Source organism: Camellia sinensis, chromosome 8 (assembly GCF_055761805.1).
Source record: "Camellia sinensis isolate YWXY chromosome 8, ASM5576180v1, whole genome shotgun sequence".
NCBI lineage: Eukaryota > Viridiplantae > Streptophyta > Magnoliopsida > Ericales > Theaceae > Camellia > Camellia sinensis.
In genome coordinates this window covers 163,908,990-163,981,078 of record NC_138968.1, presented here as the reverse complement: position 1 = coordinate 163,981,078, position 72,089 = coordinate 163,908,990, and positions in this window count along the sequence as shown.

Sequence of the window (72,089 nt, the reverse complement as noted above, 5' to 3'; positions counted from 1 at the left end):
ATCTTGATCGACCAGGGAAGCTCGGTCGAGATCATGTACTACGACGCATTCAAACAACTCAAACTCCGAGATACAGACTTGGCTCCGGTAACTTCTCCACTGGTTCGTTTCAACTCGCAACCGGAGTCGCCTTTGGGAAAGATAATTTTACCGGTCAAAGCCGGATCCGTGATCAAGCAGGTGGAGTTCTGGGTATTGTAGGTGCCATCTACGTACAATCTGATCCTCGGTAGGGGATGACTTCACACTATGCAAGCTGTGGCGTCGACCTACCCCAGGTTATGAGATTCCCCTCGGCTATAGGGGAAATTGAGGAAGTTTGGGGCAATCAAGTCATGTCGAAACAATGCTTCGTGGCAGTGAATGGGAGCCGAGCTGCCAAAGGTTTCGTCCAAATGATTGAAGGACCAGAAGACCGTGGAGTCCTTGAAGATGTGGGCGCTAAGGCTGAGGACAAAGCTGTTGAGGAGTTGGTAGAAGTGCGGATTGACACTGAAAGCCTGAACAAGTTCTTCTTGCTCAGCTCAAGCATTACCGCCTAAGAAAGGACCGAGATGGTAGAATTCTTGATGGTAAATATCGAAGTCTTCGCCTGGTTGCCCTACGACATGCTCGGCATCGACCCGAGCTTTATTTGTCATCACCTCAATGTTTTCCCCGGTGCAAGGCCGGTCATTCAGAGAACCAGGAGATCGGCGCTGCACCACGTCGAAGTAGTCGCAGAAGAGGTAAAGAACTTGCTTGAAGTTCGGGTTATTTAGGAAGTACACTACCCTCGGTGGATTTCAAACACGGTCGTAGTACCCAAGAAGAATGGGAAGTGCCGAGTTTGCGTCGACTACAAGACCGTCAACCGAGCATGCCCTAAAGATAGCTTTCCCCTGCCCAGAATAAACCAGTTGGTGGATCTAACGGCCGGACATAACAGGCTTAGTTTCTTGGATGCCTACCGCGGCTATCATCAGATTGCCATGCATGGCCCCGACCGTGAGATCACCTCTTTCACTACTCCAAGGAGACTCTTCTACTACTGAGTCATGCCTTTTGGTTTGAAGAACGCCAGGATAACTTTCCAAAGGATGGTGACCAAAATGTTTGCTCCTCTACTAGGCCGGACGATGGAGGCTTATATCGATGACATGGTGGTTAAAAGCCGGCATCAAGAAAACCACTTGTCCGACTTAGCCGAGATGTTTGCCATCCTCAAACAGCACAAGCTACGCCTGAATGCGTTTAAATGTGCCTTTGGCGTAGGATCCAAAAAATTCTTGGGTTTCCTAGTCACAAACTGAGGCATCGAGGTAGACCCCACACAGATCAGGGCCATACAGGAGTTGAAGCAGCCTAACTCAGCTAAGGACGTGCAGCATCTGGCCGGGATGGCCGCCGCGCTTAACCGATTCATAAGTCGGTCATCAGATCGCTGCCGCCCTTTCTTTCGAACCTTGAAATCCAAGTTTTTGTGGGACGAGGAATGTGACCGGGCTCTGGCCGAACTCAAAGAGTATTTGTCTTCTGCACCACTATTGGTAACGCCCAAGCCCAGCGAAGAACTCTACCTTTATCTGGCCGTGTCCCAGCATGCAGTTAGCGTAGTGCTTGTCCGGTCAGTGGGTATCCAGTATTTACCCATCTTCTACGTGAACAAAACCTTGCTATCGGCAGAGTCGAGATACTTGCCGCTGGAAAAACTTTCCTTAGCATTGATGATGGCCTCCAAGAAATTGGCACACTATTTTCACGCTCACACAATCATTGTTTTGACTGAGTTTCCCCTCAAAGCCTTATTCGAACGGGCGGACTTCTCCGGTCGCATTCTAAAGTGGGCAGTCGAGTTAGGACAATTCGACGTTAAGTTTCAACCCCGAACGGCCATATATGCTCAAGCATTGGTAGATTTTGTTGCCGAGTTCTCACCCGGGATTCACCAAGTATGTCCGGTGGATCTCACCATAGTAGCCGAGGAGGCCAACAAAGATTCCATCGAAATTGTACAGCAGGGCGGTGTTGGCGACGCGGAACTTGCGCGCCTCGCCATAGAACCTCCAGCTGGCATGTCACCACAGCCCGGCAATGCGATGACGGACTTGGGCATAACAGACCAACCTGTTGGGTCCAGTGTTGCGTCGCCGAGGAGGGAGGAAGTGGAACCGATCAGCATTGAACCTGAAGCCGAACAATCGAGTGACCGTGATCCCATCAACCTTCAAGCCTCCCAGGACCCCTCAGAATGTTGAAAGCTCTTTGTTGGCGAAATGTGAAAACTTTTTGTAGATGGAGTCTCAAATCGTCATGGTGCCGGGCTAGGCAAAGTCTTGGTCTCGCCGGATGGTTTGACCATTGAGCATTCTATCACCCTCAGATTCCCCGCATCAAACAACGAGGCCGAGTATGAGGCACTACTGGCCGGACTTAAGAGCGCGCTCCAGGTTCGCGCGCTAGAGCTGATGGTCTACAGCGATTCCTAACTAGTTGTCAACCAAGTGTCTGGGGTTTACAAAGCTAAGGATGATAGAATAGCAAAGTACCAAGCTCTGGTAAAGGATCACATCAAGCGATTCCAGGCAATCAGGGTCCAACAGTTGGACAGGAAGACAACGGCCGCGCGGATGAGTTAGCCGGTCTGGCCTCCATAGTCAACCGAACCTCTCCCAGTGCTTTCCTAATTGAGTTTCTTCCAAGGCCTAGTATAGAGGAACCAGAGCAGACAGAAGTACTCTGCATTGAGCTTAACCTTTCTTGGATATACCCTATTATCCTCTTCCTGAAAGAGCGGACACTTCCGGTCGATAAAAAGGAAGCGCATAAAGTCCGAGTGAAGTCAGAACAGTTTTGGCTCTCTTTGTCTGGCGCTTTATACAAGAAGTCTTTCACCGGTCCTTATCTCAAGTGTGTACACCTAAACTACGTAGAAGCTTTCCTGTACGAAATTCACGAAGGCATATGTGGCAGTCACATAAGGGGCAGATCTTTGGCCTATCACGCTATCTCGCAGAGATATTGGTGGCCGTGCATGCAAGCGGACGCTCAGAAATATGTTTGCAAATGTGAGAAGTGCCAAAAGTTTGCCCACCAAATTCACCAACCGGCCAGAGAACTCCTTCCCCTCACAAGCCCTTGGCCTTTTGTGATGTGGGGACTAGACATAGTGGCACCATTCCCAACGGCACCGGGCAACCGAAAGTTCTTCATTGCCGCTACGGATTACTTCACCAAGTGGGTTGAAGTTGAGCCCCTAGCAACTATCAAGGAGAAGGACGTCAAACGGTTTGTCTGGCAGAATTTGGTAACACGGTTTGGCGTCCCCAAGATTCTGATCTCTAGTAATGGCACCCAATTTGACGGCCGCTTATTCAGAGAATTTTGTAAAGAATTGAAGATTGAATTCTACAACTCCACCTCGGCTTACCCATAGTCCAACGGCCAAGCCGAAGCATCAAATAAAACCATTCTTGACGGGTTGAAGAAAAGACTTGAGAAGGCCAAAGGAAAATGGGCCGAGGAACTCCCAAGTGTCCTTTGGGCATACCGGACGACCCCGAGGCGATCTACCGGGGAAACTCCTTTTGTCCTGGCGTACGGCATGGAGGCGGTGATCCCATTGAAAATTGGCATGCCCACCATTCGCAGTGAAAATTTTGAGCCCGAGCTAAATTTTGAAGCAGTCGCCCTGGAATTGGACCTTGCTGAAGAGCACAGCGAAAAAGATTTGATTCATGTGGCTGCATACCAACAAGAATTATCCAGGAAGTACAACAAAACCGTGCACCCCAGATCATTTAAAATTGGCGACTGGGTTTTAAGAAAGGTCATGGGCAATACCTTGGTGCCAGGCGAAGGCAAGCTAGGGGCAAACTGGGAAGGACCCTACAGGATAACCGGTCTGGCGGGCAAGGGGGCATACCATTTGGAAGATTTGGACGGCAAAGGCATACCCCGGCCATGGAATGCAGCCAACCTCAAACTGTACTATTTTTAGTTTTCATAGTTTTTATGTTAATTCTTTTGAGCAAAGACTTGTTTGCCTTACATTTCAGAATGTAATACTCTTTTCGTCAATATAATAGAAGTGACTTACCTTTGTTGAAGCATTCTGTTGTTTTCGATGCTTACTTTGTGATTTTAACCGAGATGTTTTACTCCGGTTGATTGAGTTGATTGAGTTGATGACTTGCTCAACTTTGATATTGAAACCGAGATGTTTTACTCCGGTTGGTTGAGTTGATGATTTACTTAACTTTTAGATTCCAACCGAGATGTTTTACTCTGGTTGATTGAGTTGATGACTTGCTCAACTTTGATATTGAAACCGAGATGTTTTACTCCGGTTGGTGGAGTTGATGATTTACTCAACTTTTAGATTCCAACTGAGATGTTTTACTCTGGTTGACTGAGTTAATGACTTACTCAACTTTGATATTGAAACCGAGATGTTTTACTCCGGTTGGTTGAGTTGATGATTTACTCAACTTTTAGATTCCAACCGAGATGTTTTACTCCGGTTGATTGAGTTGATGACTTGCTCAACTTTGATATTGAAACCGAGATGTTTTACTCCGGTTGGTTTAGTTGATGATTTACTCAACTTTTAGATTCCAACCGAGATGTTTTACTCTGGTCGACTAAGTTGATGACTTGCTCAACTTTGATATTGAAACCGAGATGTTCTACTCTGGTTGATTGAGTTGATAATTTACTCAACTTTTAGATTCTAACCGAGATGTTTTACTCCGGTTGAATAAGTTACTGTTTTACTCAACTTTGTGATTGCAACCGAGATGTTTTACTCCGGTTGAATAAGTTGATAATTTGTTCAAGGGCGAGTTGATGGTTTGTTTAGCCGAGGTGGTTTGCCCGGCTGAAGTTGTTTAGCTTAAACACAGTGCAAACACTTGACGAAAATAGAACTTTTCATTGATGAGGAATAGCATTACAAAAGGTGGGGCAGGTAGCTCGGTTACATTCTCAAACAAAAAATAAAGAAGACAGAGAAAACTAAACTAAGGGGGAAAGGTCTGTGAATTCATCCCCGGTCCCAGTCGCCTCCAGGTCGACCGTGGTTGTGGTCTCCTGGACACCGGTTTGCTCCTGGCCGGCCTGCTTTGGGCGGTTGTCACCCTCGGCATTTTCTACGGCGTCCTCTGCTTCTTCTTCCTCGGCTTCAGCCTGCAACGCGCTGAAGACGTCGTTGGCATATGGCACAAGGTACGTCAGCAGGAAGGCAGCTGGGGGAGAGGCAAACACGTCGGTCCCAGATCTTTGGCCGAGCTGTTCACAAGCAACCTTCCAGCCCGCCTTGAAGAAAATGTCTTGGGTGGCATGGACTTGCTTGTGTAGCTCTCCTCGGCCTCCTTGAAACCAGCGTCATTGGCGTCCTCCAGCTCCTCCTTCCTTGAATGCTTCAATGCCTTCAGCTCGGTCCAGAGAGCGTCCCTTTCTTGCTCGGCGACACCAAGCTGGCCGAGCAACCTGGAGTTGTCAGAATTTGCTATCTTTAGCGAAGCCTTGGATCGTCCGAGCTTGGCTTGAAGGTGTTCAACCTGGCTGGCAGCGTCAGTTGCCTTCTGCCGGAGTCGGTGGATCCTTTCCATCACCAAGTGTTGTTTCTGGATGGTCTGCAAGAAGAAATCTTTATCAGAGGAAGGAAACCGAGCAAACACTTGGAAAAATTTGAACAAAGTATGCAAAGTTCTTACCCGGGTCATGGACTTGATCAAGGATTTCACTAGCCGGGTGTCCGGTACGTGGTCGCTGCCGACCACGTCGCTCGGCAGAAGCAAGGCTTTGGTTAGGTCAAAGGCGAGTAGATGCTCCTTGTCACCTTTGACCGAGGCAGTCGCCGGGATCTCCTTACCCCGGTGCTTGAGTTGTGGCTTCCACAGAGATGTTGGGTCAGTTGTCACCACTGGTTGCTCGGTGTTCAACTCCGCAACTAGCTCGGCTGAGGGGTCGGCGGTATGCGGCCTTTTCCCAGCCCGGCAGCTTTCTTTGCTTGCCTGTCCGGCGGTAGGAGACGCCAGTGCAACCACGGTCCCGCTTGATTCACTGGCAGCCGCTGTGCGGGATGGGATGCTCGGTAGCTCGGTGGAGGTAGTAGTGATGAGGTTCTTGATGCGGCTTTTTTTGGCCATCCCTTCTGCTTCGGTCAACTGGATAAGTGGCACGTCCAGCAATGTGGGATCGGGAGGTGGAGATGGAACACGGAGGAAATCTGTTACTCTACTCCGGTGGGGAGCGGAGTATCTATAGGTTGGTACGTAGCCGAGAAGTTCGTGGCAATCTCGGTTACGGTACCGCAGCACGGTTCTGATGGCTGCTTCGTTGGGATAATGGTAGTTGGCTTGCAAAGCTTCAATGGCTGCAAATAAAAAGGAAGAAAAGACATTAAGTACAGAGTATAGAGAGAAAGTGATTTGACCAAGTAATAATCATGGCTTACATGTTGCGCTGAAATTCTTGTTGATATACCAGCCCGGCACGTCGGCTGTTTCGTAATTACCGGACACCCAGAAAAAGTCGTTGTCGTGCAAGTCTTTGTCCGGGGTACCGGTCACTATTTTCTCCTTGCCCGGTTTGATATTTAAATAATAGGCAAGGCCGTCGCCTATATGCCCGAGGGTATTTTGGCGGAGTATCTCGGCTAATCCTAGGTTGGTTCCTAGCCAGTTGTTTAGTTCGTGGATCCCGTTAATTATCCTGTACGTGTTGGTTGAGACTTGGGTTGGTGCTAACCCGGTGCGCCGCAAGAACTCGCACAAAAGGGGGTTAACCGGGAAGCGGAGGCCTCCTTCTATTATGGAGAGCACGGTGAAAGGGCATTGGTCTAGTCTGCCCTACGGGGATGTTTCCTTGGCACCGAGCTCGAGATGTATGTCGACTGAGATACTGTATTCTTCCCGGAACGCGGCTAAAGCGACCGGTGTGTCGACCAGGAAGCGGTAGCGCCCCATATGTAGCCGGCTAGTTTTAGCGCGGCTGAGGTGGTTTGGAACAAACTCTGGTTTAGTGGCTGCTCGGTCTTTGAGAGCCTCGGTGTTGGTGCGTGGTCCCCTTGGACTCTGCAGGAAAATGAGGGTAAGTGTAAGTGGGAGCGCAGTCGCGCAAAACGAGCTTGACTTTAGCTCAGTCAGTTGGAGTGCCAGACCACCTCGGTCATGAAGGTAAATCCAAAAGCTGGGCCACTCAAGCGGACCAGATGTTAGCCCGGTTGAGCGGTCAAGCCCTCTACCTACCTCGGTTCTTGCAGGAGTTTTTTACAAACACGCAATTTTCTCGGTTTAGATGTTTTTTGGGATCAAAAGGAGACTTGGAGCCCGGTCCGCTCCAAATCTTCATGTGTTCATCACTGGAGCTGAAGAACAGCAAGGAGAACAAGGGGCATGAGAGGTTTTTGGGGGGTTATATCCTAAAGCCTATGATTTTTGTGCCTTAAGAATGTGAAATACCAAATGGAAATGCAATGACGAGTCTCGAAAAGCTTACCAGTTTAGAGGCAGAAGCTGCTTCTTCGAACACGAGTGTAGGAGAGAGCAAGAATGGAGCTTGATGAAGGCACTGCAGCTCGAGGACGTCTGGAATGAAGGAGAGTCAGTAAGAAGAAAATGAAGGGGGAGTTGGCATGTTTATAGGAGTGAAAAGGCCGCCCAAATTTGAATATGAAGAGACAGTTGGGTTGGCTACTCGAGGGCCAATAAATGATGAACGCGTGTCCCAATCGACGGCGGCGTCAGAGTTGAAGAGACAGGAAGGCGAGTCGAGGCGTCAGCCGAGCAAATTGATAAACCGAGCTCAGGATTTAGCGCGGTTGAGGCTTTGTAAGTTAAGGACCGAGGAAGAATCTACCCCGGTCGGATCATGTAATCCCAGTTACGCTTTTGCGGACGGAATTAATGGGCAATTGAGAGGGAGATTTATAGTCTGGCTTTGGGCCATGGAAGAAGCCGAATAGGATGGGGCCGAGCAAGTTTGGGCCGAGCTAACTTGGATTAACCCGGAGCCGATCTCGCTCGATCGTGGCCCAGGCCTGAGGACGAGGTCTCATGTTTGGACCGAGCTTCCCCAGATTTGGACTTGCTCGATCGAGGCCCCTCCCCGAAGTCTACCTTTGCCGAGATGAGCTTCTGCTACCCAGGTTTTGTGGGAGCACGATTAGCTCGGTTATGCCGGAATGCTACCGAGATTGGCTGTATGGAGCTCGACGAGAGGAGCATTCACGCACGTTGTGCAGCGCGGTCGTGGAATGCCGAGGTGATGCCGCCGGGCTGCCGAGTTCCCGCTAATGTGGTTTGGCGGTTTGGTTAGGTGGTGATTGCTGAATTTGTACTAACAGATGGGAAAGCGGCACCACGTGTCAAGAGACTAATGGGAGTAGATTTGAGCGCAGAAGGTATATAAGCATGACTGCGCCCCCCATGCTGCGGATGGAACATCATTTAGTGAAAACAACCTAAACACTCAACTCTGTCCTCTCTCTCTAGATCCCCGAGTGTGTGCTAACTTGACTGTCGGATGGGTTTTTCGGCCACACACCGCCGGGTAGCTCACCGCCGTTGTGTTCGCAGGTCGATTGGACAAACAATGAGCTTGGTGGAAAAGAGTACGGGCTCTGTGGAATATTTGCTCCCCGTATATAGACTTTCGAAGTTCTTTTGAGGGAGCTTTGACCTACCTTCGAACTAAATATATGGCACTTTGAAGTGTTTTCGAGTTTCGAATTACCTTCGAACCAAATATATAGATCTCGAAGAGCTTTGATATACCTTCGAAGTGCTTTGGTCACTCTTAGCCGAGTTCTACCTTTCAAACGATTAATTTGTTCTTCAGTGCATCAAACTCATCAGAACAATGCTTAAAGATAATTGTTTTATTAGCCATTTCATCAAAATTAAATTTTGATGAAGCCTACAAATCCAAAATAGATATTGAACACCGAAAGTCATGGCATAATATAGCCTTGGAAGTTCAAATACTATGACATTTTTAACAATGTCAAATATTTTAAATCTGTCAATAGTGGATTGATCATCATCTTTAATCAGTTTTAGTCTAAGAACATGTTCTTTGGCCAAATAACTTTCATCATTCATTGACAAATAGTTTTTTTTTTTTTTTTTAGCCATTAATGGTTTATGAAAATCCTCCATAGACATGTTATTTCCATGACTTGACTTTCTAAGAATGGGTTTTTCAACCCCCCGAGCCTTATATGGAACATCATTTTTAACCATATTTGGCTCAACAATATGCTTTTTAGCCATGCTATTTTCATAAGTTGGCTCTTTAAAATGGGGTTTTTAACCTCTCAAGCCATGTATGAAACATCATTCTAAGCCAAATTTGGTTCAAGAATATGTTCTTTCGTTATGTTAATTTCATAATTTGGCTCTTTAAAAATAGGCTCTTGAACCCCCCGAGCCATTGATGAAATTATATTTTCATTAATTTCAATTATAAATGACTTGAAAACATTTTGCAAAACCTCACAAAATTCAGTCCTTGAAGACTTGACAAGAAGGGTTGATAACTCATGTCTCCATTAGCATATTTCCACACCAAGTTGATGAATTACTCTAATTAATGGTGTATTTTTTCTTCTGCCAAATAATATGATAATGAAGAAACAACTTGGAAATTTTCTTCATCAAGAAAATAGATCTCTTCTTGAAAGTCCAAAATTTTTCTTTCACGCCAATATATTTCATTTTTACAAATTTGAATAGCAAAATTCAATTCGTTTGTCATTTTTTCTTTTATGCCTTCTTCAAGGCGCTCATTTTCTCCTTGTCGTCTACGTCTAACCGTTATAAAAGTCCCACTGGGCATGCCAAAAAATATATGTCGACTTTTTTGACTTTCGAGAGTTAATTGAGTAAATTTAAGCGTGCCAACAAGGATCAATAAGTCCTTACAGAATTTTAATTGCCAACTAATTATCAAACGATTATGTTGAAATTCTTTCAACCTTAATGAAGAGGACTTTTACTGGTGGCTTGTTTTAGGAGAAATTTATAAAAGATAACTGTGGGGACATAATTTTTGAATGACAACACGTGGCTGAAGTGTTACCAAAGTGCCAGCCGAGGTGCCACATGTCTTGGTCATGACGCCGAGATCATCTCAGCTAGGCCGGGGTTATCTGCGAAGATACTGGAATCCGGGATAAACGGATAAGGGACAAGAGTCCTAGAATGAGAGAGGACTTCAATTTGGGTAAAGATAAGACTCTTAGAGAGTTTATCCCAATCCTACTGGGAGTCCAAGATTAGCAGTAATCCTAAGTCCATTGAAGCTAGTCTTCTATTGGAACTAGGTCTGTGTTGGCTATAAAAGAGAGACACCCTCATGGGTCTAAGGTATGTTTTTTATGCTCTGAATAGTGAGTTAAGCACTTTTGTTATCTTTGAGAGATAACTGACTTGATCGTCGGAGTGCCCCCGGGTGAACGAACCACCGCCGGAATCTCTTCTTTTTGTGACAGGTCGTTCGGGCTTAATCTATTCTGCCAGTGTTCTCCAGCTGAGTGCTTGATTGGTAGTGTGGTCGGAAATTGACACACACAATTTGGCGCAGTTTGTGGGAAAGAAATGAGAATAGATGGCCAACGACGGACAGAAAAAGAAGATTAGGGACGACACCCCTACTGAGAGTGGGAAACATATTGACCTTGACGTCGAAGAAGACAACTGTAATGAAGAGACTCGTGATAAGAATCACGGAGGAAAGAACGTCGGCCAGGAGGGTGCCGTACCGAAAAAATCGGACCGGAGTGGGTATTATAACGAGGACGACTTCCAGGTATGGAAAGATAGATGCCTGCAGAGGGACGACGAGATGAAGGGAATGGCGAACAAATTGGCGAACCTGCAAACGGTCGTCAATTTCCTGATGCAGAACAACGTCATGCAGCCACCGTTCCCGCTACAAGATACGCCGATTCCAACGGCCAAGAAAGGTGCCTAGAAAGGGGGGCAGAAAACAGTTCCTACAGTCCCTCAGCATGGCGGGACCAAGGGACATTCTCACCGGCCTTCGTGGGAGGTCGGGCATGGAGAATCCCAGAAAACAAGATCATGGCCTAGATGATTAAGTCCGAGAAGAGAAAAGCTCAGCCTAAGTTAAAGACTTTTTATATAAGGTCCACAAAGGAGTAGGTGGAAGCCATGCAGAGGGCTGGAGAATGATGCTTGAGAGTTGGAATCTTCAAGCCAAGATCGGTTTAACACTTGTTGAAATTTAAGAAAAATTTACAAATTGAAATTAAATTGAGGTCGTGCTTAACACTTGTTGAAATTTAAGAAAAATTTACAAGTTGAAATTAAACTGAGGTCGTGTTTAACACTTGTTGAAATTTTTAAGAAAAATTTATAAGTTGAAGTTAAATTGAGATCATGTTTAACACTTGTTGAAATTTAAATTTATAAGTTAAAGTTAAACCGAGGATATGTTTAACACTTGTTGAAATTTAAATTTACAAATTGAAATTAAACCGAAGTCATGTTTAACACTTGTTGAAATTTAAATTTACAAGTTGAAGTTAAACCGAGGATGTGTTTAATACTTGTTGAAATTTTAAGAAAAATTTACAAGTTGAAGTTAAACCGGGGTCATGATTAAAGGAAGGAATGATATAGGTTCCATCACTTTAAGATGCCGAGGTAATAGAACCTAGGGGGCAGTTGTGGGGACATAATTTTTGAATGACAACACGTGACCGAGATGTCACCAAAGTGCCAGCTGAGGTGCCACGTGTCCTGGTCATGACGCCGAGATCATCTTAGCTAGGCCGAGGTTATCTGCGAAGATACCAGAATTCGGTATAAGCGGATAAAGGACAAGAATTCTAGAATGAGAGAGAACTTCAGTTTGGGTAAAGATAAGACTCTTAGAGAGTTTATCCCAATCCTACTAGGAGTCCAAGATTAGCAGTAATCCTAAGTCCATTGAAGCTAGTCTTCTATTGAGACTAGGTTTGTGTTGGTTATAAATGAGAGGCACCCTCATGGGTCTAAGGTATGCTTTTTATACTCTGAATAGTGAGTTAAGCACTTTTGTTATCTCACTTATTCATGTATATATATACATATTCTACCGCATAACACTACGTGCTATGTTTCATCTAAAATTAGACGAAGGTTAATTTTGAGAATAAATTAAGAAAAGTTGCAAACCTTAAAGACTAATAAAATAAAATAAAATAAAAAAGCCAAAGTAAAAAAACCAAGAAATGTAAGGGGCAAAGTGTAATTTAACTTAATAATATAAAGTAAAGTTATTCCGATACTTGTTGAGCTGTTTCCGATTCTCTGTGAGCGGTTGTTAGGCCATCTTGATGGACCTATGAATGTTAGAGGTCCTAAAAATTCTATCAAAAATTTTATCAAATGTCTCTACATGGACCCATATTGTATGGGTCCCACACCCATGTGAGACATTTAATAAAATTTTTGATAGAATATTTGAGATCTTTAATATTGCTCTTCTTCTTCAGCAAACTCACAAGCGAATCCGCGTCGAACGAACTTCCTAAGACCTCTAACTGATCTTTCTCCTGCCACCTAAAAGCTACTGATCCTACCCCTGAAAAAATAAATATGTATATATATACATGAATAAGTGAGATGATTGATCCAAACCCCATAGAGTAGATTTAATTTTAATATAATAATAGTATTGATAAAAATAAAAATAAAAATAAAAATTTTAAATTCAATGATGCCCAAAAAACAAAAAATATTTGCTGCAAAGAAGAAAAATAAACGACGATGTTTGGTTAGAGCATCTCTAATGGTTGTTGCTATTTTGTTATTGTTATTGCTATAATTTGACAATAAATAGTATTATTTTGCCAAATTATAGCAATGATGCTCCAATGGTCATTTGTTATTTTTGGCAAATCTCAACCAACTTTCCTCCAAGTTTGTAGGTGTTGTTTGGATATAGGTTTTTTGTGATTTCATTTTTGTTTATTTTTTATCTTTTGTGACATTTTTTTATCTGTTTGTTACAAAAATTATATATTTATATTATTCCCAACTAGACAAATATAAAAAATTTAAAAAAATGAAAAATTGGAAAAAAAAAATTGTTTGATTAACTCACCCCACCAAAAAACATATCACTACATATTTAATAAATTTTTTTAACTACACATAAAAAATAAACAATCACCAATTATCCACCAACAACCAACCACCAACAACCATCCAAATTAAAAATTAAAATTAAAAATTAAATGACATTACTAAATTAAAAAACAAACAATCACTAATTATCGCGTAATTATTCATCAGGAGGCATGGGTGTCACGACCCAAACCCGGCCCTATGGGTTTAGCACCGTAACCGGCCAGTAATCCGAGATTACCGAAGGCCTGCTTAACAGTAATACAGTAAAACAGAGTACAGGGCCTGGCGGAAGCCAATACAGTAATTAAACAATGTCCAATGAGCTGTGACAGTCTGTATGCAAAAGATTTTCCATGCATTTATACATAAACAGTACAGAACAGTATGTACAATATTGACATTCATTCAATCTAGGGACTCAACCCTAGATAGCGGTACAGAAAACATTCCGTCTGTACAAAACAGTACGGTCTATACAAAGTTTACAGTCACACAGTACAGGGACCTAATCCCTTGGTAACAGTACGGTAAACAGTCAGTCTATACAGAGCAGTTAGACAGTACAGAAGACAGGCGGGGGAAAACAAACAAAACACCCCCATGCCATAGCATGGCAACTCGGAACCTCGCAGTGAGGCACAAAGGCTGGCTTGACAAAACTGGAGTTACCCTGACGCTCCTAGCTCCGTTCTGGTGCCTGTACACCTACATATATATATGAGCAGTGAGCTAAAGCCCAGTGAATAACATAAAGCGTAAAGGGGTTTAGAATGAATGTCCTTACAGTAATGAAAACAGTTCAATTCAATCAGTATTTCAGTTGTTCAGTACAGTAAACAGTCATATGTGGTACATCCATTAGCATAACAGTAACAGTAGGTCTTAAAAGACCGAACAGTAATGATGGCCATCAGTCAGTAAACAGTAGTGGTTCCACGAGGGAACCGACAGAGATCTCTGTAACAGTAACAGTAACAGTAAACCGTAGGTACTAAGGATGCCACAGTACAGTTCAGAAATAAAGGACATACATTCATTCAGTAATACCAGTTCAGTAAACAGTTCAGTTCAGTATTCAAAAGATATCAGTTGAACATATCTTTACACAATCGTTACTCACAGAGTTCCGGGCTACAGTATGCTAGAGCGTGTCTCCCCAGTTGCCAACCCTACACAGTTCACAGGTTGAACACACACTAAGCTATACAGTTGGGAAATATAATAACTTAATCCCTAATTCCTCGGTGTGTTCTACATCTATATCCTCAACAAGATGCCTTAAACTAGGCCTAAGAATGCCTAGAATGGGATGAGGATGCACAGATGTACATTTAAAAGCATGTTCAGGATTTTCAGAAAAACAGAGTCCCGCTCGAGCTCAGGTTTCCCCGCTCGAGCGTACAGGCAAACAAAGGTACACGCTCGAGCGCAAACTTTCCCGCTCGAGCGTACTGTAAAAGTACTGGATGGGTGAAATCTCTGCTCGACGCCCGCTCGAGCTTGAGACATGACTCCGCTCGAGCGCCCAATACTCCGCTCGAGCGGACTGCAAAACAGTGCAGAGAGATGCTGGTTGCTCGGATTCCACGCTCGAGCGTAAATTTCCCCGCTCGAGCGGAAGTGCGAAATCTGGAAAACCCAGATTGCACCTCCAAGCTCAAACTCAAGTTCAAAAGCATCAAAACTCGACCTCTTGGGCTAAATTTCCAGAAAACATCTATAAACGTATAGAATAACATGTTTTAAAGCCCAATTTGAGAAATCAAAGCCCAAGGGTGTTTAATTCAAACCCAATTTCAAACCAATTTCAAATCATTTTCCAAGAACAATCTTCAAACATGACATGCATGATCTTAAATCATTTTCAAAGCTTTAATGCTGTTTCAAGAGAGCTCAAGCCTTCAAAAACAAGATGAACTCATGGAGTATGACCAAAAGGTGGACATGCATGTGAGGTATGATGAACCACAACCTCAAAACTTCAATATATGTACATGCATGCAACACTTAAGCTTCAATTCACCATTAATGACCCAAATCATGACTTAGCTCTACAATCTAACATGGACCATGCAACAATCAACTCAAAACATGGACAAGAAGACAATGGAGCTACCTTTAGTCTTGTAGTTCAAGAAGGGAGCTCAAATATGCAAATACACTTCAATTCCAAGCAAGATCAAGCAAATCTCTCAAGAACAACTCAACTCTCTCTCACTCTCTAGCTTGGGTCGGTTGAGGCAAGAAGAGGAGAAGAAATGTTTAGTTTGATCACATACGTGGAGTGTAAAAGGCTCAAGTGTGTGTATATGAGATAGTGGCAAAATGGTAAATATGGCAAACTCTTTAATTGGCTTATTTTAATCTAATTTAATCATACCCAATCAATTTTCAGATAATTATACTATAAAATCACCTTAATTCTAAGGATCATAGAACACTAATCGGTTTCGGATTCGGCCGTCGGTAAGGCCTTCAATTAGCAGTTTAAACATATAAACATGAACAGATAATCAGACAATTAAACAGATAGAATGCAATTAACTAACATATACTCAGTCAATTCAGTTTCAATTTCAGTCAGTTATCAGTTCCATTTCGCAGTAATCGATGATTAACGGTAATCATTCAGTCATTAATCAGTAAACAGTATGGGGGTTGTTACAGTCTCCCCTCCTTATAAAGAGTTTAGTCCTCTAAACTCGAGTTACCTTCATTCTGGAAGAAAACAGGATTCAGTGGAAACAGTTCAGGATATCGTTTGGCCATGTCATCTTCCCTTTCCCAAGTGGCATACACACCACCATGGTTCTGCCAGTCAACTTTCACTAGCGGGATCTCTTTGTTCCTCAGTTTCTTGATCCGTCTGTTAACAATCTGTATAGGCCGTTCCTCGTAAGTGTAGTCATCACTCAGCACTACACGAGTAGGCTCTATTACATGGAAAGGATCCCGAAGGTAGTCTCTCAACATAGAGATGTGGAAGACGTTATGCATATGCTCCATTTCAGGAGGGAGCGCAACTTGATACGCCACCGGGTTGATTTTCTCAATGATCTCATATGGTCCGACGTATCTCGGTGCTAACTTGCCTTTGACTCCAAAACGAGTCTGGCCTTTCATTGGTGTCACTTTCACAAAAACGTGATCACCCACTTCATACTCTCTGTCCCGTCTTCTGACATCTGCATAACTTTTCTGTCTACTCTGTGCAGTTTTCAGTCTTTGCTGTATCAGTTTCACTTTTTCAGTTGTTTCATACACAATCTCGGGCCCAAGCAACGGCCCATCTCCAACTTCTGCCCAGCAAATCGGAGATCTACATTTTCTGCCATACAATGCCTCGAAAGGTGCCATACCAATACTCGAATGGTAGCTATTGTTGTAGGCGAATTCAACTAATGGCAGATGACTTTCCCAGTCTCCATGAAAATCAAGGACACACATTCTCAGTAAATCCTCCAGAGTTTGGATGGTCCTTTCTGACTGTCCATCTGTCTGAGGATGATAGGCACTACTCAGTCTCAATTCAGTACCCAATGCAGTCTGTAGGCTCTGCCAGAACCTCGATGTAAACTTCGAATCCCTGTCAGAAACAATAGACACAGGCACTCCATGCAGTCTCACAATCTCATCAATATAAATCACGGCCAATTTATCCGCATTATAAATTGTCTTGACAGGTAAGAAGTGAGCAGATTTAGTCAGTCTATCAACAATAACCCAAATGGAATCCATACCTTTTCTGGAGCGAGGTAATCCAACGATAAAATCCATCGTGATATGCTCCCATTTCCACTCTGGTATGGGTAGGGGTTGCAATAGTCCGGCAGGTCGTTGATGTTCAGCTTTGACCTGTTGGCAATGAAGACATTTGGATACAAAATCAGCAATTTCTTTCTTCATTCCCGGCCACCAGAAATTCTGTTTCAAATCTTGGTACATTTTCGTATTCCCCGGGTGGATAGACAATTTCGAATTGTGGCCTTCTTGCAGGACTCTTCTTTTCAGTTCAGTATCATTTGGTACACACAGTCTTTCTTGAAATTTCAGTACATTGTTCTCGAATTTGAATCCCGGTCTCGGTTTAGATTCTCTTTCCTCGATGATCTTCTTCAAGAAATCATCCAGTTGCTGTTTCTCTTTAATCTCTTCAATCAGTGCTGGTTGAGCAGAAATAGCAGCTAAGGTTCCACCTCGTTCTCTCAAAACAATTTCTATTTCAGATTTTTCAAGGTCACAAAGCAACTCTTTCTGTCCGGTAAGCAAACATGCTAAGTTTCCGATCGATTTCCGGCTCAATGCATCGGCAACGGTATTGGCTTTTCCCGGATGATACAGTATCTGTAGGTCATAATCTTTAATCAGTTCCAGCCATCTCCGCTGTCTCATGTTCAGTTCTTTCTGTGTGAAGAAATACTTTAAGCTCTTGTGGTCGGTGTACACTTCACATGTCACCCCATACAGATAGTGACGCCAGATTTTCAGTGCAAATACTACTGCAGCAAGTTCCAGATCATGGGTTGGGTAGTTCTTTTCATGTGGTCTCAGTTGTCGGGAAGCATAAGCAATAACTTTCCCATTCTGCATTAAAACACACCCCAGACCCTTATGAGAAGCATCACTAAATACAGTATAACCATCCGTACCTGAAGGTAAGGTAAGAACTGGTGCAGTCACTAATCGAGTTTTCAACTCCTGGAAGGCAGATTTCCTTTGGTCAGTCCAGTCAAATGATGTCCCCTTTTGTGTTAACTGTGTCAGTGGTAGGGCAATTTTGGAGAAATCTTTGACAAATCTTCTGTAATATCCAGCCAATCCCAAAAAGCTTCGGACTTCAGTCACATTTGTTGGTCTAGGCCAGTTCACTACAGCTTCAATTTTCTGTGGATCAACAGAAATTCCATCTTTGCTAACAACATGCCCCAAAAACATAACATGGTCAAGCCAAAATTCACATTTAGACAGTTTAGCATACAGTTTCTGTTCTCTTAAGGTTTGCAGGGCAAGTCTCAGATGATGTTCATGTTGTTCTACACTTTTGGAGTAAATCAATATGTCATCGATAAATACAACGATAAAGTCATCAAGGTATGGTTTAAAAATTCTGTTCATAAGGTCCATAAAGGCAGCAGGGGCATTCGTGACTCCAAAAGGCATAACCAAAAATTCGTAGTGTCCATACCTTGTTCTAAAAGCAGTTTTATCAATGTCTTTCGGTTTAACCTTCAACTGATGGTATCCGGATCTGAGATCAATCTTGGAAAATACTTTAGCACCCTGTAACTGATCAAACAGGTCATCAATACGCGGTAATGGGTATTTGTTCTTTACAGTTACCTTATTCAGTTCACGGTAGTCAATGCACAGTCTCAGTGAGCCATCTTTCTTCTTTACAAACAAAACTGGTGCACCCCATGGTGAGGTACTGGGTCTGATGAACTTTTTATCTAACAGTTCTTGCAGTTGCACTTTCAACTCCTTCAGTTCAGTTGGAGCCATTCGGTAAGGAGCTTTCGAAGCTGGCTGTGTTCCCGGAATCACATCAACGGTAAATTCAATTTCCCTGTCAATCAAATCCCCTGGCAGATTATCTGGAAATACATCTGGGAATTCCCTGACTATAGGAATACAATTCACATCAGTTTTATCACTATTATCAGTAGACACAGTCAGTACAGAACACAAATATCCTTTACATCTCTTTCTAATTAGTTTAACAGCCTTCACAGATGAAATCAAATACGGAGGAGGTACTACTCCATTCCCATTAAACACAAATTCAGGCAAACCAGGTGGACGGAAAACAACTTGCTTGGTCACACAGTCAATGGTGGCATGATATTTTTGTAACCAATCCATCCCCAATATTACGTCAAAATGATCAATGTTCAATGGCAGTAAATCAATAAACAGATGCATATCCCCAACAATGATTTCACATGCAGGGTACATATAAGCACATGTCATGGACCCTCCTACGGGTGATGATACGGCTAGCAGATAGTTCATAGGTTCTAAGGGTCTATTCAATTTCCGTGAGAAAGCATGCGATACATAAGAATGTGTAGACCCCGAATCGATCAGTACATATGCATTTTGAGTACAGATAGAGAGAATACCTGACACAACGGTCTCGGTATTCTGCACATCTCCCGGTACTAGTGCGAACACTCGGCCTTGCCTCACAGGCTCTTTCCCGGCAGCTTTAGGGTTAGGCTTTGGTGGAGCATTTGATGCTGCGCCGCTGGCTGCAGCTTTGCTATTGCCTTGAGGAGTAGAGGGGCAGTCTTTAACCATGTGGCCCACCTTGCCACACCTGTAACAGGCTCCAGATATTCTATAGCAGACCCCCTTGTGCTTCTTGCCACACTCAGGACAGGGTGGTATGAATCCACTCCCTTGACTGGGGCTAGTTGTTGTCCCCGTATTCTGTTTCTTGTTGGCTGGGTTGTGCTTGCCTCTCTTGAATTTGAAACCCTGCCTTTTTCCATGCCATTCAGTTGTTGGTGTTTCAGATTGTTTCACCGCTGCAATGTTCGACTCGGCCATCAATGCCCGGTCGAGAACACCCACAAAAGTCGGTAACTTCAAAACATTTATCCGGTCAAGTATTGCCACATTAAGGCCACCTTCAAATTTTCTGGCCTTCTTATACTCAGTATCCACCATATGCGGTGCATAACGGGCAAGTTCAGTAAATTTGGTTTCATATTCTGCAACGGACATTATGCCCTGCTTCAACTGTTCAAATTCAGTCACTTTCCTATCCCTAACACACTGAGGGAAATACTTTTCAAAGAAGGACTCCTTGAACTGAGCCCATGTCATAACAGTATTTGAGTCACGGATCAACATCCACCACCTTCTAGCCTCTTCTTGTAGGGTGAAGGTAGCTAACAATACTTTATTTGCTTCTGAGCACGGAAACACTTCAAATAGTTTTTCTGTTTCAAGCACCCAAGCTTCAGCCTTTAACGGTTCGAGGCCTCCCTGAAAGGATGGCGGTTTCATCTTGCTGAATTTATGGGTGAGAGCAATAATATCCCCATCATCCACATTCGCATTAGGTTCCGGCCGAACCGGAGGAGGAGGTGGGGGCGGTTGGTTCTGTTGTTGTTCAAGTCTAGCAGTTATCAGTTCGATCATTCTTTCCATTCTTTCCATTCTTGCCTCAGTAGATGAGGACTCAGGTTCATTTGCATTGTCCATTTCACTATAAGCAGTTATAACAGTTTTAAACATAAGCAGTCATTTGTTTACCAGTTTAACACATTAGCAGATCTTCAGTCATAACATAACCACACACTTTTCAAGTTCATGAGATGCCCTAATAACTTTTCTAGGACACCCTATAGCTCATTTGGACACGTGTGTGCGGTATAACTCGTGATAAGTATCGCTCTGATACCACTCTGTCACGACCCAAACCCGGCCCTATGGGTTTAGCACCGTAACCGGCCAGTAATCCGAGATTACCGAAGGCCTGCTTAACAGTAATACAGTAAAACAGAGTACAGGGCCTGGCGGAAGCCAATACAGTAATTAAACAATGTCCAATGAGCTGTGACAGTCTGTATGCAAAAGATTTTCCATGCATTTATACATAAACAGTACAGAACAGTATGTACAATATTGACATTCATTCAATCTAGGGACTCAACCCTAGATAGCGGTACAGAAAACATTCCGTCTGTACAAAACAGTACGGTCTATACAAAGTTTACAGTCACACAGTACAGGGACCTAATCCCTTGGTAACAGTACGGTAAACAGTCAGTCTATACAGAGCAGTTAGACAGTACAGAAGACAGGCGGGGGAAAACAAACAAAACACCCCCATGCCATAGCATGGCAACTCGGAACCTCGCAGTGAGGCACAAAGGCTGGCTTGACAAAACTGGAGTTACCCTGACGCTCCTAGCTCCGTTCTGGTGCCTGTACACCTACATATATATATGAGCAGTGAGCTAAAGCCCAGTGAATAACATAAAGCGTAAAGGGGTTTAGAATGAATGTCCTTACAGTAATGAAAACAGTTCAATTCAATCAGTATTTCAGTTGTTCAGTACAGTAAACAGTCATATGTGGTACATCCATTAGCATAACAGTAACAGTAGGTCTTAAAAGACCGAACAGTAATGATGGCCATCAGTCAGTAAACAGTAGTGGTTCCACGAGGGAACCGACAGAGATCTCTGTAACAGTAACAGTAACAGTAAACCGTAGGTACTAAGGATGCCACAGTACAGTTCAGAAATAAAGGACATACATTCATTCAGTAATACCAGTTCAGTAAACAGTTCAGTTCAGTATTCAAAAGATATCAGTTGAACATATCTTTACACAATCGTTACTCACAGAGTTCCGGGCTACAGTATGCTAGAGCGTGTCTCCCCAGTTGCCAACCCTACACAGTTCACAGGTTGAACACACACTAAGCTATACAGTTGGGAAATATAATAACTTAATCCCTAATTCCTCGGTGTGTTCTACATCTATATCCTCAACAAGATGCCTTAAACTAGGCCTAAGAATGCCTAGAATGGGATGAGGATGCACAGATGTACATTTAAAAGCATGTTCAGGATTTTCAGAAAAACAGAGTCCCGCTCGAGCTCAGGTTTCCCCGCTCGAGCGTACAGGCAAACAAAGGTACACGCTCGAGCGCAAACTTTCCCGCTCGAGCGTACTGTAAAAGTACTGGATGGGTGAAATCTCTGCTCGACGCCCGCTCGAGCTTGAGACATGACTCCGCTCGAGCGCCCAATACTCCGCTCGAGCGGACTGCAAAACAGTGCAGAGAGATGCTGGTTGCTCGGATTCCACGCTCGAGCGTAAATTTCCCCGCTCGAGCGGAAGTGCGAAATCTGGAAAACCCAGATTGCACCTCCAAGCTCAAACTCAAGTTCAAAAGCATCAAAACTCGACCTCTTGGGCTAAATTTCCAGAAAACATCTATAAACGTATAGAATAACATGTTTTAAAGCCCAATTTGAGAAATCAAAGCCCAAGGGTGTTTAATTCAAACCCAATTTCAAACCAATTTCAAATCATTTTCCAAGAACAATCTTCAAACATGACATGCATGATCTTAAATCATTTTCAAAGCTTTAATGCTGTTTCAAGAGAGCTCAAGCCTTCAAAAACAAGATGAACTCATGGAGTATGACCAAAAGGTGGACATGCATGTGAGGTATGATGAACCACAACCTCAAAACTTCAATATATGTACATGCATGCAACACTTAAGCTTCAATTCACCATTAATGACCCAAATCATGACTTAGCTCTACAATCTAACATGGACCATGCAACAATCAACTCAAAACATGGACAAGAAGACAATGGAGCTACCTTTAGTCTTGTAGTTCAAGAAGGGAGCTCAAATATGCAAATACACTTCAATTCCAAGCAAGATCAAGCAAATCTCTCAAGAACAACTCAACTCTCTCTCACTCTCTAGCTTGGGTCGGTTGAGGCAAGAAGAGGAGAAGAAATGTTTAGTTTGATCACATACGTGGAGTGTAAAAGGCTCAAGTGTGTGTATATGAGATAGTGGCAAAATGGTAAATATGGCAAACTCTTTAATTGGCTTATTTTAATCTAATTTAATCATACCCAATCAATTTTCAGATAATTATACTATAAAATCACCTTAATTCTAAGGATCATAGAACACTAATCGGTTTCGGATTCGGCCGTCGGTAAGGCCTTCAATTAGCAGTTTAAACATATAAACATGAACAGATAATCAGACAATTAAACAGATAGAATGCAATTAACTAACATATACTCAGTCAATTCAGTTTCAATTTCAGTCAGTTATCAGTTCCATTTCGCAGTAATCGATGATTAACGGTAATCATTCAGTCATTAATCAGTAAACAGTATGGGGGTTGTTACAATGGGGAAATAGTAATTTGGGCTGCTGACATTTGAGGACCACTTGGCGAAAATCTCATTTTTTCACATTGTGTAATATGCTTTTGTCTGAGGGTCCAAAAGAGAAATGTCCGTAGTCATTATCTCATGTTCTTCTTTTCTGATCTCAAGTTCTTTCATTTCCTGCGTTGCTTGAATCCTTTTTTCTTCTCTTTCATCTTTTTTCTTTTCCTTCTCAGCAAGGTGTTGGTTAAATGTCTCCAATTGTATGCTCATTTTTTGGACTTCAGCTTCAACCACTTGATTTCTCCGAAATAATTCTTTTGAAGATTTCCTACCCATCGGCCTTTTACCCCTTGTAGAGACACTGCCCTCACCAACAGTTGGATTGTTACCAACACTTGGACTGGTGTCATCTTCAACAGAAATGGAGTTATCCATAGGGGAATCGGGGTTTGAATTAGGGGAAAGCGGTGTATGTATTCTTGACTTCACCGTGTTCGTAGGAGTTACATCTTGCCACCTAATATTGTTTTGCAAGATTGGCCAACAATGTTCAAAAAGAAAATGTTTGTTTTCATCTTGATGGTATAACAGTTTTGCTTGAAGCATCTATATCAATAAAATATTAAATTAATTAATCAGTTAATTTTTATATAAGACAAAATAAAAAAACTAACATAATAAATGGAAATGAAATCTTACTATATCAACTTGTGATGCCCCACTTGGATGTAGATTTTCGACTTGCGCTAGACACCCACGAAATTTGTTACAACATTTCATGATTACACCCCATCGAGATGAGATAGACACTTGTGTTCTTGAGTGATCATTCTACAATGAACAATAATTTTCAAAAATTCTTCCCAAAAAATGAGCATGAGATTGTGAATTCCCAACAATTGGGTCTTCCGTAATGTGACACCAAGCTCTACAAATTGCCACATCTTCTTGAGTGGTAAATGATTTTCCTCTCTTTATTTTTGATGAACCTTCCATAGTGATTGTGTGAAAAAACAAAGAAGAAAAATAAAATTCAGATGACCGTTTGGGGTGAAGTTTGGTGTGAAATAAAATTTAGATACAAAATTCAGATAAAGAGAAGAAAAGAGAAAAATGAAGTTTGGTGTGAAATAAAATTCAGATAAAGAGAAGGGAAAAGAAAAATGAAATTTGAAATGTTTGGTGTGAAATAAAATTGAGATTAAGAGTTTTTATTTATAGAAATACAAAATATGACCGTTTGTAAAAAATACCCGTTAATTTATAGCTGTTGTTTCAAAAAAAAAAAAAAAAAAAGAGCCGTTGTTCAAACCCATGTGCATTCCTTTCACAAAATAGCACCGTTGGATTATATAATCCAACGGCTCATCCATCTATCTATCTAGAACAATCCGTATCTATCTATCTATGACACCAAGCTCTCTCTCTCTCTCTCTGTCTGCTTCCTCTTCATTGCCCTCACCCACCGATCATCATATCTCTCTCTCTTCTTTTCTCATCTCCTCTCCGCAAATCTTCCAAATCAAACCGTAACCAAGTTGATCTCTCTTCACCGATCTTGGTCTCCATCGATGAAGCCGATCTCTCTTCCCTGATCTCGATCTCTCTCCACTGATCTCGATTTCCATCGATGAAGCCGATCTCTCTCCACTAATCTCGGTCTCCATCGATGAAGCCGATCTCTCTCCACCTCTCTCGGTCTCCACTTCTCTCTCTAAATCATCTGTATCTATATACAATCATATAAACATATATACGTATACGTATCTATATCTATATACGTATGTATCGTATATCTCTGTTTCTCCTTTAATCATACAGTTGAGCTGTGATTGGAGCTTTTTGCTTACTAGTAATACCACTCAGTTATCTTTCTCTTCATTGTTCAAATTCATCAAATGCTTTCATGTTTATACACGCACATAGATACATGTATTTGTGCTTATCTGCAATGTTTTATGTGCCTTTTTTGCTATGTACCGATGCTTTGTTGATTATAAATCATTGATGGTTTGATTCTATTTGCAAATTTTATTTTTTTGATGTTGGTTTATTTGCTAAATCACTTCGGCTCCAATCAGATTTCTATCTAATATATCAGATCAAGTCTCCGAATGAATTAATCAGTTTTTTTTTTTTTTCTGTGAATCTGTTTGATGAATCTGTAATTTTTTTAGATTTGGATTTGTTTGAATCTATTTGATGAATCTGTGAATATGTAATTTTTTTGGATTTGTTTTTTTTTCTGTGAATCTGTTTGATGAATCAAATTGAGAAGTATATAATAATTTTTTTTCTGTGAATCTGTGAATCTGTTTGATGAATTGGCTGAGTTGGCATGAAGGGAGGGAAGGAGGGAGGGAAGGAAGGAGGGAGGGAGGGAAACTGTTGGTTTTGCCTGAGTTGGCATGAATGGCAGCTGCCAAACCTTGTGTCAAATTTGACACAAATTTTGACATTTCTCAAATTTGACAGCTGCTATGTTTTGCTATTGGAGCATCAAAATTTAATGACAACTGCTATATATAGCAATGATAATTTCAATGACAAATTATTAGAGATGCTCTTATATACCATCAACACGAGTTACAAACTTGATGACTTTTCTGCGACACACCTCACAGTGCGTGCCCCCTATCACTTTAATAACTGCCTTTACCTGCATAGACAGAATGTCTGTTCTTCCTATTAGTCCCGACACTTTAATAGGCATCTTCACTCCTTAATGCTGTGTTTAGTTGAGGGATTTGAGAAGAGATTTGGAAAGAGAAATGGAAAAGGTAGGTGAAATGTGAAAAAAATATACCTACATTTCACATAGTTTTACACACCTTTTCCCTTTCCCTTTCCAAATCCCTCTCCAAATCCCCCAACTAAACACAGCGTAAGGATTTCCAAATCTTTAGTAGACGTATATGTAATATATATATATATATATATAGAGAGAGAGAGAGAGAGAGAGAGCTGGCTCCCTCCTACTTACGAAAAATTCTCTTGGGTGAATGACGTCCTTTCTCACTGACTCTAGTTCCCAGAAAGATTTCGATGCAATAGACCATGACAACACGACATGACTTCCTCTCTTTGAGCTCGTTTGAGAGGTGGAATGATTTTTTAGTTCTTTTTATTATTGAAAAATGATTTAGACTTCTAAAAAAAGATTATTAATGGAGTTTTAATTTGTCTTTTTCTTCTCATTTTTTTGTTTTTTACTTCACTGTTTTTTTGTTTTTTTTTAACTTGACAGCTCACTAGAGCTGTACGGCTGCACCTCTAATTAGAAGTCTGCAGCAGCGTTGTTTATTATTTGAGTCTAGGATTAAATTTTTTTTTTAAGATATGTGTTTTTGACTTTTTTTTTTTAAAATTTTATAAGATAAAAAATAAAATAATTATAAATAAAATGTAATATTTTATTTTATTTAATTAAAATAACTTAACCTAAATTTTCATCCCAAACGGGCCCTTAAAAAGATTCAACCGCTTACCCAAAAGTCAATTTTGGTGTGTTGATTGATGCAAGGAATTATCATTATCAGTAGGCCGCTTATCCAATTCCTAAAAATAAAAAATGATTCGGACCCAATTTTAGAAATTACCATAACTTTAAAATACTCTGAATCACTAGGTAAGAGAGATAAAAAATAATAAATAAATAAATATATAAGTAGTTCAGATCATTTTAAAGGTAGGTTATGGAGATCTCAAATTTGAGGAGTTTCAATTATTTTTGCCTAAAAATATAATCGGCAGAAAAACACCCTTAAAAAATGATAAAATGGCAATAATACATCCCTTAAAAATGTACTAAATAAACAAATCCCAAACAATTCCAAACAACCTCTTTGGTAATTGTGTTGGGCAAAATAATCACACCTGAACAAAAAAAAAATTAAAAAATCACAAAAAGACAAAAAGATATCCACCATTCCAAAGTTAAAAAACTAAAAAAGCAAATCAAGAATACCAAATGAATAAAAAAGTTCCAAGTTAAAAAAATCAAACAATCAACTAAAAAAATCATTATCAAACGAAGACTAGGTAGATAAGATTTGCAATTGCCATCAGCTTCCAAATATAATAATGAAAAAAAAAAAAAAAAAACTCCAAACAGATACCAAGAAAATAATTTTGACTTGGTAGTATGAGAGAGTCTATGGTCCATGTGAAATCAATAAGCCCATATGGTGTCTTAATCTATAAGGAAAATTCAAGGAAGCTACACACTTGTATATATTTAGGCCAAGTTTGGGAAGACTAAATAAGTGTATTTTTTGACTTTTTATAAAATATGGGTTGGATTTGGGTTGGGTTTGAAGTGATGTGTTAGAGAGGTGATGTGACTTAAATAAGATGATGTGATTTAAATAGAATAGTAACTTTTTGACTTTTTAAATTTTTTAGATGATGCCAAACTTGACCTTATATTTTGGGTGTGAAACCGTGGACTGAGGGGACTCATCGTCAATTGATTGGTTTTTATTTTCCAGTTTGTGACAGAGACTCACACCACAACATGGTCTAGATGGCCAAAGACCCTTGACTTCCCCATTTGCAAATTGCAAACTTCATTATCCGTGGTCGGTCCCCAAAGTTGCGTTGTGACACACCCTACCTTACGTCATAAACCCATAAGTATTATTTGGTCATGATTAGTTTATTTTTTAAATTTTTTTGGTAAAAAATAGAAATTAATTTGATAAAAATAAATATCAAAAAAATATTTTTAATTTAAAAAAAATTATTTATGCCTTCCCAAAAGATAAAAACTATGTAAAAATGATAAATGTTCTTTTATTTTTTCACCTAATTAATTTTTAGTTTTTTTTTTTTAAAAAAATCTGAAAATAGACTATGAAACCAAACCAAACAAAGCCTATGTTTTTTAATTTTTTTTTTGGGTCTCTCTATTATTAATTTTAGATATTTGAAATTTTAAAAAAAATTCATATGAACCAGTTACGATCTTTTGTGATCTTTGGCTATAGTGTTACAACTTCTTCTTCTTCTTCTTTTTTTTTTATTTTTTATTTTTATTTATTTCGATTTGTTATGATATTTGTTATAACTCATCAGTTTGTTATAATTTAATTATGATTATTATTTTAATTATAATAAAAAAATCTTTAATTATACCTTAATTGTCCTGACGATATGATTCAATAATATTCTAAATAAAAACTTATTAGTATGTTTGGTTTGAGTTTTTTGAATTAAGTTTTTTAAAAATTGAGTTTTTTAATTTTCATGTTTTTTTTGTTTTTGGTGAATATTTTTAAAATTTTAAACATTTTTGTTACTTTTTTAGAAGCACCATACTTAGATGTATTTAAAAAGTAAAAAAATTGTGAAAAAATATTTTAAAAAATTAAGAAATACATAAAAATATAAAAAATTTACTGAATTCTTATATATATATTTTTATATTTTTGGTATTTAGTGAATTTTTAAAAGATTTTTTTTACAATTTTTTTTTTTACTTTTTAGGTGTATTTATATTAGGTGTGTCTAAAAAGTAAAACATTTGCATAAAATATTTAAAAAATTTAGTAGAATTTTCTGAAAACTGGTTTTAGAAAAATGGAACAAAGCAAGCTGTAGTTTGATAGAACAATCAACCTAAACAAACATCAAATAAAACAGGATTTGGAAACAAAACCTGATTTGGTGTACAATGATTTTCTGAAAATTGAATTTTTTAAAACATTTTAGGAAAATTTTTTATTTTTTAGATACACTCTGCAATTAAAAAATATGATATTTGCATTCAATATTATTTTTTTTAAAAAAAAAATTTGTACAAATTTTTTACTTTTTAAGTATATCAAGATTAAGTGAATCTAAGAAGTAAAAAAAAAAAAAAAAATTGATAAAAATATTTTTAAAAATCATAAAAAATACAAAAATATGAATTAAAAACTAAAAAAAATTATTTTTGAAAACTGAAATCCAAATAAAGTAGTAGGTTTCCTAGTTCAATCACCTATTCTCCAAATACAATAGGGGTGCCTGAGATGGGCTAAAATAGCCGATAAAATAAAATAGTCATAACATTACTTGCTTTATTTTTTTACACGTCTTTTCGTAATTACTAAAATTATCTATTCTATTCCCAAATGTGGCTAACGTTATGTATGACTAGAAAGTTCGAACTATTTATGCATCATATTATTAATTGGCGTAATTAAATCATAAAATTTCATCAATCAGAAAATGTGCAATTTTGTCACAAATCACCATAATAAAAAATGTCGTAATTAGGCCACAAACTTTTGTAATATAAATTACAAAATTTTAGATATTTTATTATATTAATTTGTGACAAGTTTATGTATTTTGTAAATTAATGTTATGAAGTTTTTCAATAAAATTTTTGCGGGGGCATATTTTTTGAATAGCAATACGTGGCCAAGGTAGTACCGAAGTGTCGGTCGAGGTGCCATGTGTCCTGGTAATGACGCTGAGATGATCTCAGCTAGGTCGAGATTATCTACGGAGATACCAGAATTCAGGATAAACAGATAAGCTATAAGAGTCCAAAAATAGAGGAGGACCTCAGTCTGGATAAGGATAAAACTCTTAGGGAGTTTATCTTTATCTACTGGAGAGTTCAGGATGAGCATTGGGCTAGAGTCCAAGGGAAGCTAGGCTTCTACAGGGATCAGGTTAGTGCTGGCTATAAAAGTAAGGCACTCTCATAGGTTTCAAATACGCTTTTGGTATTCTGACTAGTGAGTAATAACACTATTTGCTATCTTTGAGAGATAATTGAGTACTGACTTGATCGTCGGAGTGCCCCCGGGTGGACGAACCACTGCTAGAGTCTTGTCTTTCTGTGACAGGTCGTTCAGGCGTAATCTATTCTGTCGGTGTTCTCCAGCTAAGCACTTGTTTGGTAGTGTGGTCAGAAATCAACACACACAATTTGGTGCCGTCTGTGGGAAAGAAATAAGAATAGATGGCCAACGACGGAGAGAAAGAGAAGATCGGGGACGACATCCCTACTGGAAGTGCTAAACACATTGACCCCTAATAAGGAGGACGATAATTGCAACAAAGAAACTCGGGAGAAAAAGGCGTCGGCCAGGAGGGAGAAATACCAAAGAAGGGAGACCGAGGCGGGTATTATAACGAGGACGACCTCCAGGTATGGAAAGACAGATGCTTGCGCAGGGACGGCGAAATGAAGAGAATGGCGAACAAATTGGCGGACCTGCAATTGGTCGTCAATTTCATGATGCAAAACAACATCATGCAGCCACCGTTTCCATTACAAGACACGCCGATTTCAGCGGCCAAGAATGATGCCCAAAAAGTGGGACAGAAAACAGTTATTGCAGTCCCTCAGCATGCCAAGACCAAGGAACACTCTCACTGGCCTTCAAGGGAGGTCGGCCAAGGAGAGTCAATGAAGGGAGAGTCTCAGAGGACACATCGTACCAAAGAAGCTAATACCAAAGAACATCGGTATATTCAAGGGAATGAGCTTTGTTTCGACACGACTAATGGAGGGAGGTCCAAGAGGACTCATAACAACACCGGAAGCAGCGCACCAAAAAGGCTGAAATCCGTTGATAGCCGAGCTCCTAGACGGACCAAGGAAGATTTAAGAGATTACCTCCAGAGGAAGTAGCAAAATGCCGAGGTAACCTCCTCGTCAAGCCAAGAACACCATTTTCGGTAGAATTGGACAAATTTAAGGCCCCGAAAAGGTTCTACACGCCGAGATTCCAGATGTACGACTATAAGTCTGACCCTAACTTTCACGTTGGCTTGTACTTAAACTCAATGGCATTATACACCGGGAACGAGCCGTTGCTCTGCATGGTGTTCCCCTCATCCTTTGGGGAAATCGTATCAGATTGGTTTCACAAGTTGCCGAAAGAAACTGTGAAAAGTTGGGAAGGCCTGGCCGAGATGTTCATGTACAGGTTTGTGATAAACAAACTACAGCTGTTGAGGGTGGACTCCCTGATGGGTCTGAGAATTGGCAAGGATGAAAGCCTTAGAGCCTATGCCAAAAGGTATTATGAGGTGTTCAACCGAATACTAGGATGCAACCAAAAGGTGGCGGTCGTTTCTTTTAAGAACGGCCTGAAACGGCCTGAACGACGACTGTCTGCTCCGAAAATCACTGGCAAAGACGTTGCTAAAAAGTATGGAGGAACTTATGGCCAGGATAAAGAAGTATGCGAGGGTCGAGGAGGACACGCCTGGGACAAAAGCATCAAAACAAGAGAAAAGAAAACGGCTCGCCGAAGTGAGGTCGAGGTAATAGTGGATACAATAAGCAGGAGACAAGACTGAGGGTTGCACAAGTAGTCACTATCGTATTCCGAATTTCGGTTTACAAAGTCTTGGAAAGAATCTGGAATCAACCCTATTATAAAGCACCAGAGAAGATTCCTGGTGAATTTATGGGAAGAAGTCTGGGGAAGCGCTGCGCCTACCATAATGAGGATAGGCATCTGACTCAAGGGTGCAGAGCCCTAAAAGCACATCTGGAAGACTTGGTAAGACAAGGTCATTTAAGGGACCTAGTAGATGAGGCCAGGACAAGAGAGGAACAAGCGAGATTGCCTCAGGCAACAGCAGCACCACCCTCGCCAGCACCACAACTGCAAGCAGGCGGACCTCGAGTGATTAATGTGATTCATTCGAAGGTCAATGAGAACGAGATATGTGGGGAGACTAAGAAGGTAAAACACTTACAGTATGTGTATCAGGTCTGGCAGAAGAGACCTATGGCAGACGAGTGCCAGGGACCAATGGTGTCCTTTACTGAAGACGACCTAAAGATGGTGCAACATCTGCACAATGATGCCTTGGTAATATCCCTCCAGATTAGAGAGTGCTAGGTAAAGCGAATTCTAATCGACCAGGGCAGCTCTTGTGACATCATGTATGTCAGGTGTTACAAGGAGCTTGGCCTTTACCAAGATGACCTGGAACAATCTAATGGTCCAATGGTTGGGTTTAACGGAATGCCAACGTGGCCCCTGGGAGCATTAAGTTTGGAGGTGCAGGCTGGCACCAAGAAGGTAAAAATGGAGTTCACAATAATTGACCACCCCCTCCCCTTACAATGCCATCCTGGGAAAGCCATGGTTGCATGCAATAGGGGCTGTTCCCTCAACATTGCACCAATTGTTGCGGTTCCCAATAGAACATGAAATTGAGGAGGTCAGAGGGGATTAGGTGCATGCAAAGAATTGCTCCATGGCAGCAATGAAATCCACCTGCAACATACGAGAAGCAGAAACAGTAGAGATTGAGGAAAAGGACATGGAGGTCCTTGAGAACGTTGGCAAAGAACCAGCCGAGAAAAGCGAAGAAGCCCTGAAGAAGATTTTAGTCCAGCAAGGAGATGAATATCGCTTCTTCCTACTCGGTTCAGGCTTGGCCGAGGAAGAGGAAAAGGAATTAGAGGCATTCTCGAGAACAAACCTTGAGGTGTTTTCCTAGACACCATACGAGATGCCTGACATTGACCTCGAGGTCACTTGCTATAGACTGAATGTGGACAGGTCAGCCAAACCTATCATCCAGCGAGTAAGAAGGCCTACATTGATGTATGTTGAGGCAGTAGAAGAGGAAGTGGATAGACTTCTGGAAGCCAGAGCCATTCGAGAGCTAAATTACCCAACATGGCTATCAAACACGGTTGTTGTGAAGAAAAAGAATGGGAAGTGGAGGGTCTGTGTGGACTTCACCAGCCTGAACAAGGCTTGTCCCAAAGACAGTTTCACACTCCTCAAAATTGACCAATTGGTAGATGCCACCTCAGGACATGGAAGGATGAGCTTCTTGGATGCTTACAAGGGGTACCATCAGATAACCATGTACTCCCCAGATGAGGAGAAGACTGCATTTATCACCTCAAAAAGGCTATATTGCTACAGAGTGATGCCTTTCGGGTTGAAAAATGCAGGAGCAACTTACTAGAGATTGGTGACTAAGATGTTCAGACATCTAATAGGCAAAACAGTGGAGGTATACATTGATGACATGGTCGTGAAGACCAAAGAACCTGAGGATCATCTGGCTGACCTAATGACAGTCTTTGATATCCTAAAGATATTTCGGCTCTGACTTAATGCGTCGAAGTGCACATTTGGAGTTGGGTCAGGAAAGTTCCTGGGATACTTGGTCACTAGAAAAGGCATCGAGGCAAGCCCGGATCGGATCAAGGCCATCTTGGACTTGAAGAGCCCAACATCAGAAAAATAAGTACAAATGTTGACTGGAAAGGCTGCAACCCTGAATAGGTTCATAAGCAAAAGTTCTGACAAATGCAAACCTTTCTTCAGTTTAGTAAAGAAAGCCACAGACTTCTTATGGACGGAAGAGTGCGAAGTCACCTTGGCCGACTTGAAAAAATACTTGACAACAGCCATGCTGATACCTTGGCCAACCTAGCTAGTGCGATAAAGCCAGGAGAGGCAAGGACAATAATGGTTGACTGTTTGTCAGGTCCAAGTGTAGAATCACTGAACACAGAGTATGAAGCAATGTGTGTAGAGATGGGACCAAGTTGGACGGATGCAATAATAGTATTCCTTAGAGAAGGGAAACTGCCAGATGATCGTAAATAAGCACACAAGATCAAACTGAAGTCGGCAAGATTCAGTTTGACAACAGAAGGATATCTCTACAAAAGATCTTTTACTGGTCCCCCTTTTGAGGTGTGTGCATCCTTCACAAGTTGAAGACTTCCTATATGAAATACACGAAGGAGTATGTGGAAGCCAGGCTGGGGGCAGGTCACTTGCTCATAGGACCATTACTCAGGGGCACTGGTGGCCCTATATGCAGAAAGATAATGTGTTTTTAATGTCAAACATGTTTTAGCTTAATAGTGACTATCTGTCTGCCATAAATAGGGTGAGACAGTACTGGAATCAGGGAAAGATGAAAGATCTGCGAAGGTATGTCTATTCAAAAAATATTTATTCATTATTCTTTTTTTCTTCTTTTCTTTTGGGTATATCGGAGGCCATAGCATGGGGGAAGAGGAAATCTTGCCTAGAATTAAACCCTTGACCTCCTACTTTGGTGCTGGTGTTTTGTCCAACTGGGCAAGTTGTAGTTATTAGTTGATTATCTATACATCTTGTTGATTAATTTATTTTTAGATTCAATTTTGGGTATTGGCCCACATTTTTTGTTTATTTTGGGCATAACTTACCATGGACTTATGAATGGGTGTACTTGAAGATGTAAATAGAGGTGTTATTCTGTAAAATTAATCCTTTACTGATGCCAACATAATCTACGTTTTATTTGAATTGTAAGTTAGGCACCGTGTTAGATGTATTGCATGTGTCACATGCTTCAAGATGGCTGAGGCTTTTGAAACCAGATGATTCTAAACAAATATGAGGCCTTTTGTATGTTGAATTTTCCAATTTGTATAATTTTTTGAATAAACATAAATAAGTAATTGGAGTTGTGGTGGTTCTTCGTGAGCCTTAACAAATTAGACATTAATTGTTTGGAGAAATTATTTGTAGCTTTTATGACCTTGATGAATGGATTGGACCTCATTTTCAGCAAAATTTTCATCAAATTTAAACTTGATGAAGGATTGGAGGTGTTCTAATGTGAATTCAATTAGTGTAAATTTTGAAGCTACTAGTACTGTCAAATTATTCACTTTCGTTCTTTACCTAGTCGTATGAAGCTGATTGTTTGGGCTGATTGGTAAAGACTTGTTTTTCTACTTCTATAGTCCATCGATTTTAACCCCTGAATGATATTTGTGTGGTATGTGTCATTTTGGATAACACAATAGATGCACTTTGTTGTTTTGTAGCAGAAAAGACAACAAAAGAAAGCCAAAAAGAACGCTTCTAGTGGAAGCAGAGAGTTATTGCCTCAAAATGCAACATCATTTTTGTTTTTAGCCTTGCTCTCAAGTCTTTCAAAACTCCACCATAGATACCATCAGCAATAATACGGTCATGACATTTCTTTCTTGAAAACATAGTATAATGCAACTCATGTGTACCAATATACCTGCATGTTTTAGGGGATGGATCTTGGCTATATATATCTATTGTTGGAGTTTTGTTCTATTGGTGTGCATAACTTGCATGATCTTATGACAGTAAATTGTGATATTCTTTAATCATTGGAAACATTTTCACTGCCTGAGTTTTTCTGACTCTTTGCTCAATCACTTGGATGTATCCTTGTTATTTTCAGAATAGTTCATTTCTAGAGCTATTGTCTGTTGTTAGGCAACAAATAATTGATGGATTCACTCCCAAGGCTACTGATGTGTTTCGAAGAGAATTTGATTTCTTTGATAAAGTGACATCTATATCTGGTGTGCTCTTTCCAAATGAGGAATGACGAGCTGGTATACGGAGGTATTTTTCTATTTTGGTTGTGTTAATTAAAATAATACTGTGTTTTGTGGCTGTTGAAGATGGATTCTAATCTTCTTTTTTAAAACAGAGAGTTAGAGAAAATTGTCTTAGCAACTGGATGTACTTGACTGAAAACGGAATTAGATCTTTTACCCAAAGACATTAAAATATACTTTATATATTGAGAGGGAGACAAACATTACCATAATTTAGATAAATTCTATTTAGTAGGTGATTTCCTTTTCTTAATATATGGAGCCTAAGTAACCAAGGCATGGACCAAACTGGTCCTCTCCCCCCCGCCCTTCCCAGTTAAATGTTTTAAAGTAGTTAAGCATTCAATTGTACATTGATATTTTATGTATCTTAACACATAACATAGACACCAGAAACCCCACCAATTTAGTGCTTTTGCTGCTGCTGCACTTAGTTCTGCTGTTGCTGCAGAGCTATTTTTGCAGCTGCTGCAAGTTGCCCACTGAAAACCCCACCAATTTAGTAGCTCAGACCACATCTTCCACACTTTAGAGCACTGTAACAGAACATGGTTGCAAGATTCAGCTTCACTTTTACAAAAAGGGCAGACGTTACTAGAGCACCATTTTTTTATTTTATTTTTGGCAAATAGTCAACTATTTTCACCCTCCATTACCAAGCGAACTAGCCAAAAAACTGGGTTTTGGGTGGGGCAACATTAAACCACAATAGCTTAGGCACAAGCAAATTGGATCCATGTTGGTCTTCAGCCAACCTTCTGATAGCAGCCACAGAACTTTGAATTGAGAGCATGGAAGCAAGATCAAGGAGTTGAAGAAGAAATATGTCACAAGAAGTGTGATCAATATAAGAAGAAATGCTCCTAATTTTAAGGTTTTCATTCTCTCTCTCTCTAGCCAATCTCTTTATCTAGACGATATATTATAGTGGTTGATATGAAACATATTTCAAGTTTTAGCTATATATAGATCCCATGGTGGCAAAAATACATTGGAGACTTTAAATTTTTTAAGTTAGTGTTTCTACAAGTCAGGATAGCAACCATAGACTATTGAGTTAAATAATAACTAAAAGCCCCATTATTAGTTTATGAGTTCCACTATAGAGTTTTATGTGTACTTGACATCACAATTTCCATAACCATTAAAACACTCGGCAGCTAATAAAGGTGGTTCTTTGTTTTTTTACAATGATATTTGACTAAATAACTAAATAATAATGGACATATATAGCCAAAGCTGCAATCTCGATTATGCTCTTTTAGTCGGTTGCAAATCTGGAATGTTTGTAGTAATGCAACCAAGTAGGTACTTGTAAGATATTTTTCCTACTAGCTAAACTGATTTTCACAGGAAGTAAATATGTGTGTAAAATTGTAATAGTAGAATTAATAACAGAGAAAAAAGACATGTATACTTACGCATGATCTAGACTGATAGAAGTTTTTAACTTATTCTTCCGGTAAGGATTCAAACTCACAGAAAGAAATATTAGATCTGAAGTATATGCTGCTACACATCTGTAGTCAATCACATGATATAACATAATTATCACATAGAAACAAACAAGATAAATGGACTTTTATCTAGATCATCATAGTTTTGAAAATCTTTCTGGATTTTAGTTTCGATACATAATGTTTTGCCATTTCTACTCTTATAACCTTAATTTTCCCAGCCCTAAGTTTTGCTAAACACCTGTTGATGTGGCAGATATAATGATAGTTTAGCGTTAGTGCTTGAAGGCCTATAATATAATCCATGAAAATGTCTCTGGAACTCCTATAAGAGAAATTCATATTGACCAATATTTGCACAAAAGTTCAAAAAGACATACGTTAAATCCAAAATTTGTGGAGTCAAGGTAACATTGAGCTTGATTCAACAACCACTTGACATACTATGTGTCCTCAGCCATGAGGATGTGTAACTTTAAGATAATTCACAATATATAGTAGGAATAAATAAAATACTCAACATATGTAAGGAACACTTCTGGAAGGCCATTCTAAAGAGATCGTTCTATGAAGGTATACATATATATCACATAAACCATAATTTGAAAGTTAAAATTAAACACAAGCTGCTATCATGATTCACTAACGTACATTCTGCTCAACTTCTTCCATGAAAACATAGCTCATGAGGAATAGCTATTAGAAAGAAGTTTCATACCTATGCAAAGCCTGGTCATCTGAAAGTTTTCCTTTTGCTCTAAACGAATACCTCAAACTGCAACAAAAATAATTGTGTTCCAATGAGGAGCAAATGTGTGGACATATACATGTACACCTAAAAATAGCCTATATATCTAAGACGTTAGAAAAAAGACGTCAAAAAATGATACAAAGAACCAGGGCTAACCTTGGAGGAGATTTAGTTTGATTGGTAGCAGTATTATGCTCACAAAATCTTATCTCTATGAGCCATGGTACCAACTTTGCGGTGGCAACCTTGCTCCGGTAAGTTCTATTACAAACCAATTGTCAGGCTTCACTGAACTCAAAGGCTTATGAAAAACAATGAAGGGTATTTGTTATCTCAAAATACTGACATAGACACCACGTTTACTCAGGGTAATCTTTTTTACAAATCAAATTATTTGACTACACAACATAACTATAGCAAATCACATAACAAGAGAGAGGAAAAACAAAAAATCAACAAAGAAAATAAATTGTATTCAAGATGGAGAAAGGAAAAATGAAAGCTACCAACACACACAAGCACTATCTTGTAGATAGGTTACCAATACAAAAAATTTCTTCTTCTTCTTTTTCATTTTATTTCATTTATTTTTCCAGCTTTGCCTCATCGATGGAGAAGAGAATACAAAACCATTCTTCTACACCTCTAGGGGTTCAGTGGAAACCAAGGTAGGTTCCCAGAAGAAACCAATTCAATAATATTATTCTCCAAAAGAGCCAACAACACTAAGCATAATTTTAAGTTCATAGAAGTTTTAAAAAAAGTTCTTCAAAACTATAGCATGCCCCAAGAGGCATCTTCATTTTGATCCACTTTCCTATGGAAAAAGCTCATAAACTCATGTAGCTATAGGTGCAGTTTTGAAGGTACTATTCAATTTTTTTAATTGTGTACTAGACTTCCATACTAAAGCCCAAGATAGTTATGCCTGCTCAAGAGGCAGCCTTCAGAAAACGAGAGATTTATCAGAAGACATGTATTTTTCTTAATGTAATGTACACAGGAGATGAATTGACATTCTTTCGATAACATCGAGGAGTTTATTCATCAATTGAAAGGCCAGTTTTTGAGTTTTCTGTGTTGATGTGTTGCCATAATAACTTTTTGATAAAATCTTTTCAAGACTATGATTTACAAATATGTGTTTATATATACAGTTCAATCATGCTCCATGGGCTATAGGAAAACCAGCCTTCATATAAAGAGTGAGGGTAATATTGATAAATCCAAATCCAATAACTTGCTCTCTTTTGTTATTTCATAATTGGAGAGTGAACCAATTATGCAGTTCTTTTTTCTTTTATTTATTTATTTTTAATTTCAAATTAGTTGGATTATGAATCAATGGAGTCGAGTTAAGTTGAGTTCTTGTTTGCCAGAAGCTGAATTCAAAAAATTACACTCTGTTTAGAGTGATTTGGTGAGAAATGAAGGGGGGGAACTCTTTTTGTTATGTATGGTTTATAATTTTGGATTTGTTGATTCTATATATATTTGGTTTTATGACTATAAAATATCTGGTCATACATTGAGGATTTTCATTTTGGATTTATTGATTTTATGTATATGTCATATTTATATATGGTAATACAAACATTTAATACTAGTAACAATCAAAGTCGTTATTCCATTTTTATTGATGCAAGGGATGAAGAGTCAGTGTGATGAGAAAATATCCTGTAACAACCCTCACTCTACTCTAGTCATGCTTGCATACATCACATGATCATGTCTTGCTAAGTTGCATTATGCAGACTTTGATTTGTTTTGACTAAGTGTTACTTGCATGCTTGATTTGTTGCTTGGTGTGTTTAGCCGAGGTCATCTTAAGCCTAGGTTACACCTTTGAACCTCTTATACCTAGGACCATCTTGGAAACCACTTTTGCTGACCTCCATTTTCACCCTGACATATTGGCCGAGATGTCATCATCTAGGCCGAGGTGTTCGTCACCAAGGCCGAGATGTGTATTATCTAGGCCGAGATGTTATCCTTACACCTAGGTGATCTTGTTCCTGGGCAGGTATGACCTAGACCGAGGTGTGGCACATCTAGGCCAAGGTGTGGCACAACTAGGCCAAGTGTTGTCCTTCCTAGCCGAGATCATTGATACCTTACCTGCCAGAGTCGATGATTTCACCCGATGTCATTGTCTTGCCAGAATGCCCATACCGCTTTACTTGTTGAACACCCTTTCGCCATGCTTTTGCCTGGTCTGTCAGCCACCTTTTTGAGGGGATCCAACAAACCGTTGCCACGTATCCCAGCTGAGGGTTAAGTCTGGAACCAAACGAGAGAACCTATCATTTTGTATCATATCTTTGCCTTTTAGAGAGAGAAGCTCTAGAAAGAAGAAGAAGTTTTAGAGTGAGAGAGTAGACCTTTGAGCTTGATTCCTAGAGATCAAACCGTTAGATTTGTATATTGAGGTTAGATTCTTGATTTACTCTTGTTGTTCTTTATGTTCATCTAGTTGCATTGCATGATCTAGCATGATTCATGAGCCATGCATTTGTTTTAAAGTTCGGTTTTAGAGTAAGAAAATGGTGTTCTTGTGCTCTTGAAAGAAAACCATGTTTTGATCTGAAAGTTTATAACAAGTTTCATGTCCTTGTGTTTGTTTTCCTTGAAATCTCCAAATGTGGGTACCTAGGTCCATGTTTTGAAGCTCATAGCATGAAATATCAGATTTTGTAATAACAAGTTATGATTTTTGTATTCATCTTCTTCATGTTCATGTTCTTCATGTTTTTCAAGAGGGAAACCCAGATTTTCCCAGACTTCATCTCCTTGAGTGTGGTCGTCGGGAACACACCTCGGCAAGAGGTATGAGACCTCGGCCTAGGCCTGGTTGGTATCCAACCTATTTTCCCGAGATGTGCAACAGTGTTTTGTTTTGGTTTAACTCAATTTTGAAAGAATGCCGAGATCATTGCATTTCATATCTATCTTTGAACACCTCTTCTTGTCTTCTTGAGTAGCATTCAATGGGAGTTATTATGTGTTTGTAGGCCTTGGATCCTTGCTTGAAACCCCCACACCCGAAGAGCTATGTGAGTGGTATTTTTAATAAAGCTATGTTATAACGTTTTGATAAAGCTTTGCTTTGCCTTGCCTTGTTTTGGAAAAGTATTTGTTAAGCATGAATGATTATCTCTATTTTGTGTATCAAGTATTAGCTTTGTTTTGGGATGACATTCTTGGAAAGTCCGTACGTGCTGATGGACTCTAAGCCTTTGTAGCACAAGTTCGTACGTGCTAATGGACTCTAAGCCTTTGTAGCACAAGTCCGTACGTGCTAAAGGACTTTAAGCCTTTGTAGCACAAGTCCGTACGTACTAATGGACTTTAAGCCTTTGTAGCCCAAGTCCGTACGTGCTGATGGACTCTAAGCTTTTGTAGCACCTTTGTTAATGTCATCATCCTTTGTATTATATTGATGCTAGTAAGCATCCCTTGAAGCTTTGAAAGACTTGATAGATGGACTTGGTTCATCCTTTTATTTTGTATAAGATATGCTATGTATTGTTTTGAAAAGAGATCTTGAATATCATTCATGCAAACCTTTATTTCTAATATCATTCACTGAGTATCCAAGCTCACCATCTCTATATATATGTAGGTGACGAGCAAGAAGGCGGTGACGTCTAGATGTGTTGCCGATATGTTTTTGGATGTGTTGCCGATGTGTTTTTGGGTGTGTTTGCCGATATGTTTTGGATTCATGTTTTTGCAACATCTTGAAGACTATGCTTCTCGGCTTTGTATTTTATTTCTTTTGTACATGTCGGCTTGAGAAGCCTTTTGATCAAGATGTCAAAATGTATCTTATTTTGATTGTATTCAAGTTGTAAGATCATGTTTAAGTGTATGACATTTCATTTGATCTACGCACAGCTCTTATGGACTACTTAGATTTAAATTTGTTGCTTTCGCACTCGTAAGCCCCATATGTATACTCTGATTGTGTGTGAATCTTGTAAGTTGGCCTTTGGTAATCTCGGATTACTGGCCATCACGACATCATTCTTCTAGGGACGAAATGGGGTCGTGACAGATTGGTATCAGAGCACGAGTTCCTTATAGTACATTGTTCACACACTTTGAGTCCTAAAGAGCATAGGATTTTCCTTAGAATGATATTAGGTTGCATTATATTGCTTGCTACTTGACAAGATGCGCATCATCTCGGCATGATTATTTGTTAGTTGTATATATGTTTATTTGCTCATTTTATTTTAAAGTCCCATTTTTGCATACTCCTAGCATCATGAGAAGGGGTAGACCACCAGTCAGCCGAGATCAATCTGAAGATAGGTTGGATAGATTAGAAAGGTTAGTTGAAGGCTTAGTCTGAGAGTTGGGGCAGGCAAGACAACAGAACACCAGTACTACATCTACTCAGGCCGAGCAGACGAACGGCCGACATACAGTTCCACCTCTACTTCCTCCAGCGCCGCAAGTGCCTCACAGCAAGCTTTAAATGGGGACGGCACGATAGCGTTGATCAGAGAGTTCAAAAAGATAAAGCCGCCGAGATTCCAAGGGGGCATAGAGCCGATGAAAGCCGAAGCATGGGTCATGGAAATGGAGAAGCTGTTTGAGATTTTTCCCAGTACCAACGCTCAGAAGGTGTCATTGGCAGCATTTACATTAGACGACGACACATGAAGATGGTGGATGATGATCTGAGAAGGTAATCCTGGTTTGACTTGGGCCAGATTTTTGGAATTGTTCTACAACAAGCATTTTCCCTTTAGTGTCTGAGACCGCAAGACCACAGAATTCCAGACTCTGACACAAGGCAACAAGCTAGTGGCAGAGTACGATCGTGCTTTTACCGAATTGGTGAGATATACGCCTCACATGGTTGATGACGAATACAGAAAGGCGAGGAAGTTCGAAAGTGGGCTGCGTGGACCTATACGGGATCGAGTTAACATGCTCAACATGCCGACTTACGCTGGAGTGTTAGACAAGGCCATCCTGGCAGAAGCTAACCTGAACCGATATTAGAGTTTGGGAGAGAGCCAGAGGAAGAGGCAGAATTTTGATAATTGCTGAGTTCCGTTTAACGCCAAGAAGAAAGCGAATGTGGGCAGCTCCAGCACCTCGAACCGAGAAGGTAATACAAAGCCGACGTGTGCAAGTTGTGGAAGGCCGCATTCTGGAGTTTGTCATTGGGCATCAGGAGCCTGTTTTGAATGTGGTGGAATGGGTCATCGTGTGAAAGACTGTCCGAAGGCAAGGACTGATGATTGTAAGAAGAATGAGAGTACCTCGGGCTCTGCACCAAGAAACAATGTCGGGAGGGCACAGATGAGGCAAGGCTAAGGTTTTGCTTTAGTGCCAGGAGACACCAAGAGCGCTGAGACAGTAGTTTCAGGTACCCTTTCAATTTGTTCTCAAGATGCATGCATATTGATTGATTCGGGTTCTATGCATTCATTCATATCTACTAAGTTTGCCGAGATGTTGAATAGGGAACTAGAACCCCTTGATTATGTGATATCTGTATCTACTCCATCTGGGAGAACTATGATTGTTGTATCCATTTATAGGACGTGTATTGTTGTGATTGGGGATATAGAGTTACTAGTTGATTTGATGCCGTTAAACATGACTCATTTTGATGTTATATTGGGAATGGATTGGTTAGTAGCGAATCATGCATCCATAGATTGTGTTTCCAAAAGTGTCACGTTGAAACCCCCAAATCAAGCCGAGGTTACGTTTCAGGGTAAAAGAATAGTATCCCCACCTTACTTTATCTCATCCCTAAAGGCTTATAAGTTGATCCAAAATGGGTGTCAAGGTTATCTGTGTAGAATACTAAGTGATTTGAATGGAAACGTTGAGTTAGCTGACATCCCAATTGTTAGAGAATTTCCCGACGTCTTTCCAAATGATTTGCCTGGCCACTTAGTCGATAGAGAAATAGAATTTACTGTTGACGTCATGTCGGGAACCCAGCCTATCTCTAAGACACCCTATAGAATGGCCCCAGCCGAGCTTAAAGAGCTGAAAGTGCAACTACAAGAATTGTTGGATAAGGGATTTATTAGGCTGAGCACTTCACCATGGGGAGCCCAAGTTCTATTTGTTAAGAAAAAGGATGGTACACTTCGTCTTTGTATTGACTACTGAGAACTGAACACGGTGACCAATAAGAATAAGTACCCATTGCTGAGGATCGATGATTTACTTGATCAACTACAGGGAGCACGAGTCTTTTCTAAAATTGACCTCAGGTCGGGCTACCACTAGCTCAAGGTTAAAGCCGAGGATATTGAGAAGATTGTTTTTCGGACAAGATATGGCCACTATGAATTTTTGGTTATGCCCTTCGGAGTGACTAACGCTCCTGCAGCATTTATGGATCTGACGAATAGAGTCTTTAAAACGTACTTAGACGAGTTTGTGGTTGTCTTCATCGACGATATATTGATCTATTCCAAGAGTGAAGTTGAGCATGAAGAGCACTTGAGACTTGCCCTACAGATTCTGAGAGACAAAAAGCTTTATGTCAAGCTTAGCAAGTGTGAGTTTTGGCTTTCCAATATTTCATTTTTGGGCCATGTAATTAACGAAGAGGGTATCGCTGTTGATCCAAGTAAAATTGAAGTCGTGGTCAATTGGCCGAGGCCGACCAACGTGTCCGAGGTTCATAGTTTTCTGGGTTTGGCAGGTTATTACAGAAAGTTTGTGAAAGACTTCTCAAGAATTGTGATACCATTGACACAATTGACTCAGAAGGGAGTGGCGTATGAATGGACCGAGGATAGGGAATCAGCCTTCCAGGAGCTAAAGACGAGATTTGTCACGGCACCAGTTCTTGTGCTACCATCAGGTAATGAGGAATTTCAGATTTTAGTGATGCTTCACATAAGGGTTTGGGTTGTGTATTAATGCAAAGAGGTGAAGTTATAGCATATGCATCTCGTCAATTGAAACCTCATGAAAAGAATTATCCTACCTATGTGTTAGAACTAGCAGCCATGGTATTTGCTTTGAAGATTTGGCGTCACTACTTGTATGGAGCCTCTTGCCAAGTTTTCACAGACCACAAGAGTTTGAAGTACTTGTTCACCCAGAAGGAATTAAATATGAGGCAGAGAAGATGGCTTGAATTGTTGAAGGATTACGACATGCAGATTCAATATCATCCAGGTAAAGCAAACTCAGTGGCCGACGTGTTGAGCAGAAAGTTAGTTGGGAATTCAGCATGTTTGGCAATGATCTCAGTGGAGCCGACTATCATTGAGGAAGTGAAGACCAGGCAGATGGAAGACAGATTCTTCAGGAAGGTAATTGATGAGATTATCACTAAGCCGAGGCCAGGGTATACCATTGAAAATCAGGTTCTCAAGTTTGAAGGGAGATTGTGCGTGGCCGACGTCCCGGAATTGAAAAAGAAAATTTTATAGGAAGCCCATAATTCCAGATTTTCCGTTCATCCAGGAAACACCAAGATGTATCAAGATGTGAAGCAAACTTTTTGGTGGCCAAATATGAAAAGAGAAGTAGCCGAGTTCGTATCCCAGTGTCTATATTGCTAGCAAGTGAAAGCAGAACATCAGAGGCCAGCAGGACTTCTTCAACCTTTGTCAATTCCTGAGTGGAAATGGGTACACATCTCCACGGATTTTGTAGTTGGTTTGCCGAGGACACAGAAAGGTATGGATTCGATTTGGGTTATTGTGGATAGGTTAACTAAGTCAGCACACTTTTTGCCTGTCAAGACTACGTTTAATGCCGACCGACTTGCTGTGATATATATGAACGAGATTGTTAGACTTCATGGAGTGCCGATGTCCATTATTTCAGACCGAGATCCGAAGTTTGTTTCTAGATTTTGGCAGAGTTTACAAAGAGCCTTGGGAACCGAGTTGAAGTTCAGCACAGCTTTTCACCTCCAGACCGATGGGTGGACAGAAAGAACGATTCAGACACTCGAAGATATGCTCAGACTATGTGTATTGGACTTCAAGGGAAGTTGGGAATTGCATTTGCCATTGGTAGAATTCGCCTACAACAACAGTTATCAAGCTAGCATTGGCATGGCGCCGTACGAAGCTTTGTATGGAAGGAAGTGCAGATTGCCGATATGTTGGACCGAAGTAGGAGATAGAGCTTTGATTGGTCCGGAGTTAGTTCAAGTTACAACCGAGAAGATTAAGCTCATTCGACAAAGGATCAAAACTGCTCAGAGTCGACAGAAGAGTTATGCCGACCAGAGAAGAAGAGAGTTAGAATTTGAAACTGGGGATCATGTATTCCTGAAGGTTTCGTCGATGAATAGAGTTTCAAGATTTGGGAAGAAAGGTAAGTTAGCACCTCGTTACATTGGGCCGTTTAAGATCCTTGAGAAAGTTAATCCAGCTGCTTACAGACTTGCTTTGCCACCTGAACTAAGTCAAGTTCACAATGTGTTCCATATTTCGATGTTGAGGAATTATATTCGGGATCCCCTGCATGTGATTGACCATTTCGGGATTGGGATTAATGAAGATTTAGGTTATGAAGAGAAGCCGATACGGGTTCTTGATAGACAAGTGAAACAGTTGAGGAACAAGTGGATACCGATGGTAAAGGTTGAATGGAAAGAGCATTATGGCAAGGATGCCACATGGGAAATGGAAGAGGAAATGAAAACCCGACATCCGGAGTTATTTTTGGGGCAAGGCAACTTAAGTTTGGGGACCAAACTTCTTTAAGGAGGGTAGGACGTAACAACCCTCACTTTACTCTAGTCATGCTTGCATACATCACATGATCATGTCTTTCTAAGTTGTATTATGCAGACTTTGATTTGTTTTGACTATGTTTTACTTGCATGCTTGATTCGTTGCTTGGTGTGTTTAGCCGAGGTCATCTTAAGCCTAGGTTACACTTTTGAACCTCTTATACCTAGGACCATCTTGGAAACCACTTTTGCTGACCTCTATCTTCACCCTGACATATTGGCCAAGATGTCATCATCTAGGCCGAGGTGTTCATCACCAAGGCCGAGATGTGTATTATCTAGGCCGAGATGTTATCCTTACACCTACGTGATCTTGTTCCTGGACAGGTATGACCTAGATCGAGGTGTGGCACATCTAGGCCAAGGTGTGGCACAACTAGGCTAGGTGTTGTCCTTCCTAGTTGAGATCATTGATACCTTACCTGCCAGAGCCAATGATTTCACCCGATGTCATTGTCTTGCCAGAATGCCCATACTGCTTTACTTGTTGAGCACCCTTTCGCCATGCTTTTGTGTGGTCTGTCAGCCACCTTTTTGAGGAGATCCAACAAACCGTTACCACGTGTCCCAGCTGAGGGTTAAGTCTGGAACCAAACGAGAGAACCTATCATTTTGTATCATATCTTTGCCTTTTAGAGAGAGAAGCTCTAGGAAGAAGAATAAGTTTTAGAGCAAGAGAGTAGACCTTCGAGCTTGATTCCTAGAGATCAAACCGTTAGATTCGTATATTGAGGTTAGAATCTTGATTTACTCTTGTTGTTCTTTATGTTCATCTAGCTGCATTGCATGATCTAGCATGATTCATGAGCCATGCATTTGTTTTAAAGTTCGGTTTTAGAGTGAGAAAATGGTGTTCTTGTGCTCTTGAAAGAAAACCATGTTTTGATCCGAAAGTTTATAACAAGTTTCATGTCCTTGTGTTTGTTTTCCTTGAAATCTCCAAATGTGGGTACCCAGGTCCATGTTTTGAAGCTCATAGCATGAAATCTCAAATTTTGTAATAACAAGTTATGATTTTTGCATTCATCTTCTTCATGTTCATGTTCTTCATGTTCTTCAAGAGGGAAACCCAGATTTTCCTAGACTTCATCTCTTTGAGTGTGGTCGTCGGGAACACACCTCGGCAAGAGGTGTGAGACCTCGGCTTAGGCCTAGTTGGTACCCAACCTATTTTCCCGAGATGTGCAACAGTGTTTTGTTTTGGTTTAACTCAGTTTTGAAAGAATGCCGAGATCATTGCATTTCATATCCATCTTTGAACACCTCTTCTTGTCTTCTTGAGTAGCATTCAATGGGAGTTATTATGTGTTTGTAGGCCTTGGATCCTTGCTTGAAACCCCCACACCCGAAGAGCTATGTGAGTGGTATTTTTAATAAAGCTATGTTATAACGTTTTGATAAAGCTTTGCTTTGCCTTGTTTGGGAAAAGTATTTGTTAAGCATGAATGATTATCTCTATTTTGTGTATCAAGTATTAGCTTTGTTTTGGGATAACATTCTTGGAAAGTCCGTACGTGCTAATGGACTCTAAGCCTTTGCATTTCATATCCATCTTTGAACACCTCCTCTTGTCTTCTTGAGTAGCATTCAATGGGAGTTATTATGTGTTTGTAGGCCTTGGATCCTTGCTTGAAACCCCCACACCCGAAGAGCTATGTGAGTGGTATTTTTAATAAAGCTATGTTATAACGTTTTGATAAAGCTTTGCTTTGCCTTGTTTTGGAAAAGTATTTGTTAAGCATGAATGATTATCTATATTTTGTGTATCAAGTATTAGCTTTGTTTTGGGATGACATTCTTGCAAAGTCCGTACGTGCTAATGGACTCAAAGCCTTTGTAGCACAAGCCCGTAGGTGCTAATGGACTCTAAGCCTTTGTAGCACAAGTCCGTACGTGCTAATGGACTTTAAGCCTTTGTCGCCCAAGTCCGTACGTGCTGATGGACTCTAAGCTTTTGTAGCACCTTTGTTAATGTCATCATCCTTTGTATTATATTGATGCTAGTAAGCATCCCTTGAAGCTTTGAAAGACTTGATAGATGGACTTGGTTCATCCTTTTATTTTGTATAAGATATGCTATGTATTGTTTTGAAAAGAGATCTTGAATATCATTCATGCAAACCTTTATTTCTAATATCATTCACTGAGTATCCAAGCTCACCCTCTCTATAAATATGTAGGTGACAAGCAAGAAGGCGGTGACGCCTAGATGTGTTGCCGATATGTTTTTGGATGTGTTGCCGATGTGTTTTTGGGTGTGTTTGCCGATATGTTTTGGATTCATGTTTTTGCAACATCTTGAAGACTATGTTTCTCGACTTTGTATTTCATTTCTTTTGTACATGTCGGCTTGAGAAGCCTTTTGATCAAGATGTCAAAATGTATCTTATGACTTTTCATTTGATCTACGCACAGCTCTTATGGACTACTTAGATTTAAATTTATTGCTTCCGCACACGCAAGCCCCATATGTATAATCTGATTGTGTGTGAATCTTGTAAGTTGGCCTTCGGTAATCTCGGATTACTGGCCATCACGACATCATTCTTCTAGGGGCGGAACGGGGTCGTGACAGATTGGTATCAGAGCACGAGTTCCTTATAGTACGTTGTTCACACACTTTGAGTCCTAAAGAGCATAGGATTTCCCTTAGAATGATATTAGGTTGCATTATATTGCTTGCTACTTGACAAGATGCGCATCATCTCGGCATGATTATTTGTTAGTTGTATACATGTTTATTTGCTCATTTTGTTTTAAAGTCCCATTTTTGTATACTTCTAGCATCATGAGAAGGGGTAGACCACCAGTCGACCGAGATCAATCCAAAGACAGGTTGGATAGATTAGAAAGGTTAGTTGAAGGCTTAGTCCGAGAGTTGGGGCAGGCATGACAGCAGAACACCAGTACTACATCTACTCCGGCCGAGCAGACGAACGGCCGACATGCAGTTCCACCTCCACCTCCTCTAGCACCGCAAGTGCCTTCACAGCAAGCTTTAAATGGGGACGGCACCATAGCCTTGATCAGAGAGTTCAAAAAGATGAAGCCGCCGAGATTCCAAGGGGGCATAGAGCCGATGAAAGCCGAAGCGTGGGTCTTGGAAATGGAGAAGCTGTTTGAGATTTTTCCCAGTACCGACGCTCAGAAGGTGTCATTGGCAGCATTTACATTAGACGACGACGCATGAAGATGGTGGATAATGATTTGAGAAGGTAATCCTGGTTTGACTTGGGCCAGATTTTTGGAATTGTTCTACAACAAGCATTTTTCCCTTAGTGTTCGAGACCACAAGACCACAGAATTCCGGACTCTGACACAAGGCAACAAGATAGTGGCAGAGTACGATCGTGCTTTTACCGAATTGGCGAGATATGCGCCTCACATGGTTGATGATGAATACAGAAAGGCGAGGAAGTTCGAAAGTGAACTGCGTGGACCGATACAGGATCGAGTTAACCTATTCAACATGCTGACTTATGCTGGGGTGTTAGACAACGCTATCTTGGCAGAAGCTAACCTGAATCGATATCAGAGTTCTAGAGAGAGCCAGAGGAAGAGGCAGAATTATGATAATCACCGAGTTTCGTTTAACGCCAAGAAGAAAGCGAATGTGGGCAGCTCCAGCAACTCGAACCGGGAAGGTAATACAAAGCCGACGTGTGCAAGTTGTGGAAGTCCGCATTCCGGAGTTTGCCGTTGGGCATCAGGAGCCTGTTTTGAATGTGGTGAAATGGGTCATCGTGTGAAAGACTGTCCGAAGGTAAGGACTGATGATTGTATGAAGAATGAGAGTACCTCGGGCTCTGCACCAAGAAGCAACGTCGGGAGGGCGCAGATGAGGCAAGGCCGAGTTTTTTCTTTAGTGCCAGGAGACACCCAGAGCGCTGAGACAGTAGTGTCAGGTACCCTTCCAATTTGTTCTCAAGATGCATACATATTGAATTATTCGGGCTCTACGCATTCATTCGTATCTACTAAGTTTGCCGAGATGTTGAATAGGGAACTAGAACCCCTTGATTATGTGTTATCTGTATCTACTCCATCTGGGAGAACTATGATTGTTGCATCCATTTATAGGGCGTGTATTGTTGTGATTGGGGATGCAGAGTTACTAGTTGATTTGATGCCGTTAAACATGACTCATTTTGATGTTATATTGGGAATGGATTGGTTAGTAGCGAATCATGCATCCATAGATTGTGTTTCCAAAAGTGTCACGTTGAAACACCCAAATCAAGCCGAGGTTACGTTTCAGGGTAAAAGAGTAGTATCCCCACCTTACTTTATCTCATCCCAAAGGCTTATAAGTTGATCCAAAATGGGTGTCAAGGTTATCTGTGTAGAATACTAAGTGATTTGAATGGAAACGTTGAGTTAGCCAACATCCCAATTGTTAGCGAATTTCCCGACGTCTTTCCAAATGATTTGCCTGGCCACTTAGTCGATAGAGAAATAGAATTTACTGTTGACGTCATATCGGGAACCCAGCCTATCTCTAAGACACCCTATAGAATGGCCCCAGCCGAGCTTAAAGAGCTGAAGGTGCAACTACAAGAATTGTTGGATAAGGGATTTATTAGGCCGAGCACTTCACCATGGGGAGCCCAAGTTCTATTTGTTAAGAAAAAGGATGGTACACTTCGTCTTTGTATTGACTACCGAGAACTGAACATGGTGACCAATAAGAATAAGTACCCATTGCCGAGGATTGATGATTTGCTTGATCAACTACAGGGAGCACGAGTCTTTTCTAAAATTGACCTCAGGTCGGGCTACCACCAGCTCAAGGTTAAAGCCGAGGATATTGAGAAGATTGTTTTTCGGACAAGATATGGCCACTATGAATTTTTGGTTATGCCCTTCGGAGTGACTAACGCTCCTGCAGCGTTTATGGATCTGATGAATAGAGTCTTTAAAATGTACTTAGACGAGTTTGTGGTTGTCTTCATCGACGATATATTGATCTATTCCAAGAGTGAAGTTGAGCATGAGGAGCACTTGAGACTTGCCCTTCAGATTCAGAGAGACAGAAAGCTTTATGCCAAGCTTAGCAAGTGTGAGTTTTAGCTTTCAAACATTTCATTTTTGGGCCATGTAATTAATGAAAAGGGTATCGCTATTGATCCGAGTAAAATTGAAGCCGTGGTCAATTGGCCGAGGCCAACCAACATGTCCGAGGTTCATAGTTTTTTGGGTTTGGCAGGTTATTACAGAAAGTTTGTGAAAGGCTTCTCAAGAATTGCGATACCATTGACACAATTGACTCAGAAGGGAGTGGCGCATGAATGGACTGAGGATAGGGAATCAGCCTTCCAGGAGCTAAAGACGAGATTAGTCACGGCACCAGTTCTTGTGCTACCATCAGGTAATGAGGAATTTCAGATTTTAGTGATGCTTCACATAAGGGTTTGGGTTGTGTATTAATGCAAAGAGGTGAAGTTATAGCATATGCATCTCGTCAATTGAAACCTCATGAAAAGAATTATCCTACCTATGTGTTAGAACTAGCAGCCATGGTATTTGCTTTGAAGATTTGGCGTCACTACTTGTATGGAGCCTCTTGCCAAGTTTTCACAGACCACAAGAGTTTGAAGTACTTGTTCACCCAGAAGGAATTAAATATGAGGCAGAGAAGATGGCTTGAATTGTTGAAGGATTACGACATGCAGATTCAATATCATCCAGGTAAAGCAAACTCAGTGGCCGACGCGTTGAGCAGAAAGTTAGTTGGGAATTCAGCATGTTTGGCAATGATCTCAGTGGAGCCGACTATCATTGAGGAAGTGAAGACCAGGCAGATGGAAGACAGATTCTTCAAGAAGGTAATTGATGAGATTATCACTAAGCCGAGGCCAGGGTATACCATTGAAAATCAGGTTCTCAAGTTTGAAGGGAGATTGTGCGTGGCCGACGTCCCGGAATTGAAAAAGAAAATTTTATAGGAAGCCCATAATTCCAGATTTGCCGTTCATCCAGGAAACACCAAGATGTATCAAGATGTGAAGCAAACTTTTTGGTGGCCAAATATGAAAAGAGAAGTAGCCGAGTTCGTATCCCAGTGTCTATATTGCTAGCAAGTGAAAGCAGAACATCAGAGGCCAGCAGGACTTCTTCAACCTTTGTCAATTCCTGAGTGGAAATGGGTACACATCTCCACAGATTTTGTAGCTTGTTTGCCGAGGACGCAGAAAGGTATGGATTCGATTTGGGTTATTGTGGATAGGTTAACTAAGTCAGCACACTTTTTGCCTGTCAAGACTACGTTTAATGCCGACCGACTTGCTGTGATATATATGAACGAGATTGTTAGACTTCATGGAGTGCCGATGTCCATTGTTTCAGACCGAGATCCGAAGTTTGTTTCTAGATTTTGGCAGAGTTTACAAAGAGCCTTGGGAACCGAGTTGAAGTTCAACACAGCTTTTCACCCCCAGACCGATGGGCGGACAGAAAGAACGATTCAGACACTCGAAGATATGCTCAGACTATGTGTATTGGACTTCAAGGGAAGTTGGGAATTGCATTTGCCATTGGTAGAATTCGCCTACAACAACAGTTATCAAGCTAGCAATGGCATGGCGCCGTACGAAACTTTGTATGGAAGGAAGTGCAGATTGCCGATATGTTGGACCGAAGTAGGAGATAGAGCTTTGATTGGTCCGGAGTTAGTTCAAGTTACAACCGAGAAGATTAAGCTCATTCGACAAAGGATCAAAACTGCTCAGAGTCGACAGAAGAGTTATGCCGACCAGAGAAGAAGAGAGTTAGAATTTGAAATTGGGGATCATGTATTCCTGAAGGTTTCACCGATGAAAGGAGTTTCAAGATTTGGGAAGAAAGGTAAGTTAGCACCTCGTTACATTGGGCCGTTTGAGATCCTTGAGAAAGTTAATCCAGCTGCTTACAGACTTGCTTTGCCACCAGAACTAAGTCAAGTTCACAATGTGTTCCATATTTCGATGTTGAGGAAGTATATTCGGGATACCCTGCATGTGGTTGACCATTTCGGGATTGGGATTAACGAAGATTTAGGTTATGAAGAGAAGCCAATACGGATTCTTGATAGACAAGTGAAACAGTTGAGGAATAAGTTGATACCGATGGTAAAGGTTGAATGGAAAGAGCATTATGGCAAGGATGCCACATGGGAAATGGAAGAGGAAATGAAAACCCGACATCCGGAGTTATTTTTGGGGCAAGGTAACTTAAGTTTGGGGACCAAACTTCTTTAAGGAGGGTAGGATGTAACAACCCTCACTCTACTCTAGTTATGCTTGCATACATCACATGATCATGTCTTGCTAAGTTGCATTATGCAGACTTTGATTTGTTTTGACTAAGTATTACTTTCATGCTTGATTCATTGCTTGGTGTGTTTAGCCGAGGTCATCTTAAGCTTAAGTTACACCTTTGAACCTCTTATACCTAGGACCATCTTGGAAACCACTTTGGCTGACCTCCATCTTCACCCTGACATATTGGCCGAGATGTCATCATCTAGGCCGAGGTGTTCATCACCAAGGCCGAGATGTGTATTATCTAGGCCGAGATGTTATCCTTACACCTGAGTGATCTTGTTCCTGGACAGGTATGACCTAGACCGAGGTGTGGCACATCTAGGCCAAGGTGTGGCACAGCTAGGCCAAGTGTTGTCCTTCCTAACCGAGATCATTGATACCTTACCTGCCAGAGCCGATGATTTCACCCGATGTCATTGTCTTGCCAGAATGCCCATACCGCTTTACTTGTTGAACACCCTTTCGCCATGCTTTTGTCTGGTCTGTTAGCCACCTTTTTGAGGAGATCCAACCAACCGTTGCCACGTGTCCTAGCTGAGGGTTAAGTCTGGAACCAGACGAGAGAACCTATCATTTTGTATCATATCTTTGCCTTTTAGAGAGAGAAGCTCTAGGGAGAAGAAGAAGTTTTAGAGTGAGAGAGTAGACCTTCGAGCTTGATTCCTAGAGATCAAACCGTTCGATTCGTATATTGAGGTTAGATTCTTGATTTACTCTTGTTTTTCTTTATGTTCATCTAGCTGCATTGCATGATCTAGCATGATTCATGAGCCATGCATTTGTTTTAAAGTTCGGTTTTAGAGTGAGAAAATGGTGTTCTTGTGCTCTTGAAAGAAAACCATGTTTTGATACAAAAGTTTATAACAAGTTTCATGTCCTTGTGTTTGTTTTCCTTGAAATCTCCAAATGTGGATACCCAGGTCCATGTTTTGAAGCTCATAGCATGAAATCTCAAATTTTGTAATAACAAGTTATGATTTTTGCATTCATCTTCTTCATGTTCATGTTCTTCATGTTCTTCAAGAGGGAAACCCAGATTTTCCCAGACTTCATCTCTTTGAGTGTGGTCGTCGGGAACACACCTCGGCAAGAGGTGTGAGACCTCGGCCTAGGCCTGGTTGGTACCCAGCCTATTTTCCCGAGATGTGATGTGCAACAGTGTTTTGTTTTGGTTTAACTCAGTTTTGAAAGAATGCTGAGATCATTGCATTTCATATCCATCTTTGAACACCTCTTCTTGTCTTGTTGTGTAGCATTCAATGGAAGTTATCATGTGTTTGTAGGCCTTGGATCCTTGCTTGAAACCTCCACACCAGAAGAGCTATGTGAGTGGTATTTTTAATAAAGCTATGTTATAACGTTTTGATAAAGTTTTTCTTTGCCTTGTTTTGGAAAAGTATTTGTTAAGCATGAATGATTATCTCTATTTTGTGTATCAAGTATTAGCTTTGTTTTGGGATGACATTCTTGGAAAGTCTGTACGTGCTAATGGACTCTAAGCCTTTGTAGCACAAGTCCGTACGTGGTAATGGACTCTAAGCCTTTGTAGCACAAGCCTTTGTAGCACAAGTCCGTACGTGCTAATGGACTCTAAGCCTTTGTAGCACAAGTCCACACGTGCTAAGGGACTCTAAGCCTTTGTAGCAGAAGTCCGTACGTGCTAATGGACTCTAAGCCTTTGTAGCACAAGTCCGTACGTGCTAATGGACTCTAAGCCTTTATAGCACAAGTCCGTACGTGCTAATGGACTTTAAGCCTTTGTAGCCCAAGTCCGTGCGTGCTGATAGGCTCTAAACTTTTGTAGCACCTTTGTTAATATCATCATCCTTTGTATTATATTGATGCTAGTAAGCATCCCTTGAAGCTTTGAAAGACTTGATAGATGGACTTGGTTCATCCCATGATTTTGTATAAGATATGCTATGTATTGTTTTGAAAAGAGATCTTAAATATCATTCATGCAAACCTTTATTTCTAATATCATTCACTGAGTATCCAATCTCACCCTCTCTATATATATGTTGGTGACGAGCAAGAAGGCGGTGACGCCTAGATGTGTTGCCGATTTGTTTTTAGATTCATGTTTTTGCAACATCTTAAAGACTATGCTTCTCGGCTTTGTATTTCATTTCTTTTGTACATGTTGGCTTGAGAAGCCTTTTGATCAAGATGTCAAAATGTTCTTATTTTGATTGTATTCAAGTTGTAAGATCATGTTCAAGTGTATAACATTTCATTTGATCTACGCACAGCTCTTATGGACTACTTAGATTTAAATTTATTGCTTCCGCACTCGTAAGCCCCATATGTATACTCTGATTGTGTATGAACCTTGTAAGTTGGCCTTTGGTAATCTCGGATTACTGGCCATCACGGCATCATTCTTCTAGGGGCGGAATGGGGTCGTGACATATCCGATTTTGTCTTTGGTAAGACAAGAACAGTCTCTACAAAAATAGTAAGTTTGTTTATATGCTTCTAGTAATTTCTTAATTAATTTGTGTTTTTATTTTTCAGGTCATAAATTTCCTAGAGAGATGCAAAATATGGTCAAAGAATTCAAGAACTTAGTTTTTTCAAGTTTTTTTTTTTTTTCATTTTTTAATATATGTAATCACAGTTAAATTTTTTTTATTAATTATTTTGTATATATTTTTGAACATTTAGTTTTCATTTATGAAATATATGACACTATTCCATTCAATATGTGATTGTGATACAAAATATAGTATATAGTGTGTATTACATTCTTCAAATGCGCATACAAAAATAATATTGATTATTCTTCAAATATGTCAAATTCTTTTTTTTATCGCAGGTTTTATTAGTTATTAATCACATTTAAAAGATGTGATATAAATGTTATTAATCACACCTGATGTAATCTAAATGTTTTTAATCACACTTAATAGATGTGATCTAAATATTTTTAATCATACTTAAAAGATGTGATTTAAATGTTTTTAGTCACACTTAAAAAAATGTGATCTAAATGTTATTAATTACATTTAAAAGATGTGATCTAAATGTTTTTAATCACACTTAAAAGATGTGATCTAAATATTATTATTCACACTCTCAAAGATCACACTTTTATAAAATTTAAAAGGTGTGATTAAAAAACATACATCACACAAAAAAAGTGTGATCTTTATCTGTATTTGTAGTAGTGGCAATAATAGTATACAATGGTATGCAGTTTGACAGTAAGATAATTAAGAGTTTCTGTGCAAAGTACAAGATCAAGAACTACTACTGCACTCCAAGCTTTCCTCAAAACAATGGTCAAGCAGAAGCATCCAACAAAACTATTTTGGATGGGATTAAGAAGAGGTTGGAAGCAACATAGGGGAAAGTGGGTGGAAGAGTTGCCCAATGTACTTTGGGCATATCGGACTACGCCGAGAAGATCAATTGGGGAATCCCCATTTGCCATGGCTTATGGCACAGAGGCAGTAATCCCATTAGAGGTCGGCATCCCAGGGGTCAGAACCCTGGGAATGGAGAATGGGACTAATGATGCATTTTTAGCCCGAGATCTGGGCCTATTGGAAGAAAGAAGGGAGAAAGCAACAATTCAGCTGGGGGCATATCAGCAGCAGCTTGCTAGGGCTTACAATAAGAAAATAAACCCACGAGAGTTTCAAGTTGAAGACCTCGTCTTGAGAAAGGTCGTCGGCAACAAGAAGGATCCCAGAGAGGGCAAGCTTGGCCCAAATTGGGAGAGACCTTATAGATTCATCTCGGTCTTGGGAAATGGGGCATATTGGCTTGAAGACGGTGAAGGCAAAGAGTTGCAAAGACCTTGGAATACATGCAACCTGAAGTTTTTCTATCATTAGATTGTTTGTTTTTTAAATTTTTTTATTATTAGCCGAAGTAAATAATAATAAAATTTTAGCTCGATTCTTAATTTCAAACTTGTGTAATACGACTAACCAGTCCTTTGGCGATGTTTTTGAGTGAAACATGACAAATAACTTAGACTTATTATATGACAGAGTTGAATTATACTTGCATATAATAGAGTTGAACTAAGTTGGCGATGTTTCTAATTGAAACATGACGAATAACTTAGACTTATTATATGACAGAGTTGAATTATACTTGCATATAATAGAGTTGAACTAAGTTGGCGATATTTCTGATTGAAACATGACGAATAACTTAGACTTATTATATGGCAGAGTTGAATTATACTTGCATATAATAGAGTTGAACTAAGTTGGCAATGTTTCTGATTGAAAACATGACGAGTGACTTAGACTCATTATATGGCAGAGGTGAAATTATACTTGCATATAATGGAGTTGAACTAAGTTGGATTAACCTAGATTTGCCATATCGGCAAAGCCAAACTCAGATTGGAACTAACTACATTTGAGTAAGATTAACAGAGGAACTAAGGTTGAAAACCTCGGTTAGTCTTTGTTTGAATTTAACTTCGGCAACAAGATCATAGGCACATGCTTAATGTGAACATAACTGAAACTTAAGGTCATATTAGGGGGCAGAGAGCTGGAGAATGACGCTTGAGAGTTGGAATTTACAAGCTAAAGTTGGCTTAACACTGTTGAAATTTTCAAAAAAATTTACAAGTTGAAGTTAAGCCGAGGTTATATTAAAAGAAGTATCTACGTACTTGCCGAGATTACCAGGTTGCCAAAACTTGCAAAATATGGAAGACTGAAGTCTTGATATAAGACATTAAGTAAAGTGGCAAGTTTTTAAATAACACTTGTGAAAATATTTTTTTATAAATGTTTTTAAGTGTTATGACAAGGCCGAGATAAACAAGCCAGAAGATATGTCCGAGGTATTCTACTCTGAGGAGACTGTACAACTAAAAGAATAAAACTGAAGACATGCAAAATATTCTAAGTATGGAAACAGTAAAGCATACAAACATACAAAACAATTGGAAAAAGAAATTATACTTGCATTCAAAAGAAAAAAAGGGTACTTCGGCCTACAGAGGGATTACTTGTTCAGATTACAAAAGTGGCACATCGGCCAAATATGAAAACTAAAAACATTGTTCAGAAAAGTACTAAGTACAGAGAAAAATCTTATAGTCAGACTACTCAGTGTCGGTGGCAGGCTGTGTCTCGGCCCTAGAAGACAATTGGGAAATCTTCTCGACAGCCTTTTCAGCTTTGAGCTCGGCGTCGATCTTTTGAAGAGTTTGATCGAGGCTCTTCTCGGTGATTGGCACCTCGGATGTTGTCTTCTTGGGGGAGGCACCTTTTGAAACCTCATCCTCCTCATCCTGAGTCAAGTCTAGGACTTTCTCATTCAGAGTTGGGGATTTGGCCCCAGCAGGAACTTCAGCATCACCTGCCACCTCGGCCTCTTCGTCTTCGACTTCCTCTCATTCTTCTTCTTTTTCTTCTTCCCCTCTAGCCTTAGCCTTAGATTGGCTTGAAGTGAAAGGGAATGGCAGCACAAGTCGGCCTTCATCTTTGAGAGGAGAGTCCTCGGGGACAGCCAACTCCTTCAGAGCAGCCATCCAACCAAGGGTATAACCCTTGTTGCATGCTTGTCTGACTTGTTTTTTGTATTCTTCGCGGACGTCGGCTGCCCCTCGGCATAGGACTTCTCGTCCGCCGCTTTGATCTCGGCGTCTTTTGTGGCCAAAGCAGCTAGGAGCTCGGCTTGGGCTTCGGCGGTTTTTGCTTCGGCCTCTTTTTTCTCCACCTTAAGAATCGCAGCAACAACCTCTGCAGCATCAGCCTTTTCTTCGACTTTATTTTGGGCTTGCTTAGCTGCTTTGGCCTGATCTATCAAGGATTTGATTTTGGCCTCGACTCTGTTCAGTGACTTGAGCAAACCAGCAGCCTCCTTGGTCTTGTGGACCAGCTCTTTCTTCATTTCCTCTGTCTGCATTGCAAAGGAGTGGGCATGCTGGATTGCCTAGAAGAAATGCAAAGAACAGAGTTAGTAAATTCTTTAAATATAAAAACAGGGAATGGAGAGTACCAAGTGTTAGGAGTTTACTAGTACAAAATGCTGCACTATCAGAGTGAAGTTTTCATATTTGCTGACCTCGGCCATACGAGTGAGGTCATTTGGAAGAAGCAATGCAGTTGAGAGGGCAACACCAACCTTGATGTTAGCAGCACTATCACCAGTCCTAATTGGCTTATCCTCGATCGTAATGGATGAGGCCAAGGGTCATCAGCCTTAATTGAACCCGAGGTGGTTGCAGAGTTTGACCTCAGCTTTTTTGATTTAGTAGATTTAGAGAGGTCGTCCTTAGCAGGCCTCTTCTCGGCGGCGAAGGAACTCTTCTCGCCCTCAGCCAATTTTGAAATCGGCAAGGTGTCCTCAGAATCGATCTGAGTCACTGTTGCCTTTGCTTGGGCCTTCTTCAACCTCTTTGGCTTCGGTTTGGGCTGGGACTGTGAAGGTGAAGATTGGACTGTGACAACATAGGGGATGTCGGCTAGAAGGTCATCAGCAACAGCCTTTTTGCGACCCATCTCGTCGGCGACAACGGCGACAGTGACTTTAGTACTGAAGTGGATCGCTGGAAGTGCAGTTGGTGGGTTGGCTGGATCGTAAGCCGACACCTCAGTACTTCGGCGTCATCGGCTATGAGTTCTACCTGCGAGGGCAATAAGTGGAGCTCGACGTCGGCGTTGACGCTGAGAATGTGGAATCAGTTGTGGAGTAGAAGTTGATGGGTTGTTCTGCTGGGTCGGATGTTGAGGCTTGGTTAGGCCTTGGTGATGAGGTAGTTGGGGGAGTTGTTACTGAGGGTGGAGACTTGTTCTTCTTAGGGACATCGAGGAGGATGGACTTGTAGGTCGGGATGTAGTTCAGGAGCAGAGGAGCCTTGTGCTGATTAACAGGCAAGTCCAGCAGCCTCTTGAAGTCTTTGCTGGGAAAGAATATCCTACAAAAGTCTTTGGGAGGCTGAGAAAGGACTGCAAGTAAAAAACAGATATTACAACATACCAAAGTATCAAAATAATAAAGGCTTGAAAGCAAGTGAAGTGACACTTGGCTCTTACCATTTCCTTATTTGAAAACTGTTCGGCTTAAGGGGTAGAGGTGAAGGTCATCATCTGGTGGGAACTCTCAGTTGCCCGAGACGATGAAAAAATCATCTCCAGCACCCTTGTTGGAGTCTGGGAGGTCGGCGAAGAGTTTGTAGTCTGTGGATCTCGGCTTAAGGTAATAAATGTAGCCATTTTCTGACTTCAGGCCACACATGGTGTAATAGTATTGAATGTCGGCTAGAGTAATCCTAGCGTTCTGTTTGTTGGCTAAGGCAATTATACCGTTTATGACTCTATAAGAGTTAATGGCCAATTGCATCGGGTTAAGTTTATAGTAGTGAAGGACTTGGCGAAAAAGGATGTCAAGAGGGAACCTAAGTTTGCACTCAATGAAAGCTACTACTGGGAAGGGCATAGAATTGTCTTTTGGCATAATGGAGTCCTCCTCCCCAGCCAACCTAAGATGAACGTTGGCAGGGATGGAGAACTCTTGCCTAAAGTATTCAAGCTTTTCTAGGATATCTACCCTCCACCTAAACATACCCATGTCATTGGCTAGAGGGACTATGCGTGAGAATTCAGAGAAAAGAGGTTTCTGTGGGTTTCAGGGACCTCGGCTACAACCTAAACGGGAGCTGGGGCAAGAGTTTTTGAAGATCTAAGGGGAAATTATTTCAATTTTTTCTAAAGAATTGGAGTTCTAGAGCAAATCCCAATCCTAGAGTTGCTAAGACAGGAGTTGAAGGCAAGAATCTGGCAAATGCAGCAAGAAAATAGAAAACAACAATAATTCAGATTCAAGAAGACAAGCAAGAATTCAAAGGACACTATAACGAAGTGTGTGCAGGGGTGCAAGGCCAAGAACAGTGGCAAAATAAACAAGTGTATGAGCGGTGTATGTATATATATACTTAGAAAGAGATTGGGAAGAAGCAAAATCATGAAACAAACGTACTCAATACATAGATGATGGAATTCAACGCACAAGTAAATATTCAAGAACATGAACAGGTTCGTAATGGCAACAAACAATGCAGTGGAGTTGTAAATCATAAATTGATAAGGGGGAAAGCAGTGACTTACCAAAAGGAGTGACGCCGGTGTGAGGTATGCCGAAGTTGAACGATGGTGGTACGAGTAACAGAACGGTGAGTGCCTCGCCGGAAGGGAAGAGTGAAAGCAGTTGCAGAAAGCTTTGAGAAAAAGAAATGGAGGATTTGGGAGAGAAGTGTTAGAGAGAAAAGACTTGAGCGAAAACGGTGATGCAAAGGTGAAAAGACGAAGAGAGAGAGGTGTTTTTGATCAAAACACGAAAAGGCGGCAAAATCGCAATTAGTGTGCCTAGGACAACGTGTCTGTCAGGAGGCGTGCGCAGAAGCGACGCGACATGATGGCACATGTCAGGTACGGTTCAATAGGGAAGAGATGCGTGGCAAAAACGGTTGAGTTACTGTGCGTAACAGCTCATACGTATGTAGAACTCTAGGAGTTCTTGATTTAATAAAGTAGAGACCTCGGCTACGGGGACGATCTCGGCTAAAGAACTTGAAGAAGTTTAGTTCTTGGTTCTAAAAGCATTGAGAAAACACACTATAGTCTTGGTCATATGGAGCCGACATATGACGACCTCGGTAATGAAAGGTAGAGCAAGTCCTAGCCAACATGATATGTGAACGAATGATATAGGTTCCATCACCTCAGGATGCCGAGGTAATAGAATCTAGGGGGTAGTTATGGGGACATATTTTTTGAATAGCAACATGTGGCCAAGGTGGCACCGAAGTGCCGGCCAAGGTGGCACGTGTCCTGGTAATGACGCTGAGATGATCTCGGCTAAGTCGAGGTTATCTACGGAGATACCGGAATCCAGGATAAACAGATAAACTATAAGAGTCCAAGAATGGAGGAGGACCTCAACCTAGATAAAGATAAAGCTCTTAGAGAGTTTATCTTTATTTACTAGAGAGTCCAGGATGAGTATTGGGCCAGAGTCTAAGGGAAGCTAGGCTTCTATAGGGATCAGGTTAGTGTTGGCTATAAAAGTAAGGCACCCTCATGGGTTTAAGATACGCTTTTGGTATTCTGACTAGTGAGTAAAAGCACTATTTGCTATCTTTGAGAGATAATTGAGTACTAACTTGATCGTCGGAGTGCCCCCGGGTGGACGGACTACCGCCGGAGTCTTATCTTTCTGTGACAGGTCGTTCGGGCGTAATCTATTCTGCCAGTGTTTTCTAGCTGAGCACTTGTTTGGCAGTGTGGTCAGAAATCAACACACACAATTTTGCTAATGTGTAATAAGGGACGTCATACCATAGGCTGTCCCAACTATTTATCTACATAAAATCATAACTCGAAAATGAATCGTTTATGTTTTATTTTTTATTTTTGTTTTTTAATAAAATATTATATTACATTGTATTAATATATTTCGCTAAAATCAAATGAACCATGGTTGGTCTTTGCTTCTTTTTTTTTTGTTTTAAATATCTTTTTTATAAACAATTTCACATTTTCTTTGCACCAAATCAAGAATTATTCAATAATTAAAAGCCATCTTGTTTGCAGGAAAATTCCTCCTCAAATTTTTTTTTCCTTCTTAATAGAGAAAAGATCAAGAGGTTTTTCTTTGAGGTTGGGTTTCTCAAGTTTAAATTTAAACTTAACTATCATGTTTGGCCTCGTGAGATTTAGTCCTCGTTTGGTAAACATTTTGGGGCTAAAAAAGTATAAAAAGACAAAAATAAGCTATATAAGCCAATAAGACAAAATGTTACATCCAAACTATAATCATTATACTTTTTCTCTTACAAACGTTTAAAAAAAAAACCAAAAACAAAAACCAAACGAGGCTAAAAAAGTTCCAACACAAAAAGTTGGCTATTATAGCCAATGCCGAACGAAGCTTTACTATAAATTCCATTTCGATGATTTAAATCGTTCATTTTGCAGGATCCTTCATGTATATCAGACATGAGAAACATTAGGTTAATCTGATAATTATAACCTTTTCAATTGATTGTATTTGTCTCTAAAAAATAAATAACAGCTATATTTTAAAAATAGACCATCTATTTTATAGAAACAAATGCAATAAAATAAAATGTACCACTATTATTGGATCTATTTAATTTGTTCATAAATAATATGCATGAAACTATAAAATGAACCGTTTAAATCATTTAAATGATACCCGTGAATAGCTCCACAAGTTCGGAATATGATAGTCAATTTCAAATTTAGAGAAGCCCAAATCTTTCCGGTGCTACTCCAAGGAGGATCATTTTACTTGTTCAAGAGAGTTGTAGCAGACATCTTTAATTCTCCCATGACTGGTTTGTGTAGAGGGGTTCAAGGTTAGGAAGATAATTAGAGAGGCAAAACTATGCTAATGGTCCAAGAGTGGTGGAATGGCTGGAGAATAAGCAGCAGTAATTGTGTGGGCAGTTGGAGAGTGAGTAGCTAGATGAGGGTGAAGCAAGTAACTCAAGAAGAAATGTATGGCACTGCCAAAATGGGCAACATTTTCCCCAAATCCCCAAAATTTCTCTCTTTGAACCTTGGGAAATGAGTCCTATTTATAGGCTTTTCCTTAATACCAAGAAGACACCAAGTGGCCAAATAGAGAGAGGACATGTATCCCAGAGGATCACATGGAATATTCTGTCTTAAGCCACCAGGTTGAACGTGCCACGTGTCCCTCTGCATGTACTGTGTACTATCTGTTTGCCTCCGCAACTACCTTTTTTAAGCTTCAGCAAGTATAGTTGCGACGAGACTGTTTAGTGCTGCAACTCCTTTTTGAGCCTCAGCAAGTGCAGTTGCGGCATGAGTGTTTGCCTCTGCACTTGTCTTCTCAGCCTGAATCTCAGCAAGTGCACCTGCAGCAATGAACCTTGTCGCTGCACTTGGCTTCTCAGTTCTATTTGGTCAGTACATGCATTCTCAGGACTCCATTAGCTTGTTATCAGCTATGTTTGTGTTCACCTCAGCGAAACTTCCACCCTTAGCCGCCTAACCACAAACTTCCCAGCTTTTTAGGGCGAAGGCCATAGCCAAGCCTGCTATCAGCCATGCCGTGCCTTAGTACCAAACCTAAGGGGGCTTCCTTAGTCCTGCCTGTGCAACTAAGGCAGGTCTATAACCTGGGTAATGGAAAAGGAGTCATCACCGCGGTAAACTGATATCTTTGGGCCTGTTATCCGCTCTAACCAGTAAGTCTTGGGGCCTACTATCAGCGCCAAGTTAAATGAACTGTAAGGTCTGCTATCAGCCCTAGGCTAGTAATGCCTTGGGGTCTACTATCAGCACCAAGCATTAGCCTCTACTTGCAGAGGGAGAGCTTTTCCCAAAGGCTGCTATTACCTTGGCGGGATGTTCCCTCCGCAAGTTGATTGCGGTGGCTATAGTTGCTGCGACAGTCATTTCCCGTGGCAATTTCAAATGACAAGACCGACAATATTAGAGATGGCGTTGCTGACAAAATGCCTCTGCAACTTGGGCATTGCAAGTACTACATCTGCAACTTAGTTGCTTCGATTTTTCTCTTTCCCTCAGCAACTTCGGATGGCGGCGAAAACGAAGATATTAGGAATGGCGGCGCTGAGGCAAAGTGCCTCAGTAACTTTGCCGCTGCATGTGCTGCCTCTACAACTTGACTTAGGCATTTTCCTTCGTGGAGTCCATTTCGACCCTTGGCGGGTCGGACCTGCTTCGGCCCACTGTTGGCCCACTTTCCCTAGGCTTTAGCCCATGCTCCTTTAGTCATTCCTGGTCGCCTTAAAGGGGCGACCCCAGCGCTTAAGTCCATACTTAATTTGGGGTTTAATTGCTGACCCTCTACAGTCTGCAATTCCACATATCCTATCACGCTCTCTCTTCAAGATTTCAACATATTTCATCATTGGAGATCTAAAAAAAATAAAAGTATGAATTTTAGGGGAAATTATAGAATGTTTTCGGACTACCACGAGTCCGCACTCCTTAACCGACCATCATTCAATATGTCTCCTTATGTTTCCCAATCACTCAACACAATACCCCACTTACTTACCTCCTCCACTAAACACAATATTATAGAATACCACGTGTCTATATTCTGAAATTGAAAGTGGGGATGCTGCTGCGCAGGCTGCGTAGGCTGCACAGCAGCAGCTATTGTGCGGTGAAAAAGGCCCATTTTGGGGCCCATTATGATAATCCAAATCGTTCACATTTTATAATACATCAAGTAAAACATGCTTGCAAAAAATCAAGTTAATCGGATCTCGTTTACCTATTCATCCACTCACATTTGTATTCATTTTAATATTTTAAATCACAATTATTATTTATTTTTGTAGATACAAATGTGAGTGGATGATTGGGTAATGATATCCGATTAACTTGAGTTTTTACAGGCATGTTCTACTTGATGTATTTTAAAATATGAACGGTTCAGGTTATCAAAATGGGCCCATTTCGCCGCATAGCAGCCGCTGCTGTGCAGCCCGTGCAGCAACATCTCCACTTCTTCCGAAATTACTGAATAATTACATGAGTTTTAGAAAATTCAAATTGTCTTTTGGTCTTCTTATATGTTTGGCTTTTGCAGTATACTAGTCTTAAATTGATAATTGCACCTACCAATTTATGATTCTATTGTCCCATATTATGATAAAAATTAAATGAATAAATAAATAAATAACTCAGACTAAAAATTACTTTTATGTGCACAAAAAAGTGTAACAAAAACGTACAATTTTTTTTTGAATAAATAAAAATCAATAATTTGATTTGGATTCATTCTAAATGTAACTCCTATCAAATTCATTGTAAATCTATTGTAAACACATAGACATGTTTGGTTGTGTATTTGTTTTATGTTTTATTTTTTAAAAACACACAAATTTGTTTGACAGGTTTGTCCGATAAATTTTTCTCATTTTCTCAAACGCACCCACCTTTTAGGAAACGCACCAAAGTTGTTTTTGAAATTTTAAAAACTATTTTTGCACAAAAACAAAAATACTGGGTGTTTTCAAATTCAGTAATGATGCAGAACTTTAATATTAGAGCTCTAAATGGAGCTCTACTGAGGTGGAAGAACCAATAAAATGAAAATACAATTAAAACCCATTGCCTGGATTTATTCTAGGTGTGTGATTCCCGCAAGATTCAGAATGAATGTGGGCTGAATCCAAGATAAGCACGAGTCTGTTTGGTTGTATTTTTGTTTTCTATTTCTTATTTTCAAAAAATTCCAAAACTTATTTGGCAGATTGTTTTCAATAAATTTGTTCTAAAAACAACTCACTTCTCCATAAAAACACAAGTTAATTCCAAAATTTCAAAAACTGCTTTCACACAAAAAAGAAAAAAAAAAAAACACGTTGTTTTTGAAATTTTCATTATGTTGTTTACAAAAACACCAAAAATGAAAATAGAAAATAAAAACGAACAAAATAAACATACAAATAAACAAATCCATTGATTTTTTTTTGTATATTTTTAAAAATATTTTTTTCTGCCCACACAACAAATGAATCATGCAAATGGGGAAAATAAGGTCAGAAATAGCATACAGTAATATGCTTCTTTGACAGCCAAAATAGCTGAATCAAACATATACAGTAAAAAATAGATGAACCTCTTCTTTTTATAGAGGTCTAGGGGGAAGACTATTTCTTGATCATGTCTTTTTCAAAAAATTGTTTAAAACCATGAAATTGGATTAAGCTTTTCCACAATAAATAGTTAATACCTAAAGATAAGGACACATTGTTATTATAATGAATAATGAATTCTGATAGCTATTGAACAACAAACATCATTTAATTTTTTCTACCGAACATAGTGTGAGAAACTAATAGTCAATCAATTTAAAAATCTAGTCCTTAAAAAGATTGTAAATATGTTCCACACAACTTCCTTGAAATTACTGAAGTGAAAAATAAAATAAGTATCTTCCACACAACTTCCTCCAAACTACTAACGCAAAAAATAAAATAAGATTGTAAATATCTTCCACACAACTTCCTTGAAATTACTAATGTGAAAAATAAAATAAGTATCTTCCACACAACTTCCTCGAAATTACTAACGCAAAAAATAAAATAAAATAATTCCTTAACAATTGAAAATAATAATAATAATAATTGAATTTTTCTCCTAACAATTGCTTCATTAGGAAAGAGAATGTAAAGGGCAAAGAACAAACCAACTAGAAAAAATTAGGGGAATTTGTTTTAAGATCCTTGCTATTAAGATTTTATAGGATAAAAGACACACAATATTTTTATAGTGGTTGGGGTCCCTCAATATTTTTTCTAAAAAATTTTCTCTGGTTTGCTCAATTTCTTTGATTTTCTCTCTGTTTTGAAATTTTCTCTAGGTTGAAATTTCTTAATTTGCTCACAAATTTATTTGTGTTTTAACTAATTTTCTCTGAATTTTTCACAATTTTCTCTGTGTTTTAACTAATTTTCTCTAGTTTCCTCATCAAGACTCGAACATTACACAACTATACCAATGAGATGTGGATGTTATTCCAAAATCAAAACAGGCAAAAGACTATCATAGCAGCCAACTGTTGGAAATGGTTATAAAATTCTGGATAAAACCAGAATTTTTTTCCTAAGTTTGGCCTATTTTTTAGGTGGGCCCCGAGTGTCGATTTTCGCAAGTCAAAGTGGTAACGCGTTCTATGTCACGTTGTGATTCACGTGGTATATTTGGTTGCTCAAAATCATTACCAAGTGAATGGGAAATTAAAGCCAAAGTATGCTCCATGGAAATGGAGTTTTGGTGGAAATTCCTTAAGGTTGTAAAATGGCTTGTCCAATATTGATTTGGTGGGAAGTTTTGAATGGGTTTATAAGGCTTGGGTTTGGTACTTGGGGTGTGCCCCAAGGGGTACCCAAGTGTTTTAGAGGGAGAGGTTATGGGCTAGACCCATTGGACCCAAAAGTCACCACACACGCACGCGCGCCACCGCTGCCATCCGTCCGCCCAGGCAGGCTGGTGTAGACACCCCATTTTTGACCGTCCTCAAGACTTGGACGTCACCGTTTGAACACTCGGTGATCATCCATGTTTGTGTTCGTTTGGAGTTCCCGGAGGTCTCGGCTACGCGCCTTGTCTCAGGATCTCCGAACTTGACCGTTTAGTGTCTGGTTTTGCACCAAACACTTGTGTTTTGCCTTGGAAGGGCAGGGTAGGGCTTGTGGACCATCCCCACCCACCACCGGCAGTAGCTAGAGGCCACCGGTTGGTTTTTGCTGCCACCGACAATGTATGTTGCCGGCCGGTACATTTTGTTGCCGGTCAGCACTTTTTAGTACCGGTCGGCACTCTTTTTGGCCAAGATGGAATTTTTGGCCGGCCGACTACTGTGCATCTGCTTTTGCAGATATTTTAAGACAGCTGTCTTGCTTTTGCTCCCCTCCATACACGTGTATGGAGGGATCTCCCTCTTATGAAGCTTGTCTTGTAAGCTTTACAAGACAAGAAGCTTCTATATAGAGAGGGGCTCTCTCTTAGTTGGAGAGGTTAGAGACTTGAGATATTTTGAGAGCTTAGACAGCCATTGTTAAGCTCTGGTTTTAGGGTTAGGGTTAGATACACATCCTATCTCTCTTTCCATCTCTTTTGTGCTCTAGGTGTTTTGTGTCTTACTATTGCACACAAACACCTAGTGTTTCACCTTTGTCTAGCTACTGAGGTTCTAAGGGACTGAGTTTGAAGTTTTGGTGTTGGATTCAAGCTAAAGAAGGCCATTGGAGCAACATTGTTGAAGGGGTCATCAAGGGTAAGGAACTAACACCTTTATTTCCCATTTTTGCATTGATTTTCTACCTATCTTAGAGCTGTTTTCGTGCTTATTGTATAACACAAAAAAGTTCTATTTTTAGGCCCTCTTGGTTGTTTGTTAAGAGTGTTTTGTGGTTTGAGTAAGTTTGAACACCCTTAGGCCTTGAAAGGCCTCTTTTTTGTGCTATTTTGTGCAAGTTTCGAGACTTTGATGTTTGGGCCTCTTCACCACTGAAATCTTGAGGGATTTCAGTGGGGAAGATGGTGCCTTGAAGTCTCTAGAAGGAGAGGGCCACCCCCTCTCCTTGTTGTCCTTGAAAAGGGCATGTTTTGGTCTCTAAAGGGAGCCTATGTTTGAGTGTGTGTTGAACATGTATAGGCTATTTTTCATGCTTATATATCCATAATATAACATGATTTTAAATTGGTTTTGGTACCCAATGCATGCTTAGCATACCTACCATGTAATGCCATGATATTGCCTCAATGTGCTTTAGGTTGTTAGCCCTTGTTAGAGCATGTTTTAGGCTTAGATTTGTGAAGGTTTTGTGCCTATCTTGACATGTTTTAGGTCTGTCCATAAGTGTTTGGGTTGATTTTGGCATGCTTAGTATAGCTCCTTTGCATTCCGGCTTGTTGGCCTTGAGTATGTGCATGTGTAGCATGACATCTTTGCATCGATTTGGTGATTTGGGGCCACCCTACATGTCATTTAAGTCCCATTTCCATGCTTGTTTGATTGCCTTGCATGCCTCTTTAATGCTTTGGAAGCATGTGTTGCATGCTCCATGTTTTGGCCATAGTGCATGCCTTTGAATTGAGCCACTTAGATGCCATCTAGGGGGCCTCCTTTGCATGATCTAGGGCTGCCTTGAACCTATTTTAGGTCCTCTCGGCCTTGTGAGGCTTGGTTGGCTTGGTCATGCTTTAAGCCTCTTTGATTTGCTCCAAGCACTTAGACCATTTGTTGCATGTTTAACTTGACTTGTTGCTTGGTTTGGCGCCTTGTATTAACATGAATTTCAGAGCTTATAATGCATGCTATTTTGTCCATGATTGCCCCTTTCAAGTGTGTTTGAGAGTTGTTCAATTTGCGCCTAAGTGTTGGCCTTTCAACATATGTATGTGTGCATGTGTTTTAGTCCCTTGTTTTGGTCATTATGGCTACTGTTTTAGGCCCATTTAGAGTTGCCTAATTCATGTTTAAGACCATCTTTTCATCCATTAGCATTGCCTCGTGTTTGCTTGTATGCTTGCATAAGAGTATTGCCATGCCATGTTGCATCCTTAGCTTGCATGCCTAGGTTGCATTGCATCTTGCATGCATGCCTTGTTCCTTGAATTGGTGATAGGAATTGGGCCTTAATTTGTTTGATTGGTTTGCATTTCATTTGACATGAAAGTTGCATACTTGGTTCTTTGGGCCATCATGCGTGAAAATACGTGATTGGTGGTCCGAGAATCGAGGCACATGCCCCTTTGAGTCACTACCATGATAAGGGACATGATTGTTGCATACATGCCTTGAATTGTGCTGCCATGCTTTGCCTTGCCCTCTGTTGCTGTCATTTGCAGATTCTGCAGGAACACTCTGCCGACCGGCAGTGTAAAGTGCCGGCCGGCAATAATTTCTCTGCCGACAGCTTCATTTTGTGCCGATGGCCACATACCACTGCCGGTGGAAATTCCACTCAGCCGGTGGCACTCCCCAATGTCCAGGGATGCAGTCCTGAGGTTTTGGCAGCCTCCAGAGAAGTGAAGGAAGGAAAACAGAGGCAGCCTATGCATGGCGGCGCGTTTCCCAAGGCAATTTTCCTGTCTTCTTAGCTTAAGTTATTTTTCTTAGTTGATTAGGCAATTTGTAATATTTAATTAGCTCGCGTAGTTAATTAATTTGTAATATTTATTTGGGCCCCCCTCCGAGCGAGGGCAAACTTGTAATAAGTGTGGGTGAGTGTGTGTATGTCTTCCAATCCCCACTTCTTTCTTCGCTTTTATTTACCTGCTTATGATGGTGGATTAGGGCACGTTTAATTTAGCATACCTTATGCTATGCATGCGTGCATTCATGCATTTGTATTACATGCATTAGGCTCGGTACATCACGCTAACTGCATTTGTATTTCAATCCAAAAATTGAATATGTGATAATTGATCGCATTTCATATGCCATGCTTAGGTTAGCCGAGCCTACTTCGATTGCACCCCGTATGCGTTGCATTAGGCAATTTAACATGAACTAGGACATGCATATTTGCTAACTAGTTTATTGTTTTGGCACGGAGTACGATGTAAGTATTTCCGCTTTAGCATATCGCATGAGTGTGAATGTTGCCATGATGGCATGCTTAACATGTGGCTAGATGCTTATGTGTTATAAACTGTTTGAATGCCTGTGGGTGGAGGTTGGGTTGTTTGAGTTGGAAAAACTCATTGAAATCCGTGTTTTAAGCCTACTTGCGAGTAGCAAATTCCAAAGCGTTTTGCAAAAACAAACGGATATGCAATGCTTATTTCCAAATTAGGCAATCTAGTCTATACTTGTTTGCTGCGCGCACAACATAAGTAATTCTAGGCTAATAATTGGTTTAAGAACACATAACGTTTTCAAAAACGGATATCATGGTTAGTAGAGGCCGGTCTTCGAACCGGGCA